This window comes from Balaenoptera acutorostrata, chromosome X (genome assembly GCF_949987535.1).
Source record: "Balaenoptera acutorostrata chromosome X, mBalAcu1.1, whole genome shotgun sequence".
Lineage (NCBI taxonomy): Eukaryota > Metazoa > Chordata > Mammalia > Artiodactyla > Balaenopteridae > Balaenoptera > Balaenoptera acutorostrata.
This window is the reverse complement of record NC_080085.1, coordinates 121,704,076-121,776,164: the sequence shown is the minus strand read 5'-3', so window position 1 is coordinate 121,776,164 and position 72,089 is coordinate 121,704,076. Positions and strand designations below refer to the sequence as shown.

Sequence of the window (72,089 nt, the reverse complement as noted above, 5' to 3'; positions counted from 1 at the left end):
ACACAGTCTCTTTGTTCATTTAATTCACTGCTGTGTTGAATATGCTATTAATCTATTTAGGATATTTACTGCCATGTGAGTGAGCTTGGCTCAAGTGTTATTTTCATGGGGAGTCCTCATCTGGTTTTTGAATTAAGGAATAACTGCCCATCATTTTATATGGTTTAGAAGAGATTACATGACATGGTGATTTGGTCCTCCCTGACCATTTGATAGAATGGGCCTTCAAACTGCTTGTCCTGGAGCATTTAAGGATGGCTTAAGCTTTGAAAACAGTTTCAGTTTGTATGGTTCAATTGGAATTCTCTATTTCTTTATGAACCAATTTGATCTTTTTTTTCTAAAAAGTGGTCTATTTCACTTAGGATTTCATATTTAATGACATGATATTTATAATAAAAACTTTTTATTATAGAAATTCTAAAACATACACAACAGTAGAGAGAATAGTGTAATGAACCCAATACACCTGATACTCAGCATCAACAATCATCAATGCATGGCCAACATGGTTCTAATTATACCTCCATCCACCACCATCCCCACCAATCTTTGCTGCTTGAATAATGCAACAAATCCAAGACGTTGCACCATTTCTCCCCTAAATATTTTGGTATGCATTTTAAAAGATAAGGACTCTTTTATAAACTATAAACTCAATGCAATTATCAACCCTAAAAATTTAAATGTCATTAATATCAAATATCCAGTTATATTTCACAATTACCTAATGGCCATATATATATATATTTTTTTAATTGGTTTCCTTCAATTGGTGCCCAATTATGAGCTATACATTGGGATTTTTTATTATGTCCCCTAAGTTATTTTTAATCTACAGTTTCCCCCCATCACCTTTATTCTTTGAAATTGATTTTTATTGTTTAAAAACCACATACACAGGTCTTGTGTTCTATATTGTTTCCCATAGTCTGGATTTTGCAGATTGCAACACTTCGGTGTCCTTTAACATGTTCTTCAGCCCCCTGTACTTCTTTACATTGCTAGTTAGAGGTAGAAACTTGATCAGATTTTTTTTTGTATTTTTTTTTATGTTTTGCAAGACTACTCCATAGGTGATGCTGTGTACTTCCAATAGGAGGGTACATAATGTCTGGTTATCTCTCTTTGTGCTGATGCTGGCAGTCATTGATGACCATTATCCATTAATCCCTTAGGGCTTGAAGAATGATCATTTCTTATTCTCTCATTCCTTCTTAGTTTATTAGAGCTGAAATACCCCTATAATATGTGGAAATTGTTCTTGGTACATCATTTGGTTATCCTGAGGGAAAGGTGTAATATATTTGCTGTGCTCTCTTATAATATTTAAACCTCTTCTGCATCTATATTTTGTACAATTTGATTTAAGTTATATTGTTTATTTCTGCTTTTATCTTCAGTAATCATATTTTTAAAATTTGTCTATTTTACAAGATTTTCAAAGAACTGGCTTTTGTTATTTGTCTCTACTGTTTTCCATTTCATTATTTCTGCATTTACCTTCATTATTTCCTACCTTCTACTTCTTTAGGTTTAACATGGTATTTATTCCCTAGCTTCTTGAATGGCTTGGATGTTTTAAACATTTCTTACTTTCTAATACATCTATTTAAGGCTATATATTTCCCTCTGAGTAGTGCTTGGGCTGCATCACATAGGTAAAGATAAATATATCATCTGATTACTTATATTATTAGAATTTTTTCAAAATACATACAAAAGCTAGGAGTGTAAAAAATATTTTTGATTAGGATATGAAGAATATGAGAGATATATAGTGTTATTTGGAGGTTTCAGGATCCAGAGGTATTTGGGGGGTTTGGGGTTGTTTTTTAATTAATTATAGAAGAAACTTGAACATATTTAACTGTTGGTGACAGAATTGGGTTTATCCCAGGAATGTGATGAAGTTTAATACTAGAAAATCTGTCACTATAATTGGCCACACATGTAACAGTCAGGGATTGTCCAGGAAAATAGAAACCATGATAAATACTTAAAGCAGAGAATTGGTTACGAAAATGATGGAGAAGCTAAACAGGGGACAGTTGGGGAACCCTATAATTGGCAACATAAAGAAGTCGTTCCCACCTCTAGGCTGGAAGGACAAAGAGAGAAGATAGTGTTACTGGAGCCTACGTGTTGGGTTCAATAGGATCTGGAGCCATGGTGGATCAATCTGATGGGGCTGGAACCATGGAAAATATGTAGCCATTGAAGGGGAAACTGCCTGATGCAGAGGAAGAAGGAGAAAAACTGGCTGTTCCATCCTCCTGGGTTTAATATCCTGTTAGTCTGCCTGTTGGCAGAACCCAGATGGCAGCAAAATGTTGGCCAGCCTAAGAATTGCAGACTGTAGGATTCAGCCTGTGTGTATTATAGGGCAGAGCAGAGGACAAGTGAGGGGTGAATCTGAGGGCAGTTAAACCCAGGACAAGCATACCATGTTGACAGATTAAATGAGAAAAATCATATCTAAATTGATATAGAACAGTGTTCAATAATGTATCTTGTCCTCATCCCACACCTGCCCAAGTCCAGGCTAGGTTAGGTGTTCTTCTCTGTACTCCCATACCCCTTCTATGCTCCTCCTCTCATCATCAAATTAATTTTCAAGATGTGATTGACAGTTTACTTGTCTATCTCTATAGACCATGCCATGTCTCCCACTGTATCCATAGTGTCTGTACATTGCTTGGATCAGAGTGTGCACTGTAAATATTTGTTGTTGAATCATTTGATTTGCCATTGCATTTGAATTGTTAAATAAAATACATAATTATTTTAACTTTATAATCTTTCCTAAGTTGAGTATCACACAAAAGACACGATTGCACGAATGTAAACACAGAAATTGATTATGGTAACTGCTTCCATCTAGTCAGATTACACTCTTGCTTGAAGTAATTAGCATCAACCATTATCTAACCTAGGAATTGTATCAATCTCAATGTTTACCTGTCAATGTTCTAGAGTAAACTTAGAAACCTATGAAAGCTGGGAAATGAAGGAATCATGGAATTTATATATTGATAGCCTCAAGAAAAAGGTCTTGAAAAGTTAGTTTTCTTTTTTCCCGAAAATTACTTTAGTAATGGAATTTTCTCAAAAACAGTGGGTAGAAAATAGAACTCTTTTTTTTTTTTAATTAATTAATTAATTTATTTATTTTTGGCTGTGTTGGGTCTTCGTTTCTGTGCGAGGGCTTTCTCCAGTTGCGGCGAGCGGGGGCCACTCTCTTCATCGCGGTGCGCGGGCCTCTCACTATCGCGGCCTCTCTTGTTGTGGGGCACAGGCTCCAGATGCGCAGGCTCAGTAGTTGTGGCTCACGGGCCCAGCTGCTCCGCGGCACGTGGGATCCTCCCAGACCAGGGCGCGAACCCGTCTCCCCTGCATTGGCAGGCAGATTCTCAACCACTGCGCCACCAGGGAAGCCCCGAAAATAGAACTCTTAATCTCAGATATTGACAGAATATATTTCATTCAGGATTTAATAGAAAAATAGACAAGGCCACATAGCCTGGGTGTCCTAAATGACCTTTGTATTACATGGCTATCTAGCTGGAAAGAAATTCCCTCTGTAGTACACCATTACCAACATTTAGATCATAAAATCATAGATTCACAGCACAAGAAAGGGACCTTGAAGGACATTTAGTCTAGTCACCCATTGCAGTTTTAGACGCACTAGTTGTTAGAAAGTTCTTTTTTTTTTTAATATTTATTTATTTATTTATTTTTGGCTGTGTTGGGTCTTTGTTGCTGCACGCGGGCTTTCTCTAGTTGCAGTGAGTGGGGGCTGCTCTTTGTTGTAGTGCACGGGCTTCTCATTGCAGTGGCTTCTCTTGTTGTGGAGCACGGGCTCTAGGCATACCGGCTTCAGTAGTTGTGGCTCACGGGCTCCAGAGCACAGGCTCAGTAGTTGTGGCGCACGGGCTTTGTTGCTCCACGGCATGTAGGATCTTCCCGGACCAGGGCTCGAACCCGTCTCCCCTGCATTGGCAGGCGGATTCTTAACCACTGCGCCACCAGGGAAGCCCCCTAGAAAGTTCTTTATATAAAGTCCATAACTGGTCCCTGTGTAACCATTTATTCAGTACTTCTGGTTCTGCTTTGTGGAATCACAGTGAGTGTTTCTAAACAATCACATGACAATCCTTCAGATATTTGAAAATAGCCAACATGTTCTGCTCAAGTCTTACTTGTCCAAAGTAACATATTTGTTTCTTTCAGGAGATTCCCATATATCAGAGTGTCTAGACCTTTGCTGTCTACTACATTAGCCACTAGACACTTGTAGTTATTTAAAGTTAAATTAATTAAAGTTAAATATTCACATAGTCAGTCATACTAGCCACACTTCAAATATTCAATAGCCACATGTGACTAGTAGCTACTGAACTGGGAAGCACTGATAGAGAACATTTCCATCATCGTCATCGCAAAAGTACTATTATTGTTCAGTGCTGGTCTAGACCTTTCTTTTTTTTTGATTAAAAAAGATTTATAATTGGTGAATTATAAGTTAGGCTGGGTTGGTTTTGTTTTTCTGTTTTTGCTTTTTTTTGTACCTTTCATTATCTGGTATCTTCCTTCCAGAAGTACTACACTTTTGGGACTTTCCCCATAGAACACTGTATTACTCACGTTCAACCAGAGAAACAGAAACACTAAGATCCAAGTCTTCATATGAAAATAGTGTTTTTTTCTGTGAAATGTAATGATCTATAAATTTGACTTTTATTTCTAAGCCTGTGGATATTTGCTTTGCAATGTTTTAGCAGGTTTCAAAACCAGAAATTCTAAACTCCTTGAAGAATTCTAATAACTCCCTGAAATGGTTAGTACAATGTCCATGTACATGCTTTTGTTTTTATAATAATTTACTAACAAATTTACTGCTTGAGCACAGACAGCTCTTGTCCTGGTATTCAGGCCAGAGTTGATGTTTGTACCTACACTACAGGGACAGGCTCTGGGGACAGATGGGAAAGACAACCTCCGACCTTGGGTCCCAGCACTTACCCCCATGTGCAGTACTATCACTCCCCATGACCAACAGCTGATGCCATCACTATTACCGCTTTTGCTGCCACCATCACTGCCCCCAATCTGGGCCAAGATTCCAGCCCTGCCTTCCTGTTAGGGACCTGTGGCACCCAGCACTTGCAATAAAATGAAATACAATTAAATATTCACTTCCTCCATGAACATGGGGAGGCTTGTCAGGAAACTATTTTAACAGTAGATGTAAGAGGTCATAAGAATATTAACTAGGGCACTTGTGGTAAGAATGGAAAAGAGTGAACAGATTAAGAGCGTTTTCTTTGAGACTCTTCTCATAAGCAACAGAAACTCAACTCTAACCTTATGCAAAAAAGGAACGTTAATGGTTCACATAACCAAACCAAAGGGTGTGTCTGTTCTCAGAACAGTTGGAACTGAGACCTCAAATACCACCTGGCTGCCCGCTCTGCTGTTTCCATTCTCTCTCATGTGCCTACCCTTGTAACCAAGGACAGTTGGATGCTCTACTAGAACAACTTGGTTTGACTGAGAGGAAGAAGAAATTTCCTTCCAAGAAGATAGAGATATTCCTTAGAGGGAAAGAGACACTAAGACAATAAACCAGACAATGTAAACTTCAGAAGCCTAGTCTCTAAACAAATGTCAGGCTTTTCCTAACATTTTATAAATATAAATATTTTATAAATATAGATGGAGGCTATTCACCAGCAGTGAATGAGAGTTCCTATTACTCCACATCCTCATCAGCATTTGGCATTGTCAGTGTTCTGGATTTTGGCTATTCTAATACTTGTGTAGTGGTATCTCATTGTGGTTTTAATTTGCGATTCCCTAATGATATATGTTGTTGAGCATCTTTTCATATGCTTATTCACCATCTATATATCTTCTTTCGTGAGGTGTCTCTTCAGATCTCTCGCCCATTTTTTAATTGGGGTGTTGTTTTCTTTCTGTTGCGTTTTAAGAGTTCTTTGTATATTTTGAGTTATATATTGGGTTACAGTCCTTTATCAGATTTGTCTTTTGCAGTATTTTCTGCCAGTCTGTGGTTTGTCTTATTCTCTTGACAGCATCTTTTGCAGGGCAGAAGTTTATAATTTTAATGAAGTTCAAGTTATCAATTATTTCTTTCATGGATCATGCCTTTGGTGTAGTATCTAAAAAGTCATTGTCATATCCAAGGTCATCTAGGTTTTCTATGTTGACAAACTGATTCTAAAGTCAATGTCCACAAAATAATTTCCTGGGATTTTAACTGGGACTGCTTTGAATCTATAAAACAAGTTGGAAAGAACTGACATCTTGACAATATTGATTCTTCCTATCCATGCATATGGAATATCTCCATTTACTTAAATCTTTGATTTCTTTCATTAGAGTTTTGTAGTTGTTTTCCATATTTTTAACATAAAGCATGAAAGTGTACATTCCTTAACCAGTCCTGTAATGTGAAGCCAAGGTCTTCTCTTGAGATGTATCCAGAGTTCTGTTCATCTTTCTTATGAAATGCATACTCATAGTGAATACACTATAATTTCTAGTTACATTTTGTTTGAATTGGAGCAATAACTTAAAAAAACGCCTGCCAAACAGTCTGAGAGAGGCCTTCTAATTTTCATAATATTTTTACAAATCTTTTAATTTTCTTGCTCATACCTAATTAATACAGATTTATTTTAGAGGCTCACCTTTATTGTGTCTTTCCAAGGCTTTTTTTTAAAATTAATTAATTTATTTATTTTTATTTTTTTTGGCTGTGTTGGGTCTTTGTCTCTGTGCGAGGGCTTTCTCTAGTTGCGGCAAGCGGGGGCCACTCTTCATTGCAGTGCGCGGGCCTCTCACTATCGTGGCCTCTCTTGTTGCGGAGCACAGGCTCCAGACGCGCAGGCTCAGCAGTTGTGGCTCACGGGCCTAGTTGCTCCGCGGCATGTGGGATCCTCCCAGACCAGGGCTCGAACCCGTGTCCCCTGCATTGGCAGGCAGATTCTCAACCACTGTGCCACCAGGGAAGCCCTTTCCAAGGCTTTTATCTGAGCATTCCTACAGGAAAAAAATCTTTCTTTTACAGTTATATCTCATTGGTTTTCTTGACATTTAATTAAATAGTTAGGATATCAAGCTTAATTAGCATATAAAAAGATTGTGAGCATACAAATGATTCTTGATAAGCATACACCTCAACCAGTAGGAAAAGGGCCATATAGGCGCATAGGGAGATGCCTACCAGCTATGAACTTTACATGTGCTGCAAGTATTACATGTATCATAGAGGAACCAGAAACCACTCAGCGGTCAGCTAACAGAACTCCTACTGTTTGGGAGTTTTTCTGTTTGTTTGTTTGTTTTATGAAACAGAAAAATCACAAAGGAAAAAGGAACAAAAACCAACTTAATCTCCATACTTTAGAAACTGTCAATAGAATAGGTTTAAAAAATAGAATTTTAAAGGTTTTTTGGGGGGAGGGCATTGTGATGTTTACAGTGTGTTTGACATAAATTTTGCAGTTTGTTCTTTAATTATGAAATATTTTATATAGACTTTTTGATGATGGCCATTTTGACCGGAGTAAAGTGATAACCTCATTGTAGTTTTGATTTGCATTTCTCTAATAATTAGCTATGCTGAGTGTTTTTTCATGTGCCTGTTGGCCTGTTTCATGTTCTGTATGTCTTCTTTGGAGAAATGACTACTTAGATCTTCTGCCCATTTTTTGATCGGGTATAAGAGAACTACAATGGACAGTGCAGAAACTTGCAACTAGTAGCAACTAAACTATTACCACCGTTAGGCCCAAAGGGATAAGAAAAGGAGAGATGCCTGGAATCCAAAGAATAATCATGTAGAATTGGCCTCTTTGAGAGTAGCAGAGACCTCTGGTCAAGGGACATAGTCAGTCTGAGGTGACCTCATGGAGAGGGAGCCAGAAGAATACTCTCTAGTCTCTTTCTGATCTCCTACTGGCTTTCCCATTGTCCAAACCCATCCTGAAGCCACAGAACATGGAGAAACCATTGATAAGGTTGATACAGGTCAGCCTCCCCTGGCAGAGAGCAGAGTGGAGAAAAGAGTTAACTGAAGAGGTAGATACCAGTTATTCAGCTTTCTCATCCCATCCCACTCTCCTCCTTCCCTCCCTCCAGAGAGGTATCACTAATCTGAATTTGGAGTTCAATTGTTCCATTCAAATCTGTGTACTTTTACTATACTTGTATATATCCATATGCACTACAGAGTATTGTTTAGTCTAGTAGTTATTAGAGTTATTCACCAAATACTTGGGGTGATCTTACCCTCAAAGCACATGGTAAGATTATCCTTCCCAGTCCCCTTAAAGTTCAGTGTAGCTGTGTGACTTGTTTTGGACAATGAAATATGAGTGACAGTGAAATGTGCCACTTCCAGGAGAAGCTTTAAGAACTACCATGCAAGTCACATTATCTGCTTCCCATTGGTAAAGTGATCAGTGAAGCATGTGATAAAATGAAGCTTATATCAGCCTGCGACTCTAAATTACTCATGAACCCCAAGTAATCTATGCCGGCCATATCATGGCTGTAAGTCACTAAGATTTGGGAGTGTTTGTTAAAGCAGCATAACCTAGCTTATCCAAACAGATACATTTTGCATAGTTTTTAACTTTGTATAAATGGTATCCTACCATATTTATCATTCAGCATTTTTTTAACATCTTTATTGGAGTATAATTGCTTTACAATGTTGTGTTAGTTTCTGCTGTATAACAAAGTGAATCAGCTATACGTATATATATATATCCCCATATCCCCTCCCTCTTGCATCTCCCTCCCACCCTCCCTATCCCACCCCTTTAGGTGGTCAGAAAGCACCGAGCTGATTTCCCTGTGCTATGCAGCTGCTTCCCATTAGCTATCTATTTTACATTTGGTAGTGTATATACGTCAATGTTACTCTCTCACTTCGTCCCAGCTTACCCTTCCCCCTCCCCGTGTCCTCAAGTCCATTCTCTACGTCTGCGTCTTTATTCCTGTCCTGCCCCTAGGTTCATCAGCAACTTTTTGCTTGACAGTTTTGAGATTCACCCATGCTGATGGATGGAGCATATACAAATATATATAATTTATTTATCTGTTCTCCCATTGATAGAACACTTAAGATACTTACAATTTTTGCTATCACTAATAATGAACATCCCGGTACATGCCATCTGTGCAGATGTGCAAGAATTTCTCTAGGGGATACACTTGGGGGAGGAACAATGTGCTTTTAAGCTTTTCAAAGAAAGTAACAGGTTCGGAGGAGACTTTGATCATTATGAACCGTAGTTTCCATCAAAACAGTTTTCAAAAATGTCTGTCCCTCAGGAGTGTGAAAACTGCCTTTCTCAAAACACTAAAATATAATATTCAGGAAAATTCTGTTTTAAAATTGGCCTGACCTTGAGAAGACCAAAGTCATCCTTAAAAACTAAAGAGACCCACCTTAGAGAACAAATGGTTACACAAAATAACACCAATTACTCTTTTAAAAATCTCTCAGGATAAAAGGCAAATTGAGATAAAGGAAAAAAAATAGTATAATTTGGAGTCGGTTCTTGAAGAATTTCCTTTTTATAGATGTAATGAGAAATAAAAGTACATAATCAGTCACTAACTGATTAAAAGTATTATCAGCAAAGACAACTGGTGAATAAACAATGAGCTGCCAGTCATAGGTCGGAGACTGATAACACAGAATTATCCATATTATCTTTTCCATTCTCAGTCTAGGTTACTAATATCAAACAATCACCGTAAGAAAGAACAATCTGAACAACGGGATTGGTCACCCCACCCCCACCCCACTCCTGACCAAAGGTGCTGAGAAACAGAGAAACTAGTGACAGCCTAGTTTGTTTTTTAAAATCTGGAGTCTGTAACAATATACATGAAACTATTAAGAGCTATTCTCTAAGCAGTTGGATTGTGGATGCTTTTAATTTTTGTTTTTTTATATATACATATATCTAATTTTCTACAAAATTAAATATTAAAAACACATTAAGGACTTCCCTGGTGGTCCAGTGGTGAAGAATTCGCCTTCCAATGCAGGGGATGCAGGTTCAATCCCTGGTCAGGGAACTGAGATCCCACGTGCCGCGGGGCAACTAAACCTGTGCGCCGCAACTAAAGAGAAGCCCACAACAGAGAGCCCACGCAAGCAACGAAGACCCAGTGCAGCCAACAACAACAACAAAAAAACGCACATTATATATTACATTTAAATTACTTACGTTAAAAATTTGTTAATGGCTGGAGAAAAAGAAACAAAAATTTGTTTTTGCCTCCACATCAGCACTGCTCAACCGCCAGTTTCTTGACTTTCAGTGTAGGGCTTTCGAGTTGTCTTCATGCCTTCAGATCCAGGCCATTGGGATGTGCTCACCTCCAGAGGCTAGTGTGCTAATAAGAAGAAAATCCAAAAAAGAACCTTCTTTCCTAATGTCCAGAAACTCTTCTACCTCCCTCTAGGACTTTCTGAAGCCCAGAATAACAAAGCCTGTTGAGAAAGGTACAAACTGGCCCAGAGCAGAGGAGTGGCTCATATCACAGAGCAAGAGTGCCCATTCAAGCTCTAAGGTCCTGTTTCACCTGTGCACCATTTTCACACCAGTTCCCCCTACTCCTCCACAACACTTCACCCCGTCCAAAGGTCTATGTACCCATTCATTCTTAAAAGACTTTAGAGATAGGAAAACTCACAGTCAAGTTCCTTCATTTTACAGATGGAGATATTTTGACAGAGGGAAAGCATCTTCTCCAAGGTCACACAACAGTACAGTAAATGTTAGATCTGACACAATACCCATATAATAGGTAAAGGGTTAGAAAACTGGGTTCTGTAATGTGATAGACATGGGTTTCAAATCCCAGCTTTTCATTCCCTGAACCTTTGCTTGCTGAGTTGTAAATGGAGCAACCTAAGGTTGAACTGAGGACAAATGAGATCGTACGGGTACATGCTTTAGTGTACAGTGCCTGGCACATGGTACGCACCAAACAAACGACAGTTGCATTATTATTATTATTTCCATTAGAGCTTACGGAAAAACCCGAACGGACTTTTTGGCCAACCCAATACTAACACCTATACTAATACTAATATAACAATACTATTATATTGTGATATACATTTGCTGCTTTTAAAGCTACATCAGCTTCCTCTAGACTCTTACTTTAAGTAGCCCTTTTCTAAGATGACTTCACATCTTTGAAGTTTTTTGGTCACTCTGGCCAAATTAAATATCACTCATTAACCTTAAGTGCCTTGTGCAAGACCTGTCAGTTTGCAGCTGACATACTGACACTTGCTCTAATTTCAGTTGTGATACACCCACTGCAGTTCTTTTTTAAAGCATTTCATTTGTAGTCACTTGAGTACATTCTGACACCCTGTGATTTTTAAAATCAAATAAATAATTGCTCAATTCCCTCCTGAGCTTTGATGAAATGTCAAAATCACTACAGAAATTGATGAGAATTTGCGAAGGTCTTGTCAGTAGCCCACTGCATCACCATTACCATCATTCCTAGTCAAACTCTAGGTGATTTAAAGAGCACATTTTGACCCAAATTCAGGTTTTAATTATAATAATTGGAATACAATGATACATTGACTGTTTATTTTTGTTTGGGATTAATTTGGATGGCACAGTCAGTACTAAATTAGGACCAGGAGAACGTGGAGGGGGAAAATACCCAGATAATTTTAAAATGAGTGCTTGTCCAATAACTTCGACCTCTTCTCTAAAACATTTTGTGCAGAGTGATGAAAAAGTATCACATTTTAGGACTGAAATTGGTCACCCTCTCTTCCCCTTGCTGGGTTTCCTTCTGATCAGAATTCTAGCTCACCATGACATGTACAAAAAGTGGGCCATAGCAGAAAGGGAAAAGACCAGCCCAACAGAGACCCTGGACAATCCACAATTTCGAAAATTAAGAATTGGCTTCATTGAAATGGAGAAATCCCAAACCACGCATCACTCTGGGCAGGTGCCATACTCTAACTACACTCTAACTACACTCGCTGTTATACTGAAAGATAAAATAACGCTGTCAAAGGCGCAGATGGAACCGGCTGTAAAGTAGAGAATCAATAATGTCACTCCCAGAAGACTTACGTAGTTTACAAAGTCAAATCTCTTCTACAACCAGAACTGCATGAACTACCTAGACTAAAGTAGCTTTTTGATAGTGCCCAGATTACAAAAGGTCTAATCACGCAGTGAGAAGAGCCACAGACTGCAAACCTGCAGACTTGTGTAATAGTTCCAACAACTCCACTAACTGTGTGGCCTTGGGAAAGTCACTGTGCCTCCCGAAATCTCAGTCCTGTGGCAATATAAAACTGGAGGTACACCATGGATACAATGTATGTGAAAATGCTTTAGCAACTATGAAGCACTATGTTAATGTACTTGATAATTATAAAAACTAACTGCTCTAAATATTTATTATACACGTAGCACTGTAAGGAGATAAGAAAAAACTTTAAAGTTGATCTTTATCCTCAAGGTGCTTACAATCACATTGGGGAGACAAAAGTGCTAATGTCAATGAAACTAAACTTCAATACTAGACAGCATGCAGCTGCTAAATGCCTTGAGTTTCCAAAAAACATTTGTAAGAATCATCTCATTTAACCCTCATAACAGCCATATGAGGCAGGTAGAATTATTACTACCACACCCATTTAACAGATAGGAATCAGAGTAAGTGAGTTACTTGCGCAGTGGGGCCACATGGGCACAAACCAAAATCTATGTCTTTGAACTCCTGATAAAGTACACTTTCTTGAGTCATACCATTCAGTCTGCTTATTAAACTAGGTTAAGTAGTGTGGGCTCTATAACTTCTGTAGAAGTTCAGAGAAGGGATGAATGGTCCATGAATAAGAAATAACAAAGGTCTGAGAAGCCTTTATGGACGCACTCCCAAAAGCTAGGTAGGGTTTCAGTAGGCTGAGAAGCTATGAGAAAGCATTCACATTAAAATTCCGGGCTTTTCAAGCTACACACCTGAGGCCCTTCAGAATTTTATACGGCTCCATTTCCACACTGACTCTGAGAATCACTGCATTGTGAACCATCATTACTAAGAGGAATCTTCTACCTCAGGTCTGTTAAAGTACAAAAAGGCAAACCACCTAATCAGAGTCTAACTCCCTTGTCTATCTCTCTCACACATTTATCCTTCCCCACAAAATAGGTTCAATGCCCTTTTCCTGTAAGCTTGAACTTGTACATTTTACAACAGTAAAAACAACTTTATTTCATTGAAAAAATATTAATATAAAGACAAATAAGCATTAGTGACAGATCTTTCTGAGAAATTATTTATGCAGTTATTAAGTTAATGAAACCAAATGACCTAATTTAATCACATAGCCTTCAACTCTTGACATTCCAGAATCTCTCCTTACAGATTGATGATAAGCAAACTGGAAAGGGAAAGAATATTAACAATACTATAAAAATTCAAATATTCCTTCAGTTCCCCAACTAAATTTTGATGAACAGAGCAACTGCATTTCAACTGGAGAGCAAAGGCTATTGCTTTGTTTCCAGGGGCTGTGCCCGAGATAGTTGGCAAAATGCACATCCATGTCATGAACATTGCAGGAAAATTCCAATAATGCCTCATTGCCAGGGCTATCCAGGCCATACCTGCCTACACCACCACAAAGTCAGCCCACCTAAATTTGAGGTAGTTTAGGGTGAAGCATAGTGCTAGAGGGCCTGGATTACCAACAGAGTTTTACAGAACCCTTGGACTGCTTTGAAGTGCTTCAAGGGTACAAATATTTTGGATTGAATTTAACTTTAGAAAAGCACTCTAAATTCTTTGTTAAACTATAGTAAATGTAATAAGCTCACTCAAATGTACCATGTTTGAGCACATTGAAAGCCACAGATGTATTTCCTTATGTAGTACAGAACAGGTTTTGGGGGCAGATCTCAGAATATAACTCTTCCTGTCACATCTAGCATGGATTTGAACTTCTTGGACATATATCACTGATTGAAGAAATTATAGGTTTCCACTCACCATTTTATTTCAGGCCTGTGTGGGTTCACTCACACAAAATTGTACAAATAAGAAGTGGATCATAGAACACATGTACTGGACCCAATGAAATGCAAGACAAGGCACAGTCACGTCATCAGTGCTTGGTCTCACTTTCCGCATGGTAGTCAGTTGTGCAATTACAAAGGTACACATAACATGTTGCATTATGAAAGTATTATCATACTATAAAGTGCTGCAGCAGGTTTTCCATAGGGGCTTCTTGTCAGACTTTTATATTAACGGTACGGCATGGCAGTTAACAGTTAGATGTTGCTAGTGATTCAAATTTGAAATAAAGATATCCTTTCCTAATCCTCAGGATCAGTCGAGTTTAAGCATACTGAGATGGCTGGCACACTATTTAACACTTGTTACCATTTTCAACTATTACACTTCTTAGGATTCATCTGGATTTTCTCAATACTGGGCATTCAAAACAAAATTCCTTAATAAATTGGATGGTGAGACTGTCATATGATGGCCACTATCATCCAGACACATGATGTCTAATTTCTGTGTCCATCAAAACAACTGTCATCATTCTCAGTGACTGACATAATAAATCCTATAACATTGAATTTATAAAATATTTATAATGTACTGATAACTGAAGTTTTTGTTTCCATATCCAAGTGAAAAAAAATTTGTTTGAAAACAAAGGGTTCTGCTGCTTGAAGGAAGGAAAGAGAAAAGGAAGGAGGAAAAGGAGGAAAAAAGGGAGAAGAGGGGTGGGGGGTGGGGAAGAGACTTGAAAATCACTGGCCAAGTTATAATATTGGCCCAGGAGACTAGAGCCATGAATTCTAGATGATTCTGTCATGGACATACTGTGTTCCCTTGAGCATTTAAGTCCTTTCCCCTCAAAACCTTGAGTTTCCAATCTGTTAAACCCATGCATTTAACAAAGATTTACTTAGTACTTCTCTGAACTCAAAGCTGTGCCTGGTGCTGGGGGTGCAGTGGTAGGAGAACAGGTATGGCCCTGCCCTCGTAGCACTTATCATCAGGGGAAAGAGAGAGAAAATAACCAGGTTAAATAAGCACAGTAGCAATAAGAGTACCTGCCTCATCAGGCTATTGTGAGGACCAAATAAGGTGATTCTTGCAAATGTGATTTGAAAACTCAAAAGTGCTGGTCAACTACATACTGTCTAGTATTAAATTTTAGTTGTTTCATTGACATTAGCATGTTTGTCTCCCTGATATGATTATAAACACCTTGAGGATAGAGATCAACTTTAATACTTTTTCCTTATCTCATATTTAGAGCATTTATTGTTTTAGTATAAATTGACCAGTTTCCCCATTTTGGTCTCCTTGCATTTCCTGGAAAACACCATACTCTTTCCTGCCTTTGAGTTTCTGGTCATGGTGTTTCCAAAGCCTGGAATTCTGTTTCTCACTCCCCCCACCCTAACCTTCACATGGCTTGCTCCTCCTTATCCTTTAGATTTCAGCAGAAATGTTGCCTCTTTAGTAAGGACTGCCGTCTCATCCATAAGTAGGTGTTCCCCTTGATTGTCCACCGAGTCTGTCTCTTGGGCCATAGTTCAAGTCTCATTTAATTTCTCCTCTATTTTTTTAACCTTTAGCTCAGCTGCTTTGAGTCTACCCTGCACACATGTGATTCAGCCAGCGATGCAGAGGCTGTAATTGCCCAGACTCTGTACTCTAATTCTTTAGGCTGGAAAGACTACAGGTTTTCAGTCAGAGTTCTAGCCACTTTATGGTGCTGCATTCAGCCTGCTCCTGGGCTAAAACCTGAGAATGGGACTCTCACCCCCCTGCCATTGCTTCTTCCAAGTGTCAACCCCTCCAACATGTCCCCCAGCCCCCCCCCTTTTGTTCACTTTCCTGTGCATTCGATTTTTTCCAGAGTTTATAGTTGTTATGGAGAGCCAGGTCCAGTAGGAACTACTCAGACTTACTAGAAATAGAACTCCCAGAGTGATCCTTTTAGACACAAATCAAGCCATGTAGTACCTCTGCTCAAAACCCTGCAATAGCTCCCCAAATTATTCAGAATAAAAGCCAAGTGACCTATATAACTCTATACAATCTGGCCCTCTCGATTACTACTCTGCCTTCATCTCCTTTTACTCTCCCCTTTATTCAATCCATTTCACCCTCATTGATTTTTGTTGTTCCTTCATGATATCAGGCATTTTCTTTATTTCTTTTCCCCTGCCTATAGCAGTTACCCCAGATATCCAGAAGGCAGACTCTCTCATTACTTTAAACCTTAGCTCAAATTGTCACCTTTTCATTACTTTCCACCCCTAACCTTCATTGCTCCCATTCCCCTTCCCCTCTTCACCTTTTGTTTTCTTTGTAGCACTGTTATCACCTTCTGACATACTATTTATTATTTATTATGTTTATTGTCTATTGTTTGTCTCACCTCACCTTTCTATAAGCTACATGAAGGCAGAAATCTTTGTCTTTTTTTCTTTACTCCTGCTTCTCCAGCATCTAGAGGAAATCTACCTGGAAAAAAGCTATCAGTATACATTTGTCAAGTAACTAATTGGGTGAATAAATGAATAAATAATACATTTTTTTTTACATGGGGAAGCTACACACATTTCAGGGAAGCAACTATTGCACAAAGTATTTGGGGGGATCTTCATTAGGATCTTCAAACACTGGGGACATAGCTTGACCTTCTTTTGTTCTTAAGGATGAATTTACCTTTAGGAAACTACCAAAAGTCTTTCAGAGCCAAGCATCGTCAAAGAGAAGGTGAATAAACCAGACATTATCTTTTTAGGTTAAAAAAATAAATTATGATATTATAAGACTACGTTTAATTCTTTAGCTCATAGGCATGCTATGAAGCAGTTCTCAGGAAGGAATTCCAAAAATATTTCATTTGCCTGCTGCATATTTTGAATTAGAACAGTTTCGAAGTTAAGGTTTCTGATTTTTTATTTATTTATTATTTTTTAAATTTATTTATTTATTTATGGCTGTGTTGGGTCTTCGTTTCTGTGCGAGGGCTTTCTCTAGTTGCGGCAAGTGGGGGCCACTCTTCATTGCAGTGCGCGGGCCTCTCACTATCGCGGCCTCTCTTGTTGCGGAGCACAGGCTCCAGAGGCGCAGGCTCAGTAATTGTGGCTCACGGGCCTAGTTGCTCCGCGGCATGTGGGATCTTCCCAGACCAGGGCTCGAACCCGTGTCCCCTGCATTGGCAGGCAGATTCTCAACCACTGCGCCACCAGGGAAGCTCCTGATTTTAAGTACCATATTTGTCCACTGCAACACTGCTGAGATAAACGTTTTCACCGAATTTAGATAGTCTAGCAAAATCCAGCTCTTGATTTCCATCAGATGTGATGAGCACCCATTTATGATAAAAACCCTCCAGAAAGTAGGCATAGACAGAGCACTTTCACCTCGGTGTGCTTTCAGAAAGTGTAAGGCTACTGAGGTTGGTGGAGCTGGAAAAGACAGCTGGGTTGGAAAAGTCTTGATTCCATTGATGTTGATGGTTAGTGACATAGTTGTTGTAGCTCAATAATGGGTAAGTAAAGCTTATTTAGGGTTAACATTAAAGGAAATTGTTGAGTTTGGATTTTTTCTTGCTTCTGGTATACTCTTTTTTTTTTTTTTTGCAACGTGGCTTGTGGTATCTTAATTCCCTGACCAGGAAATGAACCTGGGTCCACGGCAGTGAAAACACAGAGTCCTAAACACTGAACCGCCAGGGAATTCCCTGGCTTCTGGTATTCTTTTTTTTTTTAAACATCTTTATTGGAGTATAATTGCTTTACAATGGTGTGTTAGTTTCTGCTGTATAACAAAGTGAATCAGCTATACATATACATATATCCCCATATCTCCTCCCTCTTGTGTCTCCCTACCACCCTCCCTATCCCACCCCTCTAGGTGGTCACAAAGCACTGAGCTGATCTCCCTGTGCTATGTGCCTGCTTCTCACTACCTATCTATTTTACATTTGGTAGTGTATATATGTCCATGCCACTCTCTCACTTCATCCCAGCTTACCCTTCACCCTCCACATGTCCTCAAGTCCATTCTCTACATCTGCATCTTTATTCCTGTCCTGCCCCTAGGTTCTTCAGAACCCTTTTTTTCTTTTTTTAGATTCCATGTATATGTGTTAGCATACGGTATTTGTTTTTCTCTTTCTGACTTACTTCACTCTGTATGACAGACTCTAGGTCCATCCACCTCACTACAAATAACACAATTTCGGTTTTTTTATGGCTGAGTAGTATTCCATTGTATATATGTGCCACATCTTCTTTATCCATTCATCTGTCGATGGACACTGAGGTTGCTTCCATGTCCTGGCTACTGTAAATAGTGCTGCAATGAACATTCTGGTACATGACTCTTTTTGAATTATGGTTTTCTCAGGGTATATGCCCAGGGATTGCTGAGTCATATGGTAGTTCTATTTTTAGATTTTTAAGGAACCTCCGTACTGTTCTCCATAGTGGCTGTATCAATTTACATTCCCACCAACAGTGCAAGAGGGTTCCCTTTTCTCCACACCCTCTCCAGCATTTACTGTTTGTAGATTTTTTAATCATGGCCATTCTGACTGGTGTGAGCTGATACCTCATTGTAGTTTTGATTTGCATTTGTCTAATGATTAGTGATGTTGAGCATCCTTTCATGTGTTTGTTGGCAATCTGTATATCTTCTTTGGAGAAATGTCTGTTTAGGTCTTCTGCCCATTTTTGGATTGCTTTGTTTGTTTTTTGCATATTGAGCTGCATGAGCTGCTTGTAAATTTTGGAGATTAATCCTTTGTCAGTTGCTTCGCTTGCAAATATTTTCTCCCATTCTGAGGGTTGTCTTTTCATTTTGTTTATGGTTTCCTTTGCAGTGCAAAAGCTTTTAAGTTTCATTAGGTCCCATTTGTTTATTTTTGTTTTAATTTCCATTTCTCTAGGAGCTGGGTCAAAAAGGAACTTGCTGTGATTTATGTCAGAGAGTGTTCTGCCTATGTTTTCCTCTAAGAGTTTTATAGGGTCTGGCCTTACATTCAGGTCTTTAATCCATTTTTAGTTTATTTTTGTGTATGGTGTTAGGGAGTGTTCTAATTTCATTTTTTACATACAGCTGTCCAGTTTTCCCAGTACCAATTATTGAAGAGGCTGTCTTTTCACCATTCTATACTCTTGCCTCCTTTATCAAAGATAAGGTGACCATATGTACGTGGGTTTATCTCTGGGCTTTCTATCCAGTTCCATTGACCTATATGGTTTTTGTGCCAGTCCCATACTGTCTTGATTACTGTAGCTTTGTAGTATAGTCTGAAGTCAGGGAGTCTGATTACTCCAGCTCCGATTTTCTTTCTCAAGATTGCTTTGGCTATTCGAGGTCTTCTGTGTTTCCATACAAATTGCGAAATTTTTTGTTCTAGTTCTGTGAAAAATGCCAGTGGTAGTTTGATAGGGATTGCATTGAATCTGTCAATTGCTTTGGGTAGTATAGTCATTTTCACAATGTGGATTCTTCCAATCCAAGAACATGGTATATCTCTCCTTCTGTTTGGACCATCTTTAATTTCTTTCATCAGTGTCTTATAATTTTCTGCATACAGGTCTTTTGTCTCCTTAGGTAGGTTTATTCCTAGGTATTTTATTCTTTTTGTTGCAATGGTAAATGGGAGTGTTTCCTTAATTTCTCTTTCAGATTTTTCATCATTAGTGTATAGGAATGCAAGAGATTTCTGTGCATGAATTTTGTATCCTGCTACTATACCAAATTCATTGATTACCTCTAGTAGTTTTCTGGTAGCATTTTTAGGATTCTATATGTATAATATCATGTCATCTGCAAGCAGTGACAGTTTTACTTCTTCTTTTCTGATTTGGATTCCTTTTCTTTTTCTTCTCTGATTGCTGTGGCTAAAACTTCCAAAACTATGTTGAATAATAGCGGTGAGAGTGCAAAACCTTGTCTTATTCCTGATCTTAGTGGAAATGGTTTCAGGTTTTCACCATTGAGAACGATGTTGGCTGTGGGTTTGTCATATATGGTCTTCATTATGTTGAAGTAAGTTCCCTCTATGCCTACTTTCTGGAGGGTTTTTATCATAAATGGGTGTTGAATTTTATCAAAAGCTTTTCCTGCATCTATTGAGATGATCATATGGTTTTTCTCCTTCAATTTGTTAATATGGTGTATCACATTGATTGATTTGCGTATATTGAAGAATCCTTGCATTCCTGGGATAAACCCCACTTGATCATGGTGTATGATCCTTTTAATGTGCTGGTGGATTCTGTTTGCTAGTATTTTGTTGAGGATTTTTGCATCTATGTTCATCAGTGATATTGGCCTGTAGTTTTCTTTCTTTGTGACATCTTTGTCTGGTTTTGGTATCAGGGTGATGGTGGCCTTGTAGAATGAGTTTGGGAGTGTTCCTCCCTCTGCTATATTTTGGAAGAGTTTGAGAAGGATGGGTGTTAGCTCTTCTCTAAATGTTTGATAGAATCCACCTGTGAAGCCATCTAGTCCTGGGCTTTTGTTTGTTGGAAGATTTTTAATCACTGTTTCAATTTCAGTGCTTGTGATTGGTCTGTTTATATTTTCTATTTCTTCCTGGTTCAGTCTCAGAAGGTTGTGCATTTCTAAGAATTTGTGCATTTCTTCCAGGTTGTCCATTTTATTGGTATATATTTGCTTGTAGTAATCTCTCATGATCCTTTGTATTTCTGCAGTGTCAGTTGTTACTTCTCCTTTTTCATTTCTAATTCTATTGATTTGAGTCTTCTCCCTTTTTTTCTTGATGAATCTGCCTAATAGTTAATCAATTTTGTTTATCTTCTCAAAGAACCAGCTTTTAGTTTTATTGATCTTTGTTATCTTTTCCTTCATTTCTTTTTCATTTATTTCTGATCTGATCTTTATGATTTCTTTCCTTCTGCTAACTTTGGGGTTTTCTTGATCTTCTTTCTCTAATTGCTTTAGGTGTAAGATTAGCTTGTTTATTTGAGATTTTTCTTGTTTCTTGAGGTAGGATTGTATTGCTATAAACTTCCCTCTTAGAACTGCTTTTGCTGCATCCCATAGGTTTTGGGTTGTCGTGTTTTCCTTCTCATTCATTTGTTTCTAGGTATCTTTTGATTTCCTCTTTGATTTCTTCAGTGATCTCTTGGTTATTTAGTAGTGTACTGTTTAGCCTCCATGTGTTTGTATTAAAATCTGCCTCCATGTGTACATATTTTTTCCTGTAATTGATATCTAGTCTCATAGCATTGTGGTCAGAAAAGATACTTGATACTATTTCAATTTTCTTAAATTTACCAAGGCTTGATTTGTGACCCAAGGTATGATCTGTCCTGGAGAATGTTCCATGAGCACTTGAGAAGAAAGTGTATTCTGTTGTTTTTGGATGGAATGTCCTATAAATATCAATTAAGTCCGTCTTGTTTAATGTATCATTTAAAGCTTGTGTTTTCTTATTTATTTTCATTTTGGATGATCTGTCCATTGGTGAAAGTGGGGTGTTAAAGTCCCCTACTATAATTGTGTTACTGTCAATTTCCCCTTTTATGGCTGTTAGCGTTTGCCTTATGTATTGAGGTCCTCCTATGTTGGGTGCATAAATATTTACAATTGTTATATTTTCTTCTTGGATTGATCCCTTCATCATTATGTAGTGTCCTTCTTTGTCTCTTGTAATAGTCTTTATTTTAAAGTCTATTTTGTCTGATATGAGAATTGCTCCTCCAGCTTTCTTTTGATTTCCATTTGCATGGAATATCTTTTTCCATCCCCTCACTTTCAGTCTGTATGCGTCCCTACGTCTCAAGTGGGTCTCTTGCAGACAGCATATATACAGGTCCTGTTTTTGTATCCATTCAGCCAGTCTGTGTCTTTTTGTTGGAGCATTTAATCCATTTACATTTAAGGTAGTTTTTGATATGTATGTTCCTATTACTATTTTCTTTATTGTTTTGGGTTTGTTATTGTAGGTCTTTTCCTTCTCTTGTGTTTCATGCCTAGAGAAGTTCCTTTAGCATTTGTTGTAAAGGTGGTTTGGTGGTGCTGAATTCTCTTAGCATTTGCTTGTCTGTAAAGGTTTTAATTTCTCTGTCGAATCTGAATGAGATCCTTGCTGGGTAGAGTAATCTTGATTGTAGGTTTTTCCCTTTCATCACTTTAAATATGTCCTGCCACTCCCTTCTGGCTTGCAGAGTTTCTGCTGAAAGATCAGCTGTTAACCTTATGGGGATTCCCTTGTGTGTTATATGTTGTTTTTCCCTTGTTGCTTTTAATATTTTTTCTTTGTATTTAATTTTTGATAGTTTGATTAATATGTGTTTTGGTGTGTTTCTCCTTGGATTTATCCTGTATGGGACACTCTGCACTTCCTCGACTTGATTGACTATTTCCCTTCCCATATTAAGGAAGTTTTCAACTATAATCTCTTCAAGTATTTTCTCAGTCCCTTTTTTCTTCTCTTCTTCTGGGACCCCTATATTTCGAATGTTGGTGCATTTAATGTTGTCCCAGAGGTCTCTGAGACTGTCCTCAATTCTTTTCATTCTTTTTCTTTTATTCTACTCTGTGGTAGTTATTTCCACTATTTTATCTTCCAGGTCACTTATCCGTTCTTCTGACTCAGTTATTCTGCTCTTGATTCCTTCTAGAGAATTTTTAATTTCATTTATTGTATTGTTCATCATTGTTTGTTTGCTCTTTAGTTCTTCTAGGTCCTTGTTAAACATTTCTTGTATTTTCTCCATTCTGTCTCCACAATTTTGGATCATCTTTACTATCATTACTCTGAATTCTTTTTCAGGTAGACTGCCTGTTTCCTCTTCATTTGTTTGGTCTGGTGAGTTTTTACCTTGCTCCTTCATCTGCTATGTATTTCTCTGTCTTTTCATTTTGCTTAACTTACTGTGTTTGTGGTCTCCTTTCCGCAGGCTGCAGGTTCCTAGTTCCCGTTGTTTTTGGTGTCTGCCCCCAGTGGCTAATGTTGGTTCAGTGGTTTGTGTAGGCTTCCTGGTGGAGGGGACTGGTGCCTGTGTTCTGGTGTGTGAGGCTGGATCTTGTCTTTCTGGTGGGCAGGACCACGTCTGGTGGTGTGTTTTGGGGTGTCTGTGACCTTATTATGATTTTAGTCAGCCTCTCTGCTAATGGATGGGGTTGTGTTCCTGTCTTGCTAGTTGTTTGGCATAGGGTGTCCAGCACTGTAGCTTGCTGGTCATTGAGTGGAGCTGGGTCTTAGCCTTGAGATGGAGATCTCTGGGAGAGCTTTTGCCGTTTGATATTACATGGGGCCAGAGGTCTCTGATGGAGCATTGTCCTGAACTCAGCTCTCCCACCTCAGAGGCTCAGGCCTGACACCCAGCCAGAGCACCAAGAGCCTGTCGGCCACATGGCTCAGAAGAAAAGGGAGGGAAAAAAAAGGAAGGGAAAAATAAAAAAAATAAAATAAAATAGAATAAAGTTATTAAAATAAAAAATTAAAAACAAGAAGAAAGAAAGAAGAGAGCAACCAAACCAAAAAACCAATCCACCAATGATAAGAAGTGCTACAAACTATACTAAAAAAAAAAAAAAAAAAGGACAGAGAAGCCTAGGACAAATGGTAAAAGCAAAGCTATACAGACAAAATCACACAAAGAAGCATACACATACACACTCACAGAGAGAGAAAAAGGAAAATATATATATATGTGTGTAAAATAAAGGAAGAGAGCAACCAAACCACTAAACAAATCTACCAGTAATAATAAGCTCTAAATACTAAACTAAGATAAACATAAAACCAGAAACAAATTAGAGCAGAAAGCAAACCCCAAGTCTACAGTTGCTCCCAAAGCCCACCACATCAATTTTGGGATGATTCATTGTCTATTCAGGTATTCCAGAGATGCAGAGTACATCAAATTGATTGTGGAGATTTAATCCGCTGCTCCTGAGGATGCTGGGAGAAATTTCCCTTTCTCTTCTTTGTTCGGACAGCACCTGGGGTTCAGCTTTGGATTTGGCCCTGACTCTGCGTGTAGGTCGCCTGAGGGCGTCTTTTGGGAAGTCTGAGGTCTTCTGCCAGCATTCAGTAAGTGTTCTGTAAGAGTTGTTCCACATGTAGATGCATTTTTGATGTATTTGTGGGGAGGAAGGTGATCTCCACATCTTACTCCTCTGCCATCTTGAACGTCCCCCCTGGTATTCTTAATAGGACATTTTTATTATCAATTATTTGTATTATAAGCCCATAGTGTAATAGGCTTTCTAAGCATGCTGTAGTATGTTTTATTTTATGCTTGTAATCACCCTACCTTTCCTCTAGGTATTGAGTGGCCATATAATTGCACTTTCTTATACTTCTTAACTGGTCACTTTTTATCAAATGGGATAATAACTTATTGATTTAATACTATGGGTGCTTATTCAGCAGTACTTCCTAGTACTGGGTGGATTAGAAAAACCCTGCCCTCGTTTAGTAAATAGCTTATTTTGCTCTCTGGTCTACTGCCTTCACTCCACGTGTATTTTTTTGTCCCCTAGCATTAGACTATATAGACACAACTGTTTACCCTTATACTTTTGCTGTCAGCCTACTAAGAAATGAGTGAGCAGGTGATCAGGCCTTCCTATAGTTGTTTCTAATTCTTTTTCCTGATACTATAGACCCGAGACATCAAATAGATTTCATCTCAACTTCCAACCCAAACAATTTGTAGTAGCTATGTAACCAGTCTAGCTCAATAGGAAATCATGCCATAATTGATTAGTGATGTCTACCATCAGCATATGATAGGAGAAATTCAGGACACAGGCTAACCTCATATAGGCTATGGGAACAAGAACAATAGACCTCAGGAGAGGAATAGAAGGTGGTAATTAAGGGGTGAGAATAACTATATTTCCTTAACCTGAGCATTCTGTGTTTGCACACTTTTAGATGACTCTATTCTTTCTCCAACACACCACATGGTTCTGAACACAGTGACAGGAGGTGGGGGTGGGGTGGAGGCAGGGAGGAAACAGGAGTTTATATCCTCTTTGGCTGAAAGTCTCTTCCTACTTGGAATCCAAATTTAAAAGATTTTCCTTTTGTAAAGTGCTCTGATACCTCCTGGGTAACACAATGAAATATAGACCACCACCATCCAAGGCAAAGTAGTTTGGGATATTACTATTTAAATACTTCATGCTCAATATTGTTTGCATTAAATATGCATAAAATATATAGTTCATAAGACTTTATAAACACCATTTTTCTGGTACCTATCAATACTCCTGGTAGGCAGCTATTTACTATTTAGGATGTTTACCTGGGTGGTATGATCCAATTTTCATTCCTGAGGGATCTGAGCTCTCATTTGCCCTACTTGCATAGTTTCATTAATGGACCATTATGCTTTACCTGTGGGCATACTTGTAGAACAACAGAATACCCCAGGAGATTCCCCCAAGTTCCCTTCATGGTCATCTCTGCTGCACCATGTTTCAGCACTTTTACTCTTCTACATAATGTCAATCACCCAGCAAAAACCATAACCTAATTTTTTGCTTGGTTGCCTAGTGGGCCCCAGATGGCCAAGTGTCAAACTTAACTTCCAGCCACTGAAGGCACAAATAAATTGCATGGGCAGAGTGGTAAGTGTCTTGATCGGCCTCTTATCATACTACTATGTTTCCCTCAACCTGCACCTATGATCTCTTGAGGATTTTCCTATGACTAGGTGAGTAAAGGGAAAATTTAAGCCTAAGTTATAGATGCTGGTCCCAGTCAAAGTGGTCTCTTACAGTATTATAGCCTCACTTGGACCTGCTCCCCCTCTTCCTGAGACCTCTTTGGTATTATCTGCATCTCACATGTTGCCTCTCCCTATGGATTTTAGTCTCTGGACTACTGTTCTCAAGGCCTGCTTTTTTCATTTTTCTTCCGTCTCTGATTCTGACTCCCACTGCTTTCTGGCTTGATTCCTTGTATATCATTGAAATTTGATTGTAATCATCTTACCCCTGATCCTGCGTTAGCCAACAAAGCACTCTAAAAACTAACCACAAGGTTGGAAAGGCTCCTTGCTATACTCTCCTGGCTCCTGAAAACTATATCACAACTAATTTGATTACCTGTTTAATGATATCATGGTCTATCTTTTATTTTCTGCTAACCACTCATCATTTAGGAAGAAAGATTTCAGGTTACCAGACACTAAATACTTAAGAGTTATTCATCATTTATTATCAGTAAGCAATTTACTCTCAAGATGATTTGTTAAGGCCCAGACTAGCTATGGAACCAGGCCCGCCAAGAATTTACATGTTAAATTAGAAGTCTAAAAGTGTTCTTGTCCTCTTTCCAAATATAGAGATAAACACTCGTGATAATGTGGGCATACATTCTAATTAATTAGTCAAAAGTTGTATTGAATAGAAACAGCAATACTTTTTATCCCAGAAAAAGTACTGATGGTAGTTAATAAATAAGAATTATATTCTTATTTTCAGTAATCAGAAAAAAATAGCTTGAATAGAACAGATGAATGGTTTTCCACAGCTGAATAAAAATCAAAATAATTAACATAGTGTTATAAAAGTTCACTTCAGAAGCTAGCTATTTTTAGGGCTCTGTCCTTGCAATTAATTATCCCAAGATATCCTACAAAAATAAATAAATAGAAGAATGAATGAAAACTGCCATGAACAGCTCCAACTACTTATTCTGAATAAGAATGAAAGATGCATGGGCTTAGGGCTTCCCTGGTGGCACAGTGGTTAAGAATCCGCCTGCCAATGCAGGGGACATGGGTTCGAGCCCTGGTCCTGGAAGATCCCACATGCCGCGGAGCAACTAAGCCCAAGTGCCACAATTACTGAGCCTGCGCTCTAGAGCTCGTGAGCCACAACTACTGAGGCCTGCATGCCTAGAGCCGGTGCTCCACAACAAGAGAAGCCACCACAATGAGAAGCCAGCGCACCACAACGAAGAGTAGCCCCTGCTCGCTGCAACTAGAGAAAACCCGTGCACAGCAACAAAGACCTAATGCAGCCAAAAATAAATAAAATAAAATAAATTAAAAAGATGGATGGGCTTGGAAAAACAAAGTGAGAAACAGACCAAAATATTATTCAAGCCACTGTCTACATAAAGCATACCAGCAAAGTGTACAAACCACAAAGCTATGTCTTGAAGAGCAGGGATTCCCTACATTAAAAACATCGTCAGGAAGTCCTGGCTAATTGAAAAAGGTAAAAGAATTCTTTGCAACAACCTGAAAAGAACTGAGTAAAATCTGTTGTCACAGAAAGCATAGAGTTCATTAATTCCCCATCTCCTGAAGGTAGAAGTCAATTGACTGTAAACAGGTCTTCCAAGCTTAAAGGTTTATTATTTACCTACTTCTTCTAAATAGCTTAGCATCGTTAAACAGAGTAACAAGGCACAAAATTCAAGACTAAATTAGGTCATATAAACAGTATTCTTCTGGATATTGGTTCAAATAAATACACATCAATCAAATAAGTACCAAAAATAGGGGTATGACCCTGAATCTATCAATGAAGTGACATTTTTAAAATACTGTCATCAACCAACAAGAGAGCAGAATGTTCCAGTTCAGAACAGCCGCTCTAATGCTAAAATGGATTTTGGACACATTGCACGTTGCAGGTTTCTTTGGAGAAACGTGACCAGGTAGAAAACCTTTGAAAACACAAATTGTAATTATGTTGCTGTGGGAAATTCTGGATTCTATAGCCATAGATGGAAACCAAAGTATGATCTAGAAATGCATTTCCAGATGTTTGCTGACCATCTCCACTTGTGTGTCCTAAATGTATCTTTAATTTAGTATGCCCAGACTGGACTCACTGTTTCTCCCCTCAGAGCAAACAAACAAAGAAAATTTTAAAACAAATGGCTCAGGACTTCCTTGGTGGTGCAGTGGTTGAGAATCCACCTGCCAATGCAGGGGACATGGGTTCAATCCCTGGTCTGGGAAGATCCCACATGCCGTGGAGCAACTAAGCCCCTGCACCACAACTACTGAGCCTGCACTCTAGAGCCCGCGAGCCACAACTGCTGAGCCCACATGCCTAGAGCCCATGCTCTGCAACAAGAGAAGCTACCGCAATGAGAAGCCCGCACACCACAACAGAGTAGCGCCTGCTTGCCGCAACCAGAGAAAGCCCACGCGCAGCAACAAAGACCCAACACAGCCAAAAATAAATAAATTAATTAATTAAAATTTCTGCTGTACTGCAAATTGACTCAGTTATACGTATATATACATTCTTTTAAAAAAATTTAAAAAATAAAACAAACCGCTCTTCTCCTCCTCACTTGTTTCTTATCTGGATGAATGGCATCCATATTCATCCAGTCACTCACACCAGACACCTGGGAGTCATGCTTGATACCTCCCTCTCTCTTGCTGCCTATATCAATCCATCACCATATGCTATTGATTCTGCCTTCAAAATAGCTCAAATTTGTCCTGTTAATCAGCATCGACCAAGTTCATCAACATCTCTGAGTTTCTCTACTGCAAAAGCCTCACAAGTAGTCTCTGTCACCCACTTCAAACCCCTCCTATTTATTCTCCGTGCAGCAACCAGTGTGATTTTTTTTCCCAAAAACAAAAATTTGGTCACATCACACTGTTGCTTAAACTCTTCTCTGGTTCCCCATTGCTTTTACGGGGCGGGGGAAAAGCCACATTATTCCAATTCCATCAACTCAAGTGACATAAAAAGTTAAAACCAGTTATAATAAAAATTAGATAATGGTGAAACCTAGAAGACACCCAAAAGAATCCATGATGTCCATGGTTGCAAAACTATATCCAAGTTAAAATGCATGGGCTTGGGGTCACCATTGACATAGCAGGTCAAATTCAGGTAATTTGAAATAGCTCATCATGTTAAACTGTGACTTGGGTAGAATCATCCATGAAGTAGAACCCAGGTCTCTGCAATTTCTGATTAAGATCCCTAATCTGTAACCATATTATAGTCACGAATTTTTGACCCTGTAACAATATTATGACCACAAATCTCTGACCAAGTAAGTACAGCCCACCAGAAATGGTCTAACTCTGCTCTCCTAGTAGGGTAAGTGATTTTGCAAACCCAGTAGGGCTGCCAGATAAAATACAGGACACCCATTTTAATTAAATCTCAGTTACTGAAGTTATTTGTTGTTCACCTGAAGTTCAAACTTAACTAGGTATCATATTTTTATTAGCTAAATCTGGCAACCCTAATAGCCAATAAGATACAGAAATAGGCATATAAATATTGAAGCAAACCAAACCCTCAGTAAATAACTGTTCTCATTTTAGGAATACGCTTTGGTATTATCTTGATAATCTGTGTGTTTGCAATTTAAGGTAATTGAGACATTTAATAAAAACTGACCTATTAGAGATTCTAAAATTATATTTTTAATTTGAAATGTTTAAATATCATTAAATACTGAAAGGAGTAAGAGAATTTCGTTATGTGTATATACAAAGTTTGAATGCTCATCAGAATGTAATTTAGACCATTATAATTTGGGGTTATTAAATTTATCAGCATTACTATAGGACTTAGAAACATTTTGCTTATTAGGTATGTAAGATTACCCTGTCAAGTATTTGAAATGTTTATGGGAATCAATTTATTAAATTTCCAAATGTATTTAAGGTAAAAAATTTAAGGGAAAATCTACTGAGTTAAAGAACAAGTGAAAGTGTTTTTTAAAATTTTTATACAAAAATACCAGGTTTATGAATAGAATAACAAAGCTTTACGTTGAACTTAAAGGCTTAAGGAAAAACTTGATTTTAAACTTAGAGTTTTAATTAGTGAATATTAATGTAATCACAGCTATGTGTAGCTTCACTGTCTACCCCAGTCACACTGGCCTTCTTTCAGGCTTCTCTAGACAGCTTCCCACCCCAGGTATTTGCCACAAGTTGTTCCCTGTCTTCCTTGAGGCTACCTATGCTCCCACCCCACCATCCCCTAATTAACTCCTTTATTGCGTTTCAGATCTCAGCTAAAACTTCCAAACTTTCTAATTAGGTCAAACCTCTCATTACACACTCCTCCAGGATAGGAATAAGAGACTATTAGCTGTTATGGTTATTATGGCTGTTGTTTTTATTTTTACCTCTTACTTTTCCTTCTTAGCACTTGTCTTAGTTATAAATTTACATTAATTTTTGCCATTAATTAGGTTCTCTTTATAAGCTCCACAAAGGTAAAGACTACATTTGTCTTTATTCACCATTTTATTCTAGGTAGATGGTAGAGTCTGCAACATACTAGCCACTCAATAAATTTTGTGGAAAGAAAAGAGAGGCAAAGGTAGGCAAGGACAGATCCTGTTCTGTTTTTTTCAGGAGGCAAACTGTGGGATTGAAAACCTGCATAAGAAGCACATCTACTCACCCCTCTCCTTTCCCTCCTTACAGACCCAGGCCTTCTCTCCCCTATATGGACAGAAGGGAAGTTTATACTCTGAAGAAATTAAACAATTTAGGGACACCAGGCTGAAAACAAAGGACTTGAGTGAGAGTCTAAATACTGAAAGGGAACTTCCCTGGCAGTTCAGTGGTTAAGGTTCCCTGCTTCCACTGCAGGGGGCACGGGTTCAATCCCTGGTGGGGGAACTGAGATCCCGCATGCCACGGTGCAGCTGAAAAAAAAATGTTAAGGCCATTAAAGAGAAAGACTGAGAAACTATTCAAGATTAAAGGAGACTAAACAAAAGTAATGAATTATCCTGAACCAGAAAAAAATTTTTTTAATAAATAAATAAATGGCAAGGAGCCCCAGCATTCCCCTTTCCCTGCTTGGCTCCAAGAATGCTGTTAGCCAAGTTTGTATCTATCACCCAGGAAGAATGGGGCACTTCTCTCTGAAGTGACAGATACTGACAGCTGGGCCCTTCATAACTCCCCTACAGTGCAGACTACCAGTCAAAACCACCACTGTTAAACAAGGAGCTTATAAGTTTTTTGTGCATAGCCATTAAATACAACAATGAGAGCAAATCTAAAGAAAGTCTCCAACATAAAGACCAAGATAAGCAAACAACTCAGTGGAACTAGACAACCCATAAAGTAGAAAAAAACTTCAAAATATTTATAATTAATAGCCTGAGAGATTAGAAATAATTGTTGAATCTATGAAAATATTGAATCCAGGATATTTTTTTAAAAGAAAAACAACGATGATTAGAAATTAAGAGTGAGCTCTTGGAAACTTAAAGCATCCTGGCCACATTTTAAAATCCATTACAGGTGGTGAAAGATAAAGTTGAGAATATTTCCCAAAAGTAGAACTGAAGAAAAAGAGATAGAATAAAGTGAGTAAATGTAAGAAAATTAAAGAATCAGTTGAGGGGAACCAACACCCAAATAATAGAAGTTTCAGAAATAGAAGACAGGAAAAACATAGGGGTAGGAAATCAAAGAAATAATACAAGAAAAATTCCCAGAACAGAAGGATATGTTTCCATATTAAGAACACCCACTTAGTGCCCAGCGTGAACTATTATGCCAAGTGTTAAATCAGAATACTTTCTCAGAGATGTGAAGTACCAGAAAAAGTTATCCCCCATAAATCCTTCCAAGTTGGAAAAATTCAAACTCGGGCTCTTCCCTCCTGTGTTTCTCCTTTACTCTCACACTACTACCACACTCACACTTCTGACACCAGAAATGTGGCTTTTCCCCACACCACCAAGCAATTCTCCCACAGGAGCCCAGCATTTTACAATTCAACTCAATTCTGACACCATCCACAGGGAGATAGCAGCAGATCCCACAGGTTAAGAGCCCAGTCCCACAAGACTGCCCCCCACTTCAGATGCCAACAGCAAGTCCAGGTTGTCACCTGTGCTTCTGACTGTTTATAAACCAGAGAGTCCAAAGATTTTGGGTTCAAGTAATTTGCTAGAGCAGCTCACAGAAGTCAGAGAAACATTTTACAGTCGTTCCCCCCTTATGTGAGGGGGATATGTTCCAAGATCCCCCCAGTGGATGCCTGAAACTATGGATAGTACCGAACCCTATATATACTATGTTTTTTCTTATACATATACACCTATGATAAAGTCTATTGTGTAAAGTAGGAACAGTAAGAGATTAACAGCAATAACTGATAATAAAATAGAACAATGTACTGTAATAAAGCATAGTCTCATTGAAGCCCAGAGGAAAACTCAATGGTGGAAAGAATTTTAGAAAAAAAGACTTCTTTTTATTTTATTACTATTTTTAATTTCTGAATACAGTAGTCCCTCCTTATTCCCAGGGATGTGTTCCAAGACCCCCAGTGGATGCCTGAAACCATGGATAGTACTGAACCCTATATAGACAATGTTTTTTCCTATACATACACACCTATGATAAAGCTTAATTTATAAATTAGGCACAGTAAGAGATTAACGACAGTAACTAATAATAGTAAAATAGAACAATTACAGCAATATACTGTAATAAAAGTTATGTGAATGTGGTCTCTCTCTCTCAAAATAACTTATTGTACAAATATAATGCCTTTTCCATCTTAACTAAGTACTTACTTCACACTGTGGCCGTAACTTTTGCAGTTTGAAGTGTGACAGAAAAACTAGCATGAATTTCTCTTTTCTTCTTCACAATTTCACGGATAGAACATTTGTTCTTACTGTAGATCTTAGCAACCTCAAGCATACGATGTTTTTTCTGTCCTTCTTAAGTTGAGAACTTTCACCTTTTCACATAAAGGAAGCACTTTGTGGCTTCTCTTTGGTGTATCTGAATTGCTAACATCACTACTCTTGAGCTTTGAGGCCATTATTAAGTAAAATAAGGGTTACTTGGACACAAGGCTGTGATACCTCTACAGTTACTCTGATAATGGAGCCAGCTACTAACTGACTACGGGCAGGCAGGATACTCTGGGCGAAGGGATGATGCATGTTCTGGGCGGGACAAAGATCAATAATGCGAGGTTTCATTGTGCTACTCAGACCGGTGTGCATCTTAAAACTTATAATTGTTTACTTCTTGAATTTTTCCATTTAAGATTTTCAGACTGTGGTTGACCCCAGGTAACTGAAACCACGGAAAGTGAAACCGCTTATAAGGGTGGAGGGGATTACTGTACTTATTAGATTACCGATTTATTACAAAGGATATTAGAGGATACGAATCAACAGCCAGATGAAGAGATACTTAGGGCAACATCCAGAACAAAAGAGCTTCTATCCCAGTGGAGTTTGGGGCCCTGGCTGGGCGGCATATGGATGCATTCTTGTTCACCAAACTGGAATCTCTGTAAATCCCATTCTTTTGGGGTTTTATAGAGGCTTCATTACACGGGTGTAATTGATTCAATGATTGGCCATTGGTGATTGAACTCAATCTTCAGCCCATCTCCCCCCCAAGAGGTCGGGGGCAGGACTGAAAGTTCCAACACTCTATTCCCAGCGTTGGTTCCCCTGGCAACAAGCCCTTTCGTGACACAGGGGCTTTCCTAAATCACCTTATTAACATAACAGAAGACACCACTGTTGTTCTCAACACTTAGGAAATTTGGGAAATTCCAAGGGTTTTAGGAGCTCTGTGCCAGAAAAAGGGGATAAAGATCAAATATAAATTTACTATTATAAATCACAACATGACACCTTCTTAGCAAGCTATTTGAAGATGGGCTGCACTAAAACAAGTAAACCAAAATTGAGTGAGAAGTGGAGTCCAGGAAAGTGGGGATCAACACAAGAAAGAGGTGAAGAAAATTCCCCCACACAATGATGAAGGAAAGCCCCCAGGACGGCAGTTGTGGAACTGGCTTAGAAAGGAACCAGTCCAGATCGGCATGAAGAAGGTCTGAGCCGGGAGATGCAGGATATGAAAGGTGGGGAGAAGAGAGGAGCAAGGGAGAGATCGGGCTGCAAGAACACCGGTCAAGGGGTTTTAGCTATATGGTAGAGAGTCTAGGGAAAATGTAGGGAGCAATATGTAAATAAAACAAAGAAACAGAAAACAAGGGAATTGTTAACTCTATGGAAAGTAAAACTGTACAATTTTTTTTGAATTTTATTTTATTTTTTTATACAGTAGGTTCTTATTAGTTATCTATTTTATACATATTAGTGTATATATGTCAATCCCAATCATATGATTTTTAATAGTCACAGTATGACTCAGCAATGCACAATAATCAAAATAATGTTTGCATAGATAATATTGAATTTATTTTTTTATTGGAGTATAGTTGCTTTACAATATTGTGTTAGTTTCTGCTGTAGGGCAAAGTGAATCAGCTATAAATATATCCCGTCTTTTTTGGATTTCTTTCCCATTTAGGTCACCATACAGCATTGAGAAGAGTTCCCTGTGCTATACAGTAGGTTCTCATTAGTTATCTATTTTATGCATAGTAGTGTATATATGTCAATCCTAATCTCCCAAATCATCCCACCTCCCCCCTTCCCCCCGGGATCCATACGTCCATTCTCTACGTCTGTGTCTCGATTTCTGCTTTGCAAATAATTTCATCTGTATCATTTTACTAGATTCCACATATAAGCAATATTATATGATATTTGTTTTTCTCTTTCTGACTTACTTGTCTCTAGGTCCATCCACGTCTCTGCAAATTGCACAATTTCGTTCCTTTTTATGGCTGAGTAATATTCCATTGTATATATGTACCACATCTTCTTTATCCATTCTTCTGTTGATGGACATTTAGGTTGCTTCCGTGTCCTGGCTACTGTAAATAGTGCTGCAGTGAACACTGGGGTGCATGTATCATTTGGAATTACAGTTTTCTCTGGATATCTGCCCAGGAGTGGGATTGCTGGGTCATATGGTAGTTCTAGTTTTAGTTTTTTAAGGAACCTCCATACTGTTCTCCATAGTGGCTGTATCAATTGACACTCCCACCAACAGTGTAAGAGAGTTCCCTTTTCTCCACACCCTCTCCAGCATTTATTGTTTGTAGATTTTTTTGATGATGGCCATTCTGACCGGTGTGAGGTGATACCTCATTGTAGTTTTGATTTGCATTTGTCTAATGATTAGTGATGTTGAGCATCCTTTCATGTGTTTGTTGGGCAATCTGTATATCTTCTTTGGAGAAATGTCTATTTAGGCCTTCTGCCCATTTTTTGATTGGGTTGTTTGGTTTTTTTAATATTGAGCTGCATGAGCTGTTTATATATTTTGGAGATTAATCCTTTGTCCATTGATTCATTTGCAAATATTTTCTCCCATTCTGAGGGTTGTCTTTCATCTTGTTTATGGTTTCCTTTGCTGCACATATAATATTGATTTTAAAATTATAACTAATGAGAGAATAAGGATATAGGTTTGGCGGGAGGGCATAAGAAAAATAAATCCTGTTTTCCATAGTTGCAACATAATAGCTGCATAAATGTAAAAAAAGATAAACAGATGTAGATGCAAATTGTTTAAAAAATATGGAAATGAAACTGAGTTCCCCTAAAACCCAAGTTCTCCTGCCAAGTTTAGGATTAACCTCTCTATGCAAAACTTTATTCCCTTTCTTGTCCCCTCTGACCTCAATCCTGTGTTACCTAAATTCTAACCAACCAGAATCAGATGACTACAATTGCTGTTGTCGATAACATCGTTAACATACAGACTATGGTTGTTTCTCCAGGACAAGATGAGCTGACAGACACCCCCTGCCCCGCCCCCATCATAGACCACCAGACCAGAGACTTGTAAAGCATAGGCATCTTGACTGCCAAAACTGTGATTAAGAAATGTCACAAGACAATGATTAACCACAGTTTCTTGTTTCTTCCCCATTAAAGAACTCAAAGACCAACTTGGAAACTTGGAGTGGATCTAAGGCTGTCTCCCACTCCCTTGCTTGGCACCCTACAACTAAACACTGTTCTTTACTTCATCACAACCTGGTGTCAGTAGATTGGCTTTGCTGTGCATCTGGCGAGCAAACCCAAGTTTGGTTTGGTAACAACAGAAATATATACCAGAGCAGGAAAAAATGCTGAAAGAGATAAAAGTGGTTGCCTCTGGAGAACAGGACTGGACTGAGGCATGGGGGTAAGGGACTCCTGTTGTTCTTTTCAAGACTTGTAATACAATTTAGCTTTTTAAATTGTGTAATTGAATATCTGATTTTTGGAAGAATTTTGTAAAACAAACTGAGTGCCTAACACTGTGCATGCCAACCTTTTACTGCATGATGAATAATGGACATGTTCCCCATTGTAGTGAGCAGCATCCACATTGACTGTTACCTCTACAACCACCTAAGGACTGCGTTTGGGAACCTGAGTTTGAATTCTGACTATGCTAGGTACTGGCTAGGAGACCTCAGGCACGGGACTTCATCTCTCTGAGCCTCAGTTTCTTCAGCTGTAAAATGGAGATAATACCACAACTCTTAAAGGGTTGTTGTGAAGAATTCATGAGTCACTAGTGAAAGCAAAAGTAATGATGCCATGTTCCTTCTTAGAAAACCTCAAAGACTCCTGTTGCCTTTGAAACGAAGTCAAACTCCTTCAAAGAACTCCACTGTCTATACTCAGCTCTCTTTTTTTTTAATTGTATCTCCCACTACAATCCTACAGGCATTTTACAATCCAGCCATATCAGATTATTTGCCATTCACCAAGTGCTTTCACATGTGTACCTTTTTGCTTGCTAACCCTCCACCTGGAATGCCTCCTGTCACCTCCTCTCTGATTCTCCCCACCCTGCTACCTCACTATATCCACCTGTAGCGGTCCTGCCCTTTCCTCATTGCCCAGCTCAAACCAGCCTTCTTTTTGCAGACTTCCTTAAATTTCACCAGTCCCAAGTCATTTCCCCATCCCCAATACTCCCGTTAGGCTCTGTACCTCTACTGTTACCACAGTTCTTTGTACATAACTGCTGCTTCCTCCAGACCAGTGTTTTGTAGAGTGTGGATCAGAATTACCTGGAGTTCTTGGTAGCAATTCAGACTCCAGGGCTCCACCCCAGCCCTGTGGAATCAGAAGCTCTGCAGATGAGTGCTGAAAATCTGCATTTTCACCAGCTCTCCAGGTGATTCTTAGGCTTACTTAAGTTCCAGAACATTTGCCCTACACTGAGACACCCTTCAAAAGCATCATGCCTCATACTTCTGTGGATTCTTTCTCCCTCTGTATCTGTTGCCCAGGATATAGTAATCCTTCAATAAACAAATTTAAATATTAATTTAATGTGGCCACAAGGGGATCTTGGAATGGAAGTCATAAACGCAAATCCCAAGAATTTTACAACACCTTCTCCAACTTAGTTTTCAGTGAATTTTACTCTAAAGGCAAGGGAAAGCACTCAAGATCTTAAGGATATCACAATGTATTATTCTCTCTTCTCTCCACATTTCCTAATCCACTATTAAGTTTTCAGAAGTATAAAACAAAAGGTATAGCTTTTAATTTCTACTATACTAGAAAAAGAACTCTGTGTAGCAATTCTTAATCAGAATGAGAATAATGTTCGTGCCCTTCATCCCTGCAGCTTTTAATATCTGTACACTATATTTAATCATCTGGGCCCCTTAATTTACTGACATTTAAATGATCTCAAATTAGATTTCCTGGAGCACTGTTCCAAATAAGTAACTTTTTCAGATAACGCAAGGTCTTATTAGTCGCAAATCATGCCACTGGTTGCCACTTGCAGCTTCTACACCTTCTTGAAAAATTACCCTATTTAAAGGATTTTTTTTCCATGTGGTCAGAATCTATATAACTATGTAACCATCTGAGTTTTTACATTTTAGCCAGAATAATATCAAAATAGTGTAACATAATAGAGAAGAGGCTTCTTTCTCATCCTTAGTGCAAAGCAAGTTTGAGCACTTTAAATTAAATACTTTACATTTAAGTATGTGATAATATTTTTATATTTATGCCATATTATTTTCACATATATCATTACATTTGGTCCTCAAAATATCCCTGTGAGGCTAATAGACTTGCTATGTATGCAGCTATGGTCAACTAATCTATGACAAAGGAGGCAAGGATATACAATGGAGAAAAGACAGTCTCTTCAATAAGTGGTGCTGGGAAAATTGGACAGCTACATGTAAAAGAATGAAATTAGGACACTCCCTAACACCATACACAAAAATAAACTCAAAATGGATTAAAGACCTAAATGTAAGGCCAGACACTATAAAACTCTTAGAGGAAAACATAGGCAGAACACTCTATGACATACATCACAGCAAGATCCTTTTTGACCCAGCTCCTAGAGTAATGGAAATAAAAACAAAAATAAACAAATGGGATCTAACGAAACTTAAAAGCTTTTGCACAGCAAAGGAAACTATAAACAAGATGAAAAGACAGCCCTCAGAATGGGAGAAAATATTTGCAAATGAATCAACAGAGAAAGGATTAATCTCCAAAATATATAAACAGCTCATGCAGCTCAATAGTAAAAAAACAAACAAAGCAATCCAAAAATGGGCAGAAGACCTAAATAGACATTTCTCCAAAGAAGACTTACAGATGGCCAAGAGGCACATGAAAAGCTGCTCAGGGCTTCCCTGGTGGCGCAGTGGTTGAGAGTCTGCCTGCCAATGCAGGGGACGCGGGTTCGGGCCCTGGTCTGGGAGGATCCCACATGCCACGGAGCGGCTGGGCCCGTGAACCGCAACTGCTGAGCCTGCGCGTCTGGAGCCTGTGCTCCGCAACAAGAGAGGCCCTGATGGTGAGGGGCCTGCGCACCGCGATGAAGAGTAGCCCCCACTTGCCACAACTGGAGAAAGCCCTCGCACAGAAACGAAGACCCAACACAGCCATAAATGAATAAATAAATAAATTTAAAAAAAAAAAAAAAAAGAAAAGCTGCTCAACATCACTAATTATTAGAGAAATGCAAATCAAAACTACAATGAGTATCACCTTACACTGGTTAGAATGGGTATCATCAGAAAATCTACAAACAACAAATGCTAGAGAGGGTGTGGAGAAAAAAGAACCCTCTTGTATTGTTGGTGAGAATGTAAATTGATACAGCCACTATGGAGAATGGTATGGAGACTCCTTAAAAAACTAAAAATAGAACTACCATATGACCTAGCAATCCCACTACTGGGCATATACCCTGAGAAAACCATAATTCAAAAAGAGTCATGTACCACAATGTTCACTGCAGCACTATTTACAATAGCCAGGACATGAAAGCAACCTAAGTGTCCATCGACAGATGAATGGATAAAGAAGATGTGGCACATATATACAATGGAACACTACTCAGCCATAAAAAGAAACGAAACTGAGTTATTTGTAGTGAAGAGGATGGACCTAGAGTCTGTCACACAGAGTGAAGTAAGTCAGAAAGAGAAAAACAAATACCATATGTTAACACATATATATGGAATCTAAAAAAAAAATTGGTTCTGAAGAAGCTAGGGGCAGGACAGGAATAAAGATGCAGACATAGAGAATGGACTTGAGGACACGAAGAGGGGGAAGGATATGTTGGGACAAAGTGAGAGAGTAGCATGGACATATATACACTACCAAATGTAAAATAGACAGCTAGTCAGAAGCAGCTGCATAGCACAGGGAGATCTGCTCAGTGCTTTGTGACCACCTAGAGGGGTGGGATAGGGAGGGTGGAGGGAGATGCAAGAGGGAGGGGATATGGGGATATATGTATACGTATGGCTTACTCACTTTGTTATACAGCAGAAACTAACACAACATTGTAAAGCAATTATACTCCAATAAAGATGTTTAAAAAAAAAAAAGACACATGCACCCCAGTGTTCATTGCAGTACTATTTACAATAGCGAGGTCACGGAAGCAACCTAAATGCCCACCGACAGATGAATGGATAAAGAAGATGTGGTGCATATATACAATGGAATATTACTCAGCCATAAAAAGGAACGAAATTGGGTCATTTGTAGAGATGTGGATGGACCTAGAAACTGTCATACAGAGTGAAGTAAATCAGAAAGAGAAAAACAAATATCGTATATTAACACATATATGTGGAATCTAGAAAAATGGTACAGATGAACCAGTTTGCAAGGCAGAAATAGAGACACAGTAGAGAACAAACGTATGGACACCAAGGGGGAAAAGTGGCGAGGGGTGGTGGTGGGATGAATTGGGAGATTGGGATTGACATATATACACTAATATGTATAAAATAGATAACTAATAAGAACCTGCTGTATAAAATAATAAATAAAACTAAAAAAAAAAGAATGTATGCAGCACAAGAATAAAACATGAATGCCAGCTCAGAGGCAATGAAGTATAAAACCAGAAATTGCTTCTTAATTCCTTTGTCAATTAAAAATAAATAAAAATAAGTTAAGAGCTTGGCCTTACAGTTTTTCATTTTTTGTTTTTTTAAACAAAATTCACATTTTATTTAGGTTGAAATAAACTATACAAAATTGATTTTCTTCACCAAAAATAACAGCAATATTTTCTGCATTATTCCTAGATAAACCACAAAACACTTATCTTTGTAGGTTTTCTAGGTTTTGCTTGTAAATCAAGATGAGGCAGTAGATACAGTCATGGAAAAAGACAGAATAAAACAGACAAATCAGTTGTCACTATCGATGACCTCTGATCCTGTCTTGACCATGAAACAGAAGTGTTCAACATATACTTGCCAAAAAGCTTATGAAGATGTAGGCTCAATAAAGGAATGTAAACAGCAATAACCAGATGTGGAACAACAATCGCAGGCTCTTCCATTCAAACTTTAACTATAACTTGTTCCTTTAACTTCATTTGATAAAGACAAAATCTACACTGAAATCCTTGTATGGCGATCACACACGTTTCTCTTACAGTCTGACAATTTTCTTAATGGTTCCTTACAGATTTTTAACAGCATACTAAAAACTCCTACTATTCAAAGGTCAGTCATGAGCTTCATTGTAACGTTTCATAAAATGTATTCCTTCCTCCCGTATTCCTCAAAGTTTATTTCTTCAAAGAACTGATAACTCAATACCTGACAATTGGATCCACAGTGATAAATTTTATGTCTAAAATGACTCAATTAATACAATTCCAAACTGCCATTAGCAAAGATCACACAGAGTGTAACATGGTATTTTCAGTGCTATCTTCTGGAAGAACAGTTAGGTCTCCAAAGCATGGGAGTTCAAACGGGCCATTTAAACAGGCAAATTATCAATGACTAATGTACTCAATGGGAGGCCTACAGGTCAAGATATTCAGTGATTAAGTGGCCTACGTACACCTTACAACTTTTCTGTAAGATATTTTCAAACTTCTTACAGATTTTTTCAAATATCAAATATAAGAAAAAGCCTATTTTAAACGTCTCTTAAGTATTTCAATGGTTTGAATTATCTGTAGGAAGCTCTGACTTACTTGTATAGAGTTTGATATATGTATCCACCATTAAATCCAAATCATGTTTTATATCAAAATTTATGTTAAGCAAAGCCAAGTTACTTGAATTTTGGTCTGTCAAACTGTTCCTCAGGTATGCTTTGAGACGCTTTTGCCCATTTTCATAGCATTCATTCTCAACATTCATCACAGGAAGAATACATAGGACCTTCAGTAATGCATAAACATTAGGAAAAAACTTGATGTCTAGCAGATGAAGGGCTTCATAAATAGTGGATGGAAGTTTTATATCTTTCCCTCTGTGTTTCCACTTGATTCTCCAACACTACAGCTCAGCAGACAGCGTGTCAGGGTTAGGTAAATCACTTCTGTACATGTCAGCATGATGCTCCTCTGATGTATTAAATTTGAGCTGTTCCATGACAGAAGGTACCAGAGATAAGCATTTAAGAGCTCTGAGGTGCTGTTCTAAGAATATATCTTTCAGTTCCTGAATAATGTGTTCCACTGTTGGAACACTTAGAGTTTCTTTATAGTAACTCTCAGAGGTTAGCTGAGATTCCAGGTTACTATGCTGAGCTCTGTGAAATTTCCCTGGGAGTTTCATCTGAATACCAAGTTTGGTTGCCAAATTTGTGGCTTCCTCAAACAAAAATTCATGATAAACTTCGATATTTTCCATCACTTCATTTAGTGAATGCAGCACTGCAGTCAAACTACTGGCTGCAAAGAAGACATCAGAGGTTTGCCCCTGAAGATTTTTCCCAAAGGCTCTTGTAAAACATAGAACATTTTTAAGAACAACAATGGTAAAGATGAAATCACAATCTGTTACCACACTACAGAGTACAAATGCTCAGCCAGCTATACAGTTATTCCATCTAACATTTGTGTCACTATTTATACCATCTAAACACAAAACAAGTGCTTGTAGGAGGTCCACTAAGATTTCAAAAGCATCATGCCTGCCTGTCCACTGAGAATGGCAAATTTCCTTCAGTTCTTTGCCCCTCCCTTCATTGTTCTGAAGGAGGACAGAAATTACATTATCAAACTCTAAAAGCAGTTGTAGTGATCGATGGAAAAAAGAACAAACTTCCTCAGCTGTTCCTAATGCGACAGATACTCCCATAACAGGCACTGATTTTGCCAACCACATATTTAAGGCACAGGAAGAGCAGAGTGTGTAGGTAGCTTGGGGATATTTCCCTAAAAGTCTAGAAGCAACAACTTTCATTTTGGAAGAAAATCCACTGGACACAATGTAAGCCTGGCCACGACAGTACTCCACATTTAATCCCCACTTCAGTTATCGTAGTGTGAAATTTCACAGCCAAAATTTCTGCATCAGCTTCATAAGGCAGGAAGCCCACAAATTCCTCTCTCAGGTTGTGAGCTTCGTCAACAAACCTCACCAACACAGGCAGGTGCTCTTCCCCTGCTATGTCCACCACATCATCAGTGACGATGGAAAAAAAGTGAGAGTCTCTCACTTCCCTGAGGGTTTCTTCCCAAATGCAGTTCTCACAGATCTCTAGCATCTGTTTCTGCTGTGTTTTCGAACAGAACAATGTGTTAACTGCTGTTGCCTCAAAGCGCCTTCTCAGAACCTCTTCACCAGAATTGATCTGGCACTCCAGCAGTGCTTGAAAGTTATCAGAAGTAAAGAGACCTTCTGGGATTTCATCAGCTTCATGTCCATCCAGAGGTATGTTCTGTTTTCCCATAAAACCAAAATTTCAAATAAAGATTTTAAGTATTCTTTGTTTTCCTTCTCTTCAAAGGTTAAAGGTAAAATGTCTTCATCCTGCTCTTCACCCCCTTCTTCTGCACTGGGGTTCTGAGCATTGCTGTTTTTATTTCCTTATGGTTTGGCTCCTGTTCAGAAGTTTCATCAGTTTTTTTCTGTTTCAGTGTCGTGATTTCATCTTCACTCAATTCTTTTATTCGTTTTCTGTGTCTACTGTGTGGATTATTCAAATAGCTGGTAAGATCAAATATTGTTGGTATTGCATTATCTTGAAGAACTGTCCTATAAGGACTCTCCCAATGACTTCACAAGTATCTGCTTCAATTAGTTTTGAGAATAAAATAACCCAATCATTCTTTAGTTTTCTGATGCCTCTGCAAAATGTATAGTTCTACAGATCATAGAAGTCTCAAAGTGGCACACAATCGATAATGCTTATTTAGTTGATCAGGTGTTTTATCTTCTTAGTCTGCTCTCCTACAATTCTCCACCCACTTCTGGCATCTGGCTGGATCCCACGGGAACCTGATAAAGGCCAGGTCCGACTGCGTGCTCATCCCCGTGCAGTTGGGGGCCACGCAGAAGTTCAGCATTGTCCTCTGCACGCCGGCCGGCCCAGCCCTCCCCGCCCTGCCTCCTCAGGGCAGCCAGCCCACCCGTAGGGGCCAGAGAGGGGAGGCCTTACAGTTTTTAAAAAGACATTTCTGGTCTTGTTTATGGTTTCCTTTGCTGTGCAAAAGCTTTTCAGTTTCATTAGGTCCCATTTGTTTATTTGTGTTCTTATTTCCATTTCTCTAGGAGCTGGGTCAAAAAGGATCTTGCTGTGATTTATGTCATAGAGTGTTCTGCCTATGTTTTCCTCTAAGAGTTTGATAGTGTCTGGCCTTACATTTAGGTCTTTAATCCATTTTGAGTTTATTTTTGTGTATGGTGTTAGGGAGTGTTCTAATTTCATACTTTTACATGTAGCTGTCCAGTTTTCCCAGCACCACTTATTGAAGAGGCTGTCTTTTCTCCACTGTATATGCTTGCCTCCTTTATCAAAGATACGGTGACCATATGTGCGTGGGTTTATCTCTGGGTTTTCTATCCTGTTCCATTGATCTATGTTTCTGTTTTTGTGCCAGTACCATACTGTCTTGATTACTGTAGCTTTGTAGTATAGTCTGAAGTCAGGGAGCCTGATTCCTCCAGCTCCATTTTTCGTTCTCAAGATTGCTTTGGCTATTCAGGGTCTTTTGTGTTTCCATACAAATGGTGAAATTTTTTGTTCTAGTTCTGTGAAAAATGCCAGTGGTAGTTTGATAGGGATTGCATTGAATCTGTAGATTGCTTTGGGTAGTGGAGTCATTTTCACAATGTTGATTCTTCCAATCCAAGAACATGGTATATCTCTCCATCTATTTGTATCATCTTTAATTTCTTTCATCAGTGTCCTATAATTTTCTGCATACAGGTCTTTTGTCTCCTTAGGTAGGTTTATGCCTAGATATTTTATTCTTTTTGTTGCAATGGTAAATGGGAGTGTTTTCTCAACCCTCAGAATGGGAGAAAATATTTGCAAATGAAGCAACTGACAAAGGATTAATCTCCAAAATTTACAAGCAGCTCATGCAGCTCAATATCAAAAAAACAAACAACCCGATCCAAAAATGGGCAGAAGACCTAAACAGACATTTCTCCAAAGAAGACATACAGATTGCCAACAAACACATGAAAGAATGCTCAACATCATTAATCATTAGAGAAATGCAAATCAAAACTACAATGAGATATCATCTCACACTGGTCAGAATGGCCATCATCAAAAAATCTAGAAACAATAAATGCTGGAGAGGGTGTGGAGAAAAGGGAACCCTCTTGCACTGTTGGTGGGAATGTAAATTGATACAGCCACTATGGAGAACAGTATGGAGGTTCCTTCAAAAACTAAAAATAGAACTACCATACGACCCAGCAACCCCACTACTGGGCATATACCCTGAGAAAACCATAACTCAAAAAGAGTCATGTACCAAAATGTTCATTGCAGCTCTATTTACAATAGCCAGGACATGGAAGCAACCTAAGTGTCCATCATCGGATGAATGGATAAAGAAGATGTGGCACATATATACAATGGAATATTACTCAGCCATAAAAAGAAATGAAATGGAGTTATTTGTAGTGAGGTGGATGGAGTTAGAGTCTGTCATACAGAGTGAAGTAAGTCAGAAAGAGAAAAACAAATACAGTATGCTAACACATATATATGGAATCTAAGGGAAAAAAAAAGTCATGAAGAACCTAGTGGCAAGACGGGAATAAAGACACAGACCTACTAGAGAATGGACTTAAGGATATGGGGAGGGGGAAGGGTAAGCTGGGACAAAGTGAGAGAGTGGCATGGACTTATATACACTACCAAACGTAAAACAGGTAGCTAGTGGGAAGCAACCGCATAGCACAGGGATAGGGAAGTGGGATAGAGGGGTGGGATAGGGAGGGTGGGAGGGAGGGAGATGCAAAAGGGAAGAGATATGGGAACATACGTATAGGTATAACTGATTCACTTTGTTATAAAGCAGAAACTAACACACCATTGTAAAGCAATTATACTCCAATAAAGATGTTAAAAAAAAAATTCTGAAGGGCCTCAGGTGTGTAGCTTGAAAAGCCCGGAATTTTAATGTGAATGCTTTCTCATAGCTTCTCAGCCTACTGAAATCCTACCTAGCTTTTGGGAGTGCGTCCATAAAGGCTTCTCAGACCTTTGTTATTTCTTATTCATGGACCATTCATCCCTTCTCTGAACTTCTACAGAAGTTATAGAGCCCACACTACTTAACCTAGTTTAATAAGCAGACTGAATGGTATGACTCAAGAAAGTGTACTTTATCAGGAGTTCAAAGACATAGATTTTGGTTTGTGCCCATGTGGCCCCACTGCGCAAGTAACTCACTTACTCTGATTCCTGTCTGTTAAATGGGTGTGGTAGTAATAATTCTACCTGCCTCATATGGCTGTTATGAGGGTTAAATGAGATGATTCTTACAAATGTTTTTTGGAAACTCAAGGCATTTAGCAGCTGCATGCTGTCTAGTATTGAAGTTTAGTTTCATTGACATTAGCACTTTTGTCTCCCCAATGTGATTGTAAGCACCTTGAGGATAAAGATCAACTTTAAAGTTTTTTCTTATCTCCTTACAGTGCTATGTGTATAATAAATATTTAGAGCAGTTAGTTTTTATAATTATCAAGTACATTAACATAGTGCTTCATAGTTGCTAAAGCATTTTCACATACATTGTATCCATGGTGTACCTCCAGTTTTATATTGCCACAGGACTGAGATTTCGGGAGGCACAGTGACTTTCCCAAGGCCACACAGTTAGTGGAGTTGTTGGAACTATTACACAAGTCTGCAGGTTTGCAGTCTGTGGCTCTTCTCACTGCGTGATTAGACCTTTTGTAATCTGGGCACTATCAAAAAGCTACTTTAGTCTAGGTAGTTCATGCAGTTCTGGTTGTAGAAGAGATTTGACTTTGTAAACTACGTAAGTCTTCTGGGAGTGACATTATTGATTCTCTACTTTACAGCCGGTTCCATCTGCGCCTTTGACAGCGTTATTTTATCTTTCAGTATAACAGCGAGTGTAGTTAGAGTGTAGTTAGAGTATGGCACCTGCCCAGAGTGATGCGTGGTTTGGGATTTCTCCATTTCAATGAAGCCAATTCTTAATTTTCGAAATTGTGGATTGTCCAGGGTCTCTGTTGGGCTGGTCTTTTCCCTTTCTGCTATGGCCCACTTTTTGTACATGTCATGGTGAGCTAGAATTCTGATCAGAAGGAAACCCAGCAAGGGGAAGAGAGGGTGACCAATTTCAGTCCTAAAATGTGATACTTTTTCATCACTCTGCACAAAATGTTTTAGAGAAGAGGTCGAAGTTATTGGACAAGCACTCATTTTAAAATTATCTGGGTATTTTCCCCCTCCACGTTCTCCTGGTCCTAATTTAGTACTGACTGTGCCATCCAAATTAATCCCAAACAAAAATAAACAGTCAATGTATCATTGTATTCCAATTATTATAATTAAAACCTGAATTTGGGTCAAAATGTGCTCTTTAAATCACCTAGAGTTTGACTAGGAATGATGGTAATGGTGATGCAGTGGGCTACTGACAAGACCTTCGCAAATTCTCATCAATTTCTGTAGTGATTTTGACATTTCATCAAAGCTCAGGAGGGAATTGAGCAATTATTTATTTGATTTTAAAAATCACAGGGTGTCAGAATGTACTCAAGTGACTACAAATGAAATGCTTTAAAAAAGAACTGCAGTGGGTGTATCACAACTGAAATTAGAGCAAGTGTCAGTATGTCAGCTGCAAACTGACAGGTCTTGCACAAGGCACTTAAGGTTAATGAGTGATATTTAATTTGGCCAGAGTGACCAAAAAACTTCAAAGATGTGAAGTCATCTTAGAAAAGGGCTACTTAAAGTAAGAGTCTAGAGGAAGCTGATGTAGCTTTAAAAGCAGCAAATGTATATCACAATATAATAGTATTGTTATATTAGTATTAGTATAGGTGTTAGTATTGGGTTGGCCAAAAAGTCCGTTCGGGTTTTTCCGTAAGCTCTAATGGAAATAATAATAATAATGCAACTGTCGTTTGTTTGGTGCGTACCATGTGCCAGGCACTGTACACTAAAGCATGTACCCGTACGATCTCATTTGTCCTCAGTTCAACCTTAGGTTGCTCCATTTACAACTCAGCAAGCAAAGGTTCAGGGAATGAAAAGCTGGGATTTGAAACCCATGTCTATCACATTACAGAACCCAGTTTTCTAACCCTTTACCTATTATATGGGTATTGTGTCAGATCTAACATTTACTGTACTGTTGTGTGACCTTGGAGAAGATGCTTTCCCTCTGTCAAAATATCTCCATCTGTAAAATGAAGGAACTTGACTGTGAGTTTTCCTATCTCTAAAGTCTTTTAAGAATGAATGGGTACATAGACCTTTGGACGGGGTGAAGTGTTGTGGAGGAGTAGGGGGAACTGGTGTGAAAATGGTGCACAGGTGAAACAGGACCTTAGAGCTTGAATGGGCACTCTTGCTCTGTGATATGAGCCACTCCTCTGCTCTGGGCCAGTTTGTACCTTTCTCAACAGGCTTTGTTATTCTGGGCTTCAGAAAGTCCTAGAGGGAGGTAGAAGAGTTTCTGGACATTAGGAAAGAAGGTTCTTTTTTGGATTTTCTTCTTATTAGCACACTAGCCTCTGGAGGTGAGCACATCCCAATGGCCTGGATCTGAAGGCATGAAGACAACTCGAAAGCCCTACACTGAAAGTCAAGAAACTGGCGGTTGAGCAGTGCTGATGTGGAGGCAAAAACAAATTTTTGTTTCTTTTTCTCCAGCCATTAACAAATTTTTAACGTAAGTAATTTAAATGTAATATATAATGTGCGTTTTTTTGTTGTTGTTGTTGGCTGCACTGGGTCTTCGTTGCTTGCGTGGGCTCTCTGTTGTGGGCTTCTCTTTAGTTGCGGCGCACAGGTTTAGTTGCCCCGCGGCACGTGGGATCTCAGTTCCCTGACCAGGGATTGAACCTGCATCCCCTGCATTGGAAGGCGAATTCTTCACCACTGGACCACCAGGGAAGTCCTTAATGTGTTTTTAATATTTAATTTTGTAGAAAATTAGATATATGTATATATAAAAAAACAAAAATTAAAAGCATCCACAATCCAACTGCTTAGAGAATAGCTCTTAATAGTTTCATGTATATTGTTACAGACTCCAGATTTTAAAAAACAAACTAGGCTGTCACTAGTTTCTCTGTTTCTCAGCACCTTTGGTCAGGAGTGGGGTGGGGGTGGGGTGACCAATCCCGTTGTTCAGATTGTTCTTTCTTACGGTGATTGTTTGATATTAGTAACCTAGACTGAGAATGGAAAAGATAATATGGATAATTCTGTGTTATCAGTCTCCGACCTATGACTGGCAGCTCATTGTTTATTCACCAGTTGTCTTTGCTGATAATACTTTTAATCAGTTAGTGACTGATTATGTACTTTTATTTCTCATTACATCTATAAAAAGGAAATTCTTCAAGAACCGACTCCAAATTATACTATTTTTTTTCCTTTATCTCAATTTGCCTTTTATCCTGAGAGATTTTTAAAAGAGTAATTGGTGTTATTTTGTGTAACCATTTGTTCTCTAAGGTGGGTCTCTTTAGTTTTTAAGGATGACTTTGGTCTTCTCAAGGTCAGGCCAATTTTAAAACAGAATTTTCCTGAATATTATATTTTAGTGTTTTGAGAAAGGCAGTTTTCACACTCCTGAGGGACAGACATTTTTGAAAACTGTTTTGATGGAAACTACGGTTCATAATGATCAAAGTCTCCTCCGAACCTGTTACTTTCTTTGAAAAGCTTAAAAGCACATTGTTCCTCCCCCAAGTGTATCCCCTAGAGAAATTCTTGCACATCTGCACAGATGGCATGTACCGGGATGTTCATTATTAGTGATAGCAAAAATTGTAAGTATCTTAAGTGTTCTATCAATGGGAGAACAGATAAATAAATTATATATATTTGTATATGCTCCATCCATCAGCATGGGTGAATCTCAAAACTGTCAAGCAAAAAGTTGCTGATGAACCTAGGGGCAGGACAGGAATAAAGACGCAGACGTAGAGAATGGACTTGAGGACACGGGGAGGGGGAAGGGTAAGCTGGGACGAAGTGAGAGAGTAACATTGACGTATATACACTACCAAATGTAAAATAGATAGCTAATGGGAAGCAGCTGCATAGCACAGGGAAATCAGCTCGGTGCTTTCTGACCACCTAAAGGGGTGGGATAGGGAGGGTGGGAGGGAGATGCAAGAGGGAGGGGATATGGGGATATATATATATACGTATAGCTGATTCACTTTGTTATACAGCAGAAACTAACACAACATTGTAAAGCAATTATACTCCAATAAAGATGTTAAAAAAATGCTGAATGATAAATATGGTAGGATACCATTTATACAAAGTTAAAAACTATGCAAAATGTATCTGTTTGGATAAGCTAGGTTATGCTGCTTTAACAAACACTCCCAAATCTTAGTGACTTACAGCCATGATATGGCCGGCATAGATTACTTGGGGTTCATGAGTAATTTAGAGTCGCAGGCTGATATAAGCTTCATTTTATCACATGCTTCACTGATCACTTTACCAATGGGAAGCAGATAATGTGACTTGCATGGTAGTTCTTAAAGCTTCTCCTGGAAGTGGCACATTTCACTGTCACTCATATTTCATTGTCCAAAACAAGTCACACAGCTACACTGAACTTTAAGGGGACTGGGAAGGATAATCTTACCATGTGCTTTGAGGGTAAGATCACCCCAAGTATTTGGTGAATAACTCTAATAACTACTAGACTAAACAATACTCTGTAGTGCATATGGATATATACAAGTATAGTAAAAGTACACAGATTTGAATGGAACAATTGAACTCCAAATTCAGATTAGTGATACCTCTCTGGAGGGAGGGAAGGAGGAGAGTGGGATGGGATGAGAAAGCTGAATAACTGGTATCTACCTCTTCAGTTAACTCTTTTCTCCACTCTGCTCTCTGCCAGGGGAGGCTGACCTGTATCAACCTTATCAATGGTTTCTCCATGTTCTGTGGCTTCAGGATGGGTTTGGACAATGGGAAAGCCAGTAGGAGATCAGAAAGAGACTAGAGAGTATTCTTCTGGCTCCCTCTCCATGAGGTCACCTCAGACTGACTATGTCCCTTGACCAGAGGTCTCTGCTACTCTCAAAGAGGCCAATTCTACATGATTATTCTTTGGATTCCAGGCATCTCTCCTTTTCTTATCCCTTTGGGCCTAACGGTGGTAATAGTTTAGTTGCTACTAGTTGCAAGTTTCTGCACTGTCCATTGTAGTTCTCTTATACCCGATCAAAAAATGGGCAGAAGATCTAAGTAGTCATTTCTCCAAAGAAGACATACAGAACATGAAACAGGCCAACAGGCACATGAAAAAACACTCAGCATAGCTAATTATTAGAGAAATGCAAATCAAAACTACAATGAGGTTATCACTTTACTCCGGTCAAAATGGCCATCATCAAAAAGTCTATATAAAATATTTCATAATTAAAGAACAAACTGCAAAATTTATGTCAAACACACTGTAAACATCACAATGCCCTCCCCCCAAAAAACCTTTAAAATTCTATTTTTTAAACCTATTCTATTGACAGTTTCTAAAGTATGGAGATTAAGTTGGTTTTTGTTCCTTTTTCCTTTGTGATTTTTCTGTTTCATAAAACAAACAAACAAACAGAAAAACTCCCAAACAGTAGGAGTTCTGTTAGCTGACCGCTGAGTGGTTTCTGGTTCCTCTATGATACATGTAATACTTGCAGCACATGTAAAGTTCATAGCTGGTAGGCATCTCCCTATGCGCCTATATGGCCCTTTTCCTACTGGTTGAGGTGTATGCTTATCAAGAATCATTTGTATGCTCACAATCTTTTTATATGCTAATTAAGCTTGATATCCTAACTATTTAATTAAATGTCAAGAAAACCAATGAGATATAACTGTAAAAGAAAGATTTTTTTCCTGTAGGAATGCTCAGATAAAAGCCTTGGAAAGGGCTTCCCTGGTGGCACAGTGGTTGAGAATCTGCCTGCCAATGCAGGGGACACGGGTTCGAGCCCTGGTCTGGGAGGATCCCACATGCCGCGGAGCAACTAGGCCCGTGAGCCACAACTGCTGAGCCTGCGCGTCTGGAGCCTGTGCTCCGCAACAAGAGAGGCCACGATAGTGAGAGGCCCGCGCACTGCAATGAAGAGTGGCCCCCGCTTGCCGCAACTAGAGAAAGCCCTCGCACAGAGACGAAGACCCAACACAGCCAAAAAAAATAAAAATAAATAAATTAATTAATTTTAAAAAAAAGCCTTGGAAAGACACAATAAAGGTGAGCCTCTAAAATAAATCTGTATTAATTAGGTATGAGCAAGAAAATTAAAAGATTTGTAAAAATATTATAAAAATTAGAAGGCCTCTCTCAGACTGTTTGGCAGGCGTTTTTTTAAGTTATTGCTCCAATTCAAACAAAATGTAACTAGAAATTATAGTGTATTCACTATGAGTATGCATTTCATAAGAAAGATGAACAGAACTCTGGATACATCTCAAGAGAAGACCTTGGCTTCACATTACAGGACTGGTTAAGGAATGTACACTTTCATGCTTTATGTTAAAAATATGGAAAACAACTACAAAACTCTAATGAAAGAAATCAAAGATTTAAGTAAATGGAGATATTCCATATGCATGGATAGGAAGAATCAATATTGTCAAGATGTCAGTTCTTTCCAACTTGTTTTATAGATTCAAAGCAGTCCCAGTTAAAATCCCAGGAAATTATTTTGTGGACATTGACTTTAGAATCAGTTTGTCAACATAGAAAACCTAGATGACCTTGGATATGACAATGACTTTTTAGATACTACACCAAAGGCATGATCCATGAAAGAAATAATTGATAACTTGAACTTCATTAAAATTATAAACTTCTGCCCTGCAAAAGATGCTGTCAAGAGAATAAGACAAACCACAGACTGGCAGAAAATACTGCAAAAGACAAATCTGATAAAGGACTGTAACCCAATATATAACTCAAAATATACAAAGAACTCTTAAAACGCAACAGAAAGAAAACAACACCCCAATTAAAAAATGGGCGAGAGATCTGAAGAGACACCTCACGAAAGAAGATATATAGATGGTGAATAAGCATATGAAAAGATGCTCAACAACATATATCATTAGGGAATCGCAAATTAAAACCACAATGAGATACCACTACACAAGTATTAGAATAGCCAAAATCCAGAACACTGACAATGCCAAATGCTGATGAGGATGTGGAGTAATAGGAACTCTCATTCACTGCTGGTGAATAGCCTCCATCTATATTTATAAAATATTTATATTTATAAAATGTTAGGAAAAGCCTGACATTTGTTTAGAGACTAGGCTTCTGAAGTTTACATTGTCTGGTTTATTGTCTTAGTGTCTCTTTCCCTCTAAGGAATATCTCTATCTTCTTGGAAGGAAATTTCTTCTTCCTCTCAGTCAAACCAAGTTGTTCTAGTAGAGCATCCAACTGTCCTTGGTTACAAGGGTAGGCACATGAGAGAGAATGGAAACAGTAGAGCGGGCAGCCAGGTGGTATTTGAGGTCTCAGTTCCAACTGTTCTGAGAACAGACACACCCTTTGGTTTGGTTATGTGAACCATTAACGTTCCTTTTTTGCATAAGGTTAGAGTTGAGTTTCTGTTGCTTATGAGAAGAGTCTCAAAGAAAACGCTCTTAATCTGTTCACTCTTTTCCATTCTTACCACAAGTGCCCTAGTTAATATTCTTATGACCTCTTACATCTACTGTTAAAATAGTTTCCTGACAAGCCTCCCCATGTTCATGGAGGAAGTGAATATTTAATTGTATTTCATTTTATTGCAAGTGCTGGGTGCCACAGGTCCCTAACAGGAAGGCAGGGCTGGAATCTTGGCCCAGATTGGGGGCAGTGATGGTGGCAGCAAAAGCGGTAATAGTGATGGCATCAGCTGTTGGTCATGGGGAGTGATAGTACTGCACATGGGGGTAAGTGCTGGGACCCAAGGTCGGAGGTTGTCTTTCCCATCTGTCCCCAGAGCCTGTCCCTGTAGTGTAGGTACAAACATCAACTCTGGCCTGAATACCAGGACAAGAGCTGTCTGTGCTCAAGCAGTAAATTTGTTAGTAAATTATTATAAAAACAAAAGCATGTACATGGACATTGTACTAACCATTTCAGGGAGTTATTAGAATTCTTCAAGGAGTTTAGAATTTCTGGTTTTGAAACCTGCTAAAACATTGCAAAGCAAATATCCACAGGCTTAGAAATAAAAGTCAAATTTATAGATCATTACATTTCACAGAAAAAAACACTATTTTCATATGAAGACTTGGATCTTAGTGTTTCTGTTTCTCTGGTTGAACGTGAGTAATACAGTGTTCTATGGGGAAAGTCCCAAAAGTGTAGTACTTCTGGAAGGAAGATACCAGATAATGAAAGGTACAAAAAAAAGCAAAAACAGAAAAACAAAACCAACCCAGCCTAACTTATAATTCACCAATTATAAATCTTTTTTAATCAAAAAAAAAGAAAGGTCTAGACCAGCACTGAACAATAATAGTACTTTTGCGATGACGATGATGGAAATGTTCTCTATCAGTGCTTCCCAGTTCAGTAGCTACTAGTCACATGTGGCTATTGAATATTTGAAGTGTGGCTAGTATGACTGACTATGTGAATATTTAACTTTAATTAATTTAACTTTAAATAACTACAAGTGTCTAGTGGCTAATGTAGTAGACAGCAAAGGTCTAGACACTCTGATATATGGGAATCTCCTGAAAGAAACAAATATGTTACTTTGGACAAGTAAGACTTGAGCAGAACATGTTGGCTATTTTCAAATATCTGAAGGATTGTCATGTGATTGTTTAGAAACACTCACTGTGATTCCACAAAGCAGAACCAGAAGTACTGAATAAATGGTTACACAGGGACCAGTTATGGACTTTATATAAAGAACTTTCTAGGGGGCTTCCCTGGTGGCGCAGTGGTTAAGAATCCGCCTGCCAATGCAGGGGAGACGGGTTCGAGCCCTGGTCCGGGAAGATCCTACATGCCGTGGAGCAACAAAGCCCGTGCGCCACAACTACTGAGCCTGTGCTCTGGAGCCCGTGAGCCACAACTACTGAAGCCGGTATGCCTAGAGCCCGTGCTCCACAACAAGAGAAGCCACTGCAATGAGAAGCCCGTGCACTACAACAAAGAGCAGCCCCCACTCACTGCAACTAGAGAAAGCCCGCGTGCAGCAACAAAGACCCAACACAGCCAAAAATAAATAAATAAATAAATATTTAAAAAAAAAAGAACTTTCTAACAACTAGTGCGTCTAAAACTGCAATGGGTGACTAGACTAAATGTCCTTCAAGGTCCCTTTCTTGTGCTGTGAATCTATGATTTTATGATCTAAATGTTGGTAATGGTGTACTACAGAGGGAATTTCTTTCCAGCTAGATAGCCATGTAATACAAAGGTCATTTAGGACACCCAGGCTATGTGGCCTTGTCTATTTTTCTATTAAATCCTGAATGAAATATATTCTGTCAATATCTGAGATTAAGAGTTCTATTTTCGGGGCTTCCCTGGTGGCGCAGTGGTTGAGAATCTGCCTGCCAATGCAGGGGAGACGGGTTCGCGCCCTGGTCTGGGAGGATCCCACGTGCCGCGGAGCAGCTGGGCCCGTGAGCCACAACTACTGAGCCTGCGCATCTGGAGCCTGTGCCCCACAACAAGAGAGGCCGCGATAGTGAGAGGCCCGCGCACCGCGATGAAGAGAGTGGCCCCCGCTCGCCGCAACTGGAGAAAGCCCTCGCACAGAAACGAAGACCCAACACAGCCAAAAATAAATAAATTAATTAATTAATTAAAAAAAAAAAAGAGTTCTATTTTCTACCCACTGTTTTTGAGAAAATTCCATTACTAAAGTAATTTTCGGGAAAAAAGAAAACTAACTTTTCAAGACCTTTTTCTTGAGGCTATCAATATATAAATTCCATGATTCCTTCATTTCCCAGCTTTCATAGGTTTCTAAGTTTACTCTAGAACATTGACAGGTAAACATTGAGATTGATACAATTCCTAGGTTAGATAATGGTTGATGCTAATTACTTCAAGCAAGAGTGTAATCTGACTAGATGGAAGCAGTTACCATAATCAATTTCTGTGTTTACATTCGTGCAATCGTGTCTTTTGTGTGATACTCAACTTAGGAAAGATTATAAAGTTAAAATAATTATGTATTTTATTTAACAATTCAAATGCAATGGCAAATCAAATGATTCAACAACAAATATTTACAGTGCACACTCTGATCCAAGCAATGTACAGACACTATGGATACAGTGGGAGACATGGCATGGTCTATAGAGATAGACAAGTAAACTGTCAATCACATCTTGAAAATTAATTTGATGATGAGAGGAGGAGCATAGAAGGGGTATGGGAGTACAGAGAAGAACACCTAACCTAGCCTGGACTTGGGCAGGTGTGGGATGAGGACAAGATACATTATTGAACACTGTTCTATATCAATTTAGATATGATTTTTCTCATTTAATCTGTCAACATGGTATGCTTGTCCTGGGTTTAACTGCCCTCAGATTCACCCCTCACTTGTCCTCTGCTCTGCCCTATAATACACACAGGCTGAATCCTACAGTCTGCAATTCTTAGGCTGGCCAACATTTTGCTGCCATCTGGGTTCTGCCAACAGGCAGACTAACAGGATATTAAACCCAGGAGGATGGAACAGCCAGTTTTTCTCCTTCTTCCTCTGCATCAGGCAGTTTCCCCTTCAATGGCTACATATTTTCCATGGTTCCAGCCCCATCAGATTGATCCACCATGGCTCCAGATCCTATTGAACCCAACACGTAGGCTCCAGTAACACTATCTTCTCTCTTTGTCCTTCCAGCCTAGAGGTGGGAACGACTTCTTTATGTTGCCAATTATAGGGTTCCCCAACTGTCCCCTGTTTAGCTTCTCCATCATTTTCGTAACCAATTCTCTGCTTTAAGTATTTATCATGGTTTCTATTTTCCTGGACAATCCCTGACTGTTACATGTGTGGCCAATTATAGTGACAGATTTTCTAGTATTAAACTTCATCACATTCCTGGGATAAACCCAATTCTGTCACCAACAGTTAAATATGTTCAAGTTTCTTCTATAATTAATTAAAAAACAACCCCAAACCCCCCAAATACCTCTGGATCCTGAAACCTCCAAATAACACTATATATCTCTCATATTCTTCATATCCTAATCAAAAATATTTTTTACACTCCTAGCTTTTGTATGTATTTTGAAAAAATTCTAATAATATAAGTAATCAGATGATATATTTATCTTTACCTATGTGATGCAGCCCAAGCACTACTCAGAGGGAAATATATAGCCTTAAATAGATGTATTAGAAAGTAAGAAATGTTTAAAACATCCAAGCCATTCAAGAAGCTAGGGAATAAATACCATGTTAAACCTAAAGAAGTAGAAGGTAGGAAATAATGAAGGTAAATGCAGAAATAATGAAATGGAAAACAGTAGAGACAAATAACAAAAGCCAGTTCTTTGAAAATCTTGTAAAATAGACAAATTTTAAAAATATGATTACTGAAGATAAAAGCAGAAATAAACAATATAACTTAAATCAAATTGTACAAAATATAGATGCAGAAGAGGTTTAAATATTATAAGAGAGCACAGCAAATATATTACACCTTTCCCTCAGGATAACCAAATGATGTACCAAGAACAATTTCCACATATTATAGGGGTATTTCAGCTCTAATAAACTAAGAAGGAATGAGAGAATAAGAAATGATCATTCTTCAAGCCCTAAGGGATTAATGGATAATGGTCATCAATGACTGCCAGCATCAGCACAAAGAGAGATAACCAGACATTATGTACCCTCCTATTGGAAGTACACAGCATCACCTATGGAGTAGTCTTGCAAAACATAAAAAAAAATACAAAAAAAAATCTGATCAAGTTTCTACCTCTAACTAGCAATGTAAAGAAGTACAGGGGGCTGAAGAACATGTTAAAGGACACCGAAGTGTTGCAATCTGCAAAATCCAGACTATGGGAAACAATATAGAACACAAGACCTGTGTATGTGGTTTTTAAACAATAAAAATCAATTTCAAAGAATAAAGGTGATGGGGGGAAACTGTAGATTAAAAATAACTTAGGGGACATAATAAAAAATCCCAATGTATAGCTCATAATTGGGCACCAATTGAAGGAAACCAATTAAAAAAAAATATATATATATGGCCATTAGGTAATTGTGAAATATAACTGGATATTTGATATTAATGACATTTAAATTTTTAGGGTTGATAATTGCATTGAGTTTATAGTTTATAAAAGAGTCCTTATCTTTTAAAATGCATACCAAAATATTTAGGGGAGAAATGGTGCAACGTCTTGGATTTGTTGCATTATTCAAGCAGCAAAGATTGGTGGGGATGGTGGTGGATGGAGGTATAATTAGAACCATGTTGGCCATGCATTGATGATTGTTGATGCTGAGTATCAGGTGTATTGGGTTCATTACACTATTCTCTCTACTGTTGTGTATGTTTTAGAATTTCTATAATAAAAAGTTTTTATTATAAATATCATGTCATTAAATATGAAATCCTAAGTGAAATAGACCACTTTTTAGAAAAAAAAGATCAAATTGGTTCATAAAGAAATAGAGAATTCCAATTGAACCATACAAACTGAAACTGTTTTCAAAGCTTAAGCCATCCTTAAATGCTCCAGGACAAGCAGTTTGAAGGCCCATTCTATCAAATGGTCAGGGAGGACCAAATCACCATGTCATGTAATCTCTTCTAAACCATATAAAATGATGGGCAGTTATTCCTTAATTCAAAAACCAGATGAGGACTCCCCATGAAAATAACACTTGAGCCAAGCTCACTCACATGGCAGTAAATATCCTAAATAGATTAATAGCATATTCAACACAGCAGTGAATTAAATGAACAAAGAGACTGTGTCTGAGGAATGAAAACACGATTTAACATTAGGAGATACTTTCAATTGTAATTCCCTATATTCACAAATTTAAAGAGTGTGTTAGTTTAGGACTTCAACGTATGAATTTTGGGGTACACAATTCAGCTCACATCAAGAGAAAACCATTCAATTGCATCAATGGGTACCGAAAAAAAAATCTTAAAAAATTCATTACAAGTTCATAGGAATTCTTTTAGCAAACTAAGATTACAAGGGAACTTCCATTCCCCCAAATCTATAGCAAACATACTTTAATGTGAAATACTAGAAGCATTTCCATTAAAGTCAGGGAAAAGATATAGATACATGCTATCATCTTTACCATTCAAAAAAGATACTGGAACACAAAGTCAGAGCTGTGGATATCAAAATAAATAAGAGGTATGAATACTGAAAAGAAAGATATACTATTTGGTGATAATATCACCTGTGTAGAAAATTCTAAGGAATAAGCGTGTGGAATATTCAAATGAGTAAGAAACCTCAGAAAGACAGTATAAATTCACTATAGCAAAAGCCAGAGCCTTGTCACATAAAAGCAATAACTAATTAGAACATGTAATAGAAAATATCCCATTCACGACAGCAATAAAATCCAAAAATTACCTTAAAAGAATCATCACAAAAATGTATGAGATCTTTATAGAGGCAACTATAAAAGTTTACTGATAGATCCAGGTAAAATAAGTCCCAGATAAACAGGGCAGTATATCATACTTATTGATGGGATACACATCATTGTAAAGATGTCAATTCTCATTTACAGATTTAGTGCCTTACCTGTAGCTGCTAAGGTGACAATCAAACTTGGGCAGCTGTCTTCTCCCAAAATCAAGCCTGGAAAAACCACAGAAGGTAGAATAAAAAAACCCTCATAAATACACATAATAAAATCTAAGTGACAAAACATGAGAAACCCCTGGGGAAGACTGAGGACTGTGTTGAACTTGTGTTTGGGGTGAGGGAGTTCTGGGGCTAAGACAGATTGGGGAGAGTTTGTAGACTGTAACAGAAGGAAGATGACAGGATAGGGAGGAACAAAGTTTAAAAACTTCTGCTCCTGCTTCATTGTAGTAATCTCAGGCTGCACCTAAGACCCCAGATGCCAGTATCCCTGGAGTAATGTCAGGAGAGCAGGAAAGATGGGTTGATTTAGCCAGTATGACTCGAGTCTGCTAATAATCACTTGAAACCACTCTAGTGGGTAAAGGGCCGGTCTTTTTAAAAAATATATTATTTAAGCAGAATAAAAAAAGTGGACTAAAAGTGGGATAGTGAGTATCACAATGAATCACCCACAGTAAGGTAGGTATTCACGAAATACACACACACACAAACACACACATTCTACATATATACCTGGCAGAGATACACAATGTACAATATATTTCTTACTATGAATGAGGGTTATAAAAAAGAAAATCACCTCACTGGACAACGCAATGTTAGATAAGCTCAAAAGAGGCAGGACATCCCATAATCGCAACTCTTCAGCCTCTTCCATGTAGAAAATAATTTGTTTTAGAACAAAGTTTCTAAAATCGAAGTCTGGCTGGTGAAGAGACCCACTGGGAAGTTGGGCTTCTTCTCTGTCATGGGTGCTGCTACTCTTCCACACAGCAACTAGCCTGGAACCTGAAACCATGCTTTGTAGGAGTTGCACTTGAGCAAATGGTCAGAGATGGCGGAGAGGGGTAATTTCCCACATTGTATTTAATTGACACCCAGGATACAAGATGAGGACTCTCAAAGAGGATTGAAGGGTCCACCATTCCAGAACAGAGGGTATCCCACAGAACCCTGCTTTACTGCTGATGTCAGTCCTGCGAGACTCCAGGCAGGGGTCTCAGGCTGAGCAGCCCTGTTCATTTCCAGCTTGGGGGTCTCAGGAAGGTGGAGGCCTTGGTCTGGAGGTGGCAGGCATAGGTCAGTAGAGGGAGGAGTCCAGATCTTGCCAGTTGTCAGGTAAGGACTTGAAGGAGGATTTGAGGGCCTAAAGCAATTGGCCCCAGCCCTGCCCTCTTTCCGTGGTTAGCCCTGGGAAGCCCCAGGGCATGGTCACTGGATGTGGTCAGAAGGGAGGGACAGGTAGACACTGTCATCATCAGATCACCACCAGACATCAAGGTGAGGATCCTGAGGGAGGACCACATAGAAGCCTGCTGCATGGGGCTTCCCTGTTGGCCCAGTGGTTACGAATCCGCCTGCCAATGCAGGGGACACGGGTTCAAGCCCTGGTCCGGGAAGATCCCACATGCCACAGAGCAACTAAGCCCGTGCGCCACAACTACTGAACCTGCACTCTAGAGCCCGCGAGCCACAACTGCTGAGCCCGAGTGCCACAACTACCGAAGCCCGCGCACCTAGAGCCCGTGCTCTGCAACAAGAGAAGCCGCCACAATGAGAAGCCTGCACACCGCAACGGAGAGAAGCCCCCGCTCGCCACAACTAGAGAAAGCCCACGTACAGCAACGAAGACCTAACGCAGCCAATAAATAAATAAATAAATACATTCATTAAAAAAAAAAAAGCCTGCCGCAGACAGAGGAGGTACCACAGAATACAGCCCTTTACTTGCTTTCAGCCCTGGGAGGCCCTAAAGCATGGTGGCCAGATGTGGGGTCTGCTGACTTCCCATTCGGGCATCAGAGAGAGGTGAGGACCTTGCTCTGAGGGGCCCTGTTTCATGTAAGGAGAGGGGAGGGGGCCCAGGCCCTGGCAGGCATCCAGAGGAGGATCTTGAGGCAAGACTGTGGCGACCCCTTTCCCAGACAGTGGGGGACCCACACGAAGCCGCCCGCGCAACCAGCATGGGACACCCGGGGCAGCGCACCCCTCCCCCACGCCCTCTTTGGAGGGGGCGGTCTCGGGGAAACGGGGACCTTGGACCGAGGGACGCATCATCAGGTCAGCAAGAGGGAGGGCCCGTACAAGCCCTGTCGGGAGTAAATATAAATACTACCTCGGACAAGTCTGCGGGTATGCCTACAATCTCAGAGCAGGAGGGTAGCTTGCCTGCCTCTGCCCTCCGCAGCCGTGGCACGTCGTAGCCGACATAACGTTCGCTCACTTCTTCCTTGATGCCCTCAGGGAGCAGCGGCTTGTTCTGGAGCCCACGAGGGAAGCAGCCCAGGCAGTGCTGGAGTCAAGGTGAGGACTCTGAGCCAGAACTGAGTGGCTTTTCCACCCCAGCGCAGGGATCCTGTCAGCGCCCTGAAGAAAGAGTGAGAATCCCGTCAGCGCCCCGCCGAAAGAGCGGGAAGCCCGACCCCCACCCTGCCCCTGCTCTCATCCCTGGGAGACCCCAGGCAGGGTCCCTGGGTGTGGCGTGTCGAGATTAGCACCTCAGGAGTCTGCAGGACAGGAGGCTGTCTCTGAGGCGTGCAGACTTAGATCAGAAGAGAGAGGATTCCTAGGCTCTGCCAAGCTTCTAGGTGAGGCCCCTGAGGAAGGAGGGAGAGGCCTCCACTGCAGAGGCTTCGCCCCGCCTGTGCTGGCCGTCCTGGAAAGCCGCCGGCACAGGCCGTCAGCTGTGGCGCTTCGGGCGCTGTCGGGAGTCTGAGGGACGCGGGGCTAGTCTGAGGGCTCGCGGGCGGGAGGAGCCCCAGGCGTTGTCTGGTGTAAGGGGAGGACCCAGAGGGACGAGAGGCCCACCGCAGGGGGTTCCGCCGCACGCTTGCTGGCCGCTCTGAGAACACGCAGGCAGGCTTTCTGGGCATGTGGTGAGGCTCGTTAGTGGGGACTGGACTGGGCAGCAGAGGAACGAGCCCAGGCCCCGCCGGGCGGCAAGGCGAGGGTCCACAGGGAGGAGAGCGGCCCTCTCAGCTGCCCTAGACGGGCCCCTCCGGCCCGCTCTAACCCTGCCGTCCTCCTCGAGGCCCCGGGCAGGGGCCCCGGATGTGAGGTGCCTGACTTCCGGTCGGGGGCTGAGGGAACGAGGCGTTGTCGGTTGGGGCCGGTTTGGGCCAGTTGGGGCCCGTGGCGCGGACTTGGGTGGGCGGAGGCAGAGGCCCTAGCCGGCCGGCGCGGAGGTGAGGACTGGGAGGAAGGCCCGAGGGCCGCTCTCCGCATTCCCCCGCCCGCCCTGCGCGGCGCCCCGGGCAGCCCAGGCCTGGCCTCGGAGGTGTTCTCCCTGGGCCTCCGTGTCAGGAGCGTCGGGGCCCGGGGCCCTGTCCGTCGGGGCTGGACTCGGGTCAGAAAAGGGGGGGTCCCGGCCCTGCCGGCTGTTAAGGGGGACCCTCGTGGAGGACCGAGGGGGCCTCGCAGTCCGCACCGGGGGCCCGTGGGCGCCCGCCCCGCCCGGCTGGCTGTCCGCCCTGAGCCGACTCGGGCGGGGCTGTGGGCCGCGGGGCCCCTCTCCGTCTCCTGACGGCTCTGCCTGGCGCCCCGGGGCCGTGGTGGCCGTGGGCTGAGGCGGCGGCCTCGGGTCAGAAGAAGGGAGGGGGGCGGGCCCCGTGGCGACTGCGTGGGAAGCCGTGAGGATGGACGAGGCCACCTTCCGCGGACGCGGAGCCCCACGAGCTCCCCCCCGGGAGGGCTCAGTGATGCCCCCTCGTTCCCTCAGGACGCCGTGGGGTTGGTCTCCGGGAGAGACGCCTTTGCCTGAGGGCCGACGGCAGCACCTTGAGGGGGGACGGGAGCTCCCCCGCCACCGAAGAGATGGCGTTCAGCCCCTGCTGTCAGCCCTAGGAGGTCCTGGCAGGGGTGGCAGGGTGTGGCCTCTCGTTACTTTTATCTGGGCGTTCTCAGGGGAGCGAGGCCGGAGACCTGAAGGGGCAGGGACAGCTCGGCGGAGGGAGGAGCCCCAGGCTTTCCCGGGCTCAGATTAAGGACTGAGGGTCCCCCGTACACCAGGACAGATGGGGCCCAGCAGTTCTCTGCCCTTGCTGTCGACACGGGCGAGCCAAGGATGGTTACTGGATGTGGGCCGCGGCTCACTCTTTTTCTGGGGGGTTCCCGGCCTGGGGAAGACCTTGGTCTGGTGGGCGTGCCTGAGTTCAGCAGCGGGAGGAGTACCGCATGCTGCCAGGTGTCAAGATGAGGACCCTGAGGGAAGATTTGCTGGACCTCCCACCCTGGGAGAGGGGTCTCCCAGCAACCTGCCCCTGCTGTCAGCCCTGGGAGGCCACATGGCAGGGTTGCCAAACGTGGCATTTATTGACTTCCACTCTGGGAGTCTCAGGGAGGTGAGACTTTTTCTGAGGGCTGGACCTCAGGGTAATAGAGAGGACCGTGAGGGAGGATTGAGAGGACCTCCCTCCCAGGTAGGTTTGGCCTCTGTCTGCCCTGAAAATACCCATCTTAGAGAGAAGGGGCCCCAACCCAGCCCTGCCCCTCTTGTCAGCCCCAGGAGACCACAGGCAAGGTTGGCCAGATGTGGCATTTCCTGACTTTTGCTGGGGGGAGGGTCTCAGAGAGGTCACAGCGTCGGTCTGAGGGGTCCCAGGCTCTATCAGAAGTCAAGGTAAGGACCACTGGGAGGCCTGAAGGCCCCCTTTCCCTGAAAAGAAGGATGCCACAGAGTCTCAGCGCTGGGAGGATCAGAGTAGAGGTGAGCAGATGGGAGGAACTGTCCCTTCTGCTGCAAGCTCTGCCAGGGGTCAGGGGGATGGAGTGTCTCAGGGAGGTAAGGTCTGGGTCGGAGCAGGAAACTTCAGGTCAGCAGAGGGTAGGACAGGCCTTGCCAGGGGTACAGATGAATACCTGGAACGAGGAGAGAGTGCATTCCCCACGCTAGAACAGACCCCAGGCAGCTGTGGCTGGATTTGGTGTCTTTTTACTTTGTCTGGGGTGTCCCAGACAGGTGAAGGCTTTGCTCTGAGCTGATGACACCAGCAAAGGGGGGAGTCCCAGAATCTGAGGAGTCAAGGTCAGCTAAAGGCCTTGAAGGAGGACTAAGGTTACCCCCTAAGACAGACAGAAGGGGTCTCACAGAAATTCCACCCTGTGCCCACTGTCTGCCCTGGGAGGATCCGGGCAGGAATGCCCAGATGTGGTGTACCCTCACTGCCTGCAAGGGGCGCATGGAGGTGTCCCTGGGAGGTAAAGCCGTGGTCTGAGAAGGATGATTTCAGGTCACCAGATAAGGTGGGCCCAGGCCCTCCAGGAGTAAAGAATACATTGAGGGAAGACAGAGGGAACTCCTTATCCCAGAACAGAGGGAACCCAGCCCCTGCTGTCAGCCATGCCAGACCCCAGGCTGCGGTGGCTGGATGTGATGTCTCTTCACTTTTGCCTTAAGGGTCTCAGGGAGGTGAAGGCCTTGGTGTGAGTGAGAAGACAGGTCAGCTGAAGGAGTCACGTCAGGTCGGAAGAAAGAAGAGTCCCAAGCTCTACCAGAGTCAAAGTAAGGACCCTTGGTGAGGACCAAAGGTACTGCCAACCCCAGAGAGAAGGGACCCCATAGAGTCTGGCTATCTCCTGTCCTCAGGCCTGGAAAGGCTCAGGCAGGGTTGGCTGTATAGGTATGCCCTCACTTTCTCCAAGGCTGAGAGAGGTGTCTCAGAAAGGTGAGCTCCAGCCAGCAGGGGGTAGCCTAGGCCCCGTCAGGAGTAAATATGGATAACATGAGGGGGCATTGAGGATAGCCCCACCACAGGACACATGGGGACCAGCTCCTGCTCTTGGCACTGGGAGGACATAGCAGGGGTGGTAAGATGTGGTGCCTCATCTTGGTCCATGGGTTCTCAGGGAGGCGAGGTCCTCGTTCTGAGGAAGTGGCGGTCTGAGGGGAAGCCACATCAGGTCAGCAGAGGGAAGACTCCTAGACTCTGCCAGAGTTTAAGGTAGGGACCCTGAGTGAGGCCTCGGGGCACACCCTCGCCCGAGGACTGAAGGCATACCCAGCTCTGCCCTTCCCCTGTTGTCAGCTCTGGGAGGCCCTGGGCACAGTGGTCAGATATGGTGGACCCTCACTTCCCTCTTGGTGGTCTCAGGGAGGTGAGGGCTTGTTCTGAAGGGGCCAGAGTCAGGACAGCAGAGGGAGGAGTCCCAGAACCTACCAGGCATCAATGTGAGGAATGAGGGTAACACTCAGCTAGGAGAGAGGGGGAACCCACAAACTTCATTCAGCTCTTTCCATTACACCCGGGAGGTCCTGGGCAGGTGTGGTCGAAAGTGTTGCCCCTTCACTTCCTTCTCATCTGTTTAAGGAATGTGACCTCTTGCCTTAGGCTAGCAGAGGCACAGGAGGAGAGGGCACAAGACTTGTTAGAGGAAAGGTAAGAACCTTAGCATGGAGGGGATCATCCACTCCCGAACAGCGGGGACCTCACAGAACTCGGCCCCTCCTCGCCTGTCAGGGGCTTCAGGAACCATGAGGTGAGGGCCTTGGTGTGAGGCACATGTCCTCAGGTCAGCAGAGCAGAGGAAGCCCAGACAGTACTGGGAGACAAGGTGAGGTGCACACCCTGAATGTCTGCCAGGGACCCCACAGTGCCTGACCCACCTGCCCACAGTCAGCCCTGGAAGCCTCGGGTTGTACTGGTTGGCTGCGCCCTGAGGAGCTTTCTCACATCTTCCTACAGGTTCCTAGGGGACAAACTGTCCAGGGAGACAAGAGCTCTGTGAGGCCCTAGAGCACCCCCTAAAGAGGAGATCTGTAAGCCAGCCTTTGTCAGAGCTGCCAAGGGTGCATTTCTGTGCTGAGGCTGCTGACCGCTCCCTCTCTCCCCCAGGCCCGTGGGATCCCATCTCCCACCATCCTGCTTACACTTCTACCTGCTGCCTCCAACAAGAGTCATCATGCCTCGCTCTCCAAAGCATCCGTGCCTCACATTTGAGCCTGGCTTTCAGACGCTAAGTGACGTACAAGGCCTGCTGATAGTACAGGTTCCCACAGCTGAGGAGGAGGAGGAGGAGGAGGAGGAGGAGGAGGAGGAGGAGACTGCCTCTGTTTCCTCTTGCTCTTTCACTTTCTCCTACCCCTCCACTTCCCCCCCTTCCTCTCCTCTGCTACTGGGCGCCCCAGAGGAGGAGCAGGAGGAGCAGGAGCAGGAGGGGGAGCAGGAGGGGGAGCAGGAGGGGGAGCAGGAGGAGGAGCCTGCCACTGAGACATTGGGTCCTCCCCAGAGTCCTCAGAGCTCCTTCTCCTTCATGTCACGGAGCACATCAGATAGAAGCTCCAGCATCCAAGAAGAAGAGGGCACACGCTCTCTCTAGGCCTCAGTAGGCACCAGATCCTTGCTCAGAGAACTGCAGGATGAAAAGGTGGCTGATTTGTTGCATTTCATGGTCCTCAAATATCGACTGAAGGAGCCCTTCACAAAGGCAGAAATGCTAAAAGTTGTCGGCAAAAAGTACAAAAACCAATTTTCTGTGATCTTCAAGAAAGCTTCTAAGCGCCTAGAGGTGATCTCCGGCATTGATGTGAAGGAAGTGGACCCCAAAATCCACTCCTATGTCCTTGTCAACTCATTAGACCTCACCCATGATGAGATGCTTAGTGATGACCAGAGCATGCCTAAAAATGGCCTCCTGGTAATCATCCTGGGTGTGATTTTCATAGAGGGCAACTGTGCCCCTGAGGAAAACATCTGGGATTTCTTGAATATGTTAGGCGTGTATGCTGGGAGGAAGCACTTCATTTTTGGGGAGCCCAGGAAGCTCATCACCAGAGATTGGGTGCAGGAGAATTATTTGGAGTACCGGAAGGTGCCTAATAGTGATCCTCCACGGTACGAATTCCTGTGGGGTCCAAGGGCCTATGCTGAAACCAGCAAGCTGAAAGTTCTGGAATTTTTGGCCAAGATCAAAGGAACTGACCCCATTTCCTTCTCATACTGGTATGAGGAGGCTTTAAGAGATGACGAAGAGAGTCGGGGCCACAGTTGGCCCCTTGGATAGTACTACTGCCATGTTCATTGTGCAGCATTCCTCAGCAGTTTCCGACCCAACTGAAGAATGAGTGCAAATCTTCACTCTGTGCTTGGAGAGGGCAGTCAGGGTTCTAAGTAGAGGAGGGTCGGGGTCAGGCTGGGGAGAACACACTGTGCAACAACTTTGTGTTCCTGTTCTGTATGGGTGACTTGAAAGTTTATCTTTTTTTGTTTTCCTTTTGGTATTTTTTTCAAATGCTTTTCCTTTAATAGGTTTATTAACTTTAGAATCTGTTTATAAATGATATTGGTCACATTTATTGCTAAACATCAGATTTAAGAATAAGAGTTTTGATATTTTGCAAAACAAGTTGGGGAACCTTCCATCTTATTTTGTGATCCGGAACAAGATAACATGGCATTGGAATAGGAATTTTCTTGGAAATGTGAAAGAACTCAGCAGACAATAGAGAAAAAAATGTAAAAGCTGGTTCATTTTTGGATTCCCTTAACTACTTTAGTGTATTGTTCCATAATATGAAAATATATACCTGGACTTGCTTGGCTTATTCAAGAAAGTAGGAGTAATCTTAACAAATCTTAATTTTTTGATTCCCTTAACCATTTTAGTCTATTGTTCAGTAAAATTAAAGGATATATACTTGGATTTGCTTGGTTTATTCAAGAAAGTAGGAGTGATCTTAATCTTAATAAATAAACTCACTGACTCATTTATTCATCAAACATTAACTGGATATTTTCTCTTTGGAAAGCACTGTGTTAATAATGGAAATTCTAGGGTAAGCAAGACACACCCCTACCCATAGAAGGGTAGAGGTTAGGAGCAGCAGTCATATCAGGAAGATGGTGAGATGTCCTCCATCATCTAAAGAACAAGTAAAAGAGGAGTGAGGAGGTGGGACTCCAGATGCGAGCAGTCGAGTGGAAATGCCCTGAGCTAAGGCAGTTTGGGGCTTTGAGAAATGGCAATTCCTTCTTTGGGAGTTCATTTTAAATTAAGCTGTGAGTGGTGGCAGGGGCCAGACTCTCAGACTGTGTGTTTTAGAGGTGAGAGAAGAGCCTGGAATGGAAAATTGCTTAGTAGTTACTTTTGGATCAGGGATAAACCAGAGGGAAATCCCTGCCTGGGGCAGGTATGAGAGCTACCCTGAACTCTTGTCCCAGTGCAGTTAATACAGTGCATGAAGGTGCTCTATACATATCATCTGCAGTGATTTCTTGAGAATAGGGTGATACTCTCTTGAGTTGGTACCCAGAAGCCACTAGGCTGACACTCCTTTCCCTGGCCTAAGAGAGCCAGAGCCAACTCTGTTAAAATCACATTAAAGGTAGGTTATCTTGAGTGTAATTAGGCCAAATCTAAGCAAGGTCTAGGCTTTGGTGGCAGTGAAATGAATGAAAATAGTATTTTAGATGGATGAATACCTGGGAGAGAAGGAAGGAGTTAGTCTTTCACTTAAATTCTAAGAGCTTTGAGTTATATCAGCTGTGGAAGACTAACCCATACCCCAAATTAATATATCCTCTAAGAGGAAAAATTTAATGAGTTTTGTGAAGCTGCATTTTTGCCTGATTTGATTGAACTGTGTACTATTTGAGACGTCCTGGATAAAAAAAAAATCCCAGAGGAGAGGGCAGTAAGATCTGGGGACAAAAAAATACTAGAAATAATTGCCATTCATTAAACATCTAATAAATGCCAGGCACTGTGCTAGATGCTTTTCATACTTTGCATACATTCCAGCAGTCCTACAAGACAGGGCTTATCAAACCCTTTTTACAGAGGATGCATCCAAGGCTCATAGTGTTAGTAATTTCCCCAAGATTATACTGCTAGTAAGTGACAGGGCTGAGACTAGACCATGGTCTGAATTCATCTAGGGCCCACGTTGTTCCCACTCCTCCTAGCCCAAGGCAGGTCTGTCTTCTATTACTCTTCTCAGTACTGTATAATATCTCTCAGGTGACAAAAAGAAGGACCATGTGATGGTACTAAAAGCGGGCGTAGAGAAGGAAGGGGAAATGAGAATAAAACATAATTTGGGGATTGTCTGAGCTTTATTTACCTAGGGTCCTCCTGCTTAGAGACCTAGGATACCCTAATAGCTAACTCTACCCAGGTGCTGCATTTGTGTCCAGTCCTAGCAATATCCTGACTTAGAGCATGCTTCTCCTGATCTTCCCCAGTGTGCCCTCCTGTCCAACTCTGGAACCTGGCCTGCTGGCTAGCTCCTCCCTGTCTCCTCATCTGAAAGCTGTGCCCTGCTCCCAGTGGACAACCCAGAAGCACCTGCCTTCCCCCTAACATAGAACATTCCTACTCCCTGCAGAAGTCCCCTGGCTGTTCCATCTGTCACTCTGGAGCCCTAATAGCAACAGCCCCTTCAACTTAAAAGTTCAAATTGGAAAGCTCAAATAGATAGTGTTGTTTATACTGATCTGTAGTGAGTTGAATGGTGACCCCCAAGATATCTATCTATCTATCTATCTATCTATCTATCTATCTATCTATCTAGGATATATATATCCAGATAGATATATCCAAGTCCTAATTTCCAGTATCTGTGTATGTGACCTTATTTGGAAATAGTCTTTGCAGATGTAATTATGTTAGGAATCTTGAGATTATCTTGGATTTAGGGTAGGCCATAAATACAATGAATGGTGTACATATAAGAAAAAGGAAAGGGAGATTTGACACACACACACAAGGGGATATGAAGAATGGAGGCAGAGATTGGAGTGATGCATTTATAAGGCAAGGAATGCCGAGGGTTGCTGGCGATCACCAGAAGGTAGAAGAGAGCCACGAGATGGAGCTCTCCTTCAAGGTCTCCAGATAGCCCTAGGAAGCCAATACATGTTCATTCCCCCTAGGTGTATTTAACAAACTCTCAAAGTGTTTTGCAAATGGGCTTGTTAGTAGAGTCTGATTTGGCACATAATCTACTGGCTGGTGAGATATAACTCTGAAGTTAGATACATTATTTTTGAAACCACCCTAATATTTTCAGTAGGATTTTAATGGGATGTCTTTTTGAAATTGATCGCAGAACACATACATAGATGGATGTGCTTATCCATGTGGTTAAAATCAAAGCCTTCCTCATAAATGATAGATAAGGAAAGACCGTGGAAATCTCTGTGTAATCAAAAGGCTCCAGAGGCTAAATTCTTAAAATCTTTGTAGTCCTTCTAGGAGGTGAAAATGGTTCCTTAGCAGACATGCTAGCTTTGTTTAAAAATGAAAAAACATCATTGTTAGGAACTGCATGTTTGTGTCCCCCACAAATTCATATGTTGAAAACATAACCCCCAATGCAGTAGTTTTAGGAAGTAAAGCCTTTGGGAGGTAATTAGGTTTTGATATGGTCATGACGGTGGAGTCTCCATGATGAGATTAGTGTCTTTATAAGAAGAGAAATAGGCTAGAGATCTCTCTTGGCCATGTGACAATAAAACGAGAAAATGGCTGTCTGCAAACCAGGAAGAAGGTCCTCCCCAGACACCGAGTCTATCAGCAGCCTGATCTTGGACTTCATAGACCCCAGAAGAGAAATAAATTTCTGTTGTTTAAACCACTAAGTCGATGGTATCTTATTAAAACAGTTTGAGCTGACTAAAACAACCATCCTTCCACTGCCCCTTGTCTGTGTACCTGCCACACAGGAAAAATCCTGGTTCTCAGTGTGCCAAGAGGCACCTGTACAGGTGTTCGGGAATGTTCAGTCATGTAGAAGGTAGCAGAGGCTCATAAATTAAAAGACTTTGACTATGTATCACAAGGAAGGAGAAAATTCTCAGTCTGTTGAGATTATAAAGATTATTGCAAAGAGTAGTGCAGGAAAGTGCTATTGAGTGAAGAAGGGTGATGTCTCCCTGCTAAGATTTACAGAATCCTTTGACAACTAGGTGTGGTCCTATATTTGAAAGCACTTGTCACATGGTAGGTTCGTTCCTGAAAAGTTGGTGAATCTCAAGGTAAATTTGATTTTTCTCAGAAACTCCCTTCAAGAAATGAAGAGAGTTGTTGTCATATCAAATTATAATCGCTGCTTTTTATTGAGCACCTACTAGGTGACAGCTTATGGGAGAGGCTGTGTGGTGGCTTATGGAATAGACTACAAGTGCTCGTCCACATCTTGTCTTCCTCACCTTCCTGGGTGGTCCGCTTGTTGTTAGGCAGGAGCCAGTATGCCCTTTCCATGCTTCCTATGCCATTCAGCAGCAAACAAGGAGACCCTATGTTGGGATAATGGTGCTACAAGATGGAAGCAGCCTGGATCCTTGAGTCGCCTGAAAGCAGAAAGTCCCTGCCAACCCAAATCAGAATTTA

At 40.7% G+C, this 72,089-nt stretch overlaps 1 protein-coding gene and 1 pseudogene across 1 annotated transcript; one reads left to right on the top strand and one right to left on the bottom strand.

Annotated features, from left to right (window-relative positions):
- Nucleotides 1-41,421: 41,421 nt before the first annotated feature.
- LOC103012906 (52 kDa repressor of the inhibitor of the protein kinase-like) lies at nt 41,422-43,784 on the bottom strand (annotated as a pseudogene).
- A 15,878-nt stretch (nt 43,785-59,662) lies between these two features.
- LOC103013184 (melanoma-associated antigen B10-like) lies at nt 59,663-67,760 on the top strand. Its single transcript, XM_057537705.1, has 7 exons — nt 59,663-59,771; nt 61,566-61,666; nt 63,880-63,928; nt 65,158-65,275; nt 66,068-66,136; nt 66,593-66,740; nt 67,077-67,760. The coding sequence occupies exons 1-7, from the start codon at nt 59,663-59,665 to the stop codon at nt 67,758-67,760; spliced, it is 1,278 nt and encodes a 425-aa protein (XP_057393688.1).
- Nucleotides 67,761-72,089: the final 4,329 nt, after the last annotated feature.

Bases quoted from the DNA above. Each gene is read 5' to 3' on its own strand.
- LOC103013184 (XM_057537705.1), top strand. From the start codon at position 59,663: ATGTCAATTCTCATTTACAGATTTAGTGCCTTACCTGTAGCTGCTAAG. The intron at 63,929-65,157 runs GTACCGCATGCT...TTTTGCCTTAAG, and splicing joins TGAGTTCAGCAGCGGGAGGA to GGTCTCAGGGAGGTGAAGGC. The intron at 66,137-66,592 runs GTAAGAACCTTA...TCTCTCCCCCAG, and splicing joins CAAGACTTGTTAGAGGAAAG to GCCCGTGGGATCCCATCTCC.